Below are 72,089 nucleotides of genomic sequence, written 5' to 3' on the forward strand. Positions count from 1 at the left end.
TCCTCATGAGGAAGTCGCAGCACTTTTACTCGGAGTTGTTTTCATGTGACAAGACTTAAAAGCTTAATACTTTACTAACTCATGGCGTTTGGGAAATTAGTTTGCCTACCTTATTATTATCATTCCTTATTGATTTACTTACCTTGTTAACCCTCATATCCCTATCAATTGAAATATGGAAAAATACAAACGAGAAGAATAGCATCCGCTAGGTTTTTTCGAGATTCGAACTCCGGTTTTCCGATTCCCAGCCAGTTACCTCGGCCGTTGCGCTATCGGCGACATGCGTTAACCTTTTGGGCACAGACGCGGCAGTTGTAAAAGTTTCTTACCTCGATTTCTGGAAAAGTATGCGTTTTCGGACCCCATACCTGATGATGAAAAATGCTCTATTTACAATTATCTATCGATCCCACCAATTTTGAGTCGATCGATCGTCATGACCGTTAGGGGTGATTTTCTCAAAAACGTGGGGGTGTTGACCCAAAATATCTTAGATTCCTTCGTTTTAGGCTGTACTCAAGCGACCTGCCAAATCTGAGCCGAATCGGTTGGCCGTCTCTGAGGCCTGCCCCTTCTCTCCAGCACTACTTCACACATTAGTCGAGTTCAATCCACGTCGTGTTGAGGCACTTCTGCGTGCTCGCGGGGCCCTACATGATATTAGGTAAGTGTGCCAGTTTCTTTGGCTCTTCAGCGAATAACAGTAAATAGTACTTTGATATACAGCGTCATTGACCTACTTTGTTATGTTTTTTTAAGGATCATACATGGTATTATCAAAGCAAAGTGCATGTCTAAAAGAATTTTATGTTTTTCCGTTGCTGTGAAGCGAAACATTCCCCATTACATTTTATTGCGTTTCATCACACAGTGAGGGAACAAAAGTAATAGGATTCCTTCCAGTATCGTGTCGGACCTTCTTGCGCCCGGCGTAATGCATCAGCTCGACATGACATGGAATCCCCTGAAGGAATATTGAACCATGCTCTCTCTATAGCCTTCCGTAATTGCGAAATTGTTGCCGATCCAGGATTTTATGTCCCATAGTTGTTTGAAGGGGTTCATGTTGGGCGATCTGGGTGGCCAGATCATTCGCTCGAATTGTCCAAAATGTTCTTCAAACTAATGAAGAACAATTGTGACTTGGTGACGTGGAGTATAGTCCTCCATGAAAATTTGAAAAATTCCTTTCCAGTCAAAGAACGGTTCTGTTGGACCATAGGACCCAGTCCATTCCACGTAAACACAGCCCACAACCATTGTGGAGCGTGCCTTGTTGACAACTTGGGTCCATGGCTTCGTGGAATGTGCGCCTCACTCGAACCCTACCATCACCTCTTACCAACTGCAATTGGGACTCATCTGACCAGGCCTCGGTTCTCCAGTCGTCTAGTGTCCGAGGGATACGGTCACTAGCTCAGGAAAGGTGCTGCAGGCGCTATCGTGCTGTTAACAAAGGCACTCTCATAGGTCGTCGGGGGTCATAGCTCATTAACGCCAGATTTCGCCTCACTGGCCTAACGGATACGCTTGTCGTACGTCCGACATTGACTTCTGCGGTTATTTTATCCAGTGTTGCTTGTGTGGTAGCGCTGACAGCTCTACTCAAGCACCTCTGCTATCTGTCGTTAAATGAAGGTCGTCGGCCACCTTGACGCTGTGGATCCCGGAATACTGAATCCCCTCACGATTTCCGAAAAGGAATGTTCCACGCGTCTAGCTCCAACTACCATTCCGGGTCCAAAGTCTGTTAATTCCCGTCTTGCTGCCATAACGTCGGGAAGCTTTTCACATAAATCACCTGACTACAAATGATAGCTTCGCTTTTTCCATTGTTTGACCTCTGTGTCTACAATTCACAATAGCCATTGAACGCTAAATGACAACCAGGAGCGTCAAAACGTAGTATAAAGCACCGAACCGAGCGAAGTGATGCATTGGCAGGGCATTGATTCGCATTCGGAAGGGGCAGAGTCCAGATCCCTGAGTGACAGTCCAGATTTCCGTCGTTTTGCTGTATCGCTTATAGCGAATCCTGCGTGGCTTCCTTTGAATATACCGCACCCGGTTTCTCCTTGAAAACCAGTAATAATAATAATAATAATAATAATAGTAATAATAATAATATCCAAACAAATTCAAATAATATCACATCACAGCCAATACAGATTAAGCGTGGAATATACCAAGGAGACTCATTAAGTCCTTTCTGGTTCTGCCTTGCTCTGAACCCACTATCCAACATGCTAAATAATACAAATTATGGATACAATATTGCTGGAACATACCCACACAAAATCACACATTTGCTATACATGGATGATCTAAAACTACTGGCAGCAACAAATCAACAACTCAACCAATTACTAAAGATAACAGAAGGATTCAGCAATGATATAAGTATGGCTTTTGGAACAGACAAATGTAAGAAAAATAGCATAGTCAAGGGAAAACACACTAAACAAGAAGATTACATATTGGATAACCACAGCGACTGCATAGAAGCGATGGAAAAAACGGATGCCTATAAATATCTAGGATACAGACAAAAAATAGGAATACGTAATACAAATATTAAAGAAGAACTAAAAGAAAAATATAGACAAAGACTAACAAAAATACTGAAAACAGAATTGACAGCAAGAAACAAGACAAAAGCTATAAATCCTTATGCCATACCAATATTGACCTACTCATTTGGAGTAGTGAAATGGAGTAACACAGACCTAGAAGCACTCAATACACTTACACGATCACAATGCCACAAGTATAGAATACATCACATACATTCAGCAACAGAAAGATTCACATTAAGCACAAAGGAAAGAGGAAGGGGATTTATCGACATAAAAAACCTACATTATGGACAGGTAGACAATTTAAGAAAATTCTTTCTAGAACGAGCAGAAACTAGCAAAATACACAAGGCAATCACTCATATAAATACATCGGCTACACCACTGCAATTTCATAACCACTTCTACAACCCTTTAGATCACATAACATCAACAGATACGAAAAAAGTAAATTGGAAAAAGAAAACACTTCATGGCAAGCACCCGTATCATCTAACACAGTCACACATCGATCAAGACGCATCCAACGCATGGCTAAGAAAAGGCAATATATACAGTGAGACAGAAGGATTCATGATTGCAATACAGGATCAAACAATAAACACCAGGTATTACAGCAAGCATATTATTAAAGATCCCAATACCACAACGGATAAATGCAGACTTTGTAAACAACAAATAGAAACAGTAGATCACATCACAAGCGGATGTACAATACTAGCAAATACAGAATACCCCAGAAGACATGACAATGTCGCAAAAATAATACATCAACAGCTTGCCTCACAACATAAACTTTTAAAACAACACGTTCCTACATACAAGTATACACCACAAAATGTACTGGAGAATGATGAATACAAATTATACTGGAACAGAACCATTATAACAGATAAAACAACGCCACATAACAAACCTGACATCATACTCACCAATAAAAAGAAGAAATTAACACAACTAATCGAAATATCCATACCCAATACAACAAATATACAAAAGAAAACAGGAGAAAAAATTGAAAAATACATCCAACTGGCTGAGGAAGTCAAAGACATGTGGCATCAGGATAAAGTTGACATCATACCAATTATACTATCAACTACAGGAGTCATACCACACAATATCCACCAGTACATCAATGCAATACAGCTACATCCAAACATATATATACAACTACAGAAATCCGTAATTATTGATACATGTTGAATTACCCGAAAGTTCCTAAATGCAATATAACACATACCGTACAGTTAAAAGGAAGTGACGCTTGATCAAGGTCCGCGTCACTCCATTTTTAACCGGACTTAACGTCTGAGAAAGTGAAAGAAAATAATAATAATAATATTTCTTTACTGTAATGTGTTACTTCATTTTACAGAGCTTAGTACGACCCTAGGGCAGGGTGTGATGAGAGCCGTGGCCTATGAAAGAAAGCGATCCTGGTATCCTTCTGGGTGTAACAGTAAGTTTCTGTACATTAATTCGAGGATGTTGACTGTGTTTGAAGTTAGAAATAAACCTTGATTATGTCAAAAGATATTTTGCGGGGAAGAATCTCAGCAGAAACTGGTGTGAGAGCTTGGAAGGCTCCACTGCCGGATATGTGTGGTTGGAACTTGTGGAAATTCAGAGGTTACTTGGTCATCGGTTTCCCCGCCACTGTACAGCTACACCGCACGGATGAGTCCTTCCATAGGTCACGGCATTCGTATTACATAAGAAACAACGCAAGTGAGTCGCCGCGATTATACACGCAGTGCCTCGGTGTGGAAGAAGCAAGTGCGCCGCTGGTCTGATTGTGAGTTGCTGATTACCCTTAAGAGCGGTGGCACCATATATAGCTTTAAAATGCGGTACGCCACCTTGGCGTCAGCATTTATTAGCTGCCGGGTGCTACGGCCAGGCCACAAAAAGTAACCAAAAATTACATTTTAAACGTCATTCACAATTAAATAGCCGGCCAAAGTGGCCGTGCGGTTAAAGGCGCTGCAGTCTGGAACCGCAAGACCGCTACGGTCGCAGGTTCGAATCCTGCCTCGGGCATGGATGTTTGTGATGTCCTTAGGTTAGTTAGGTTTAACTAGTTCTATGTTCTAGGGGACTAATGACCTCAGCAGTTGAGTCCCATAGTGCTCAGAGCCATTTGAACCATTTTGAACCACAATTAAATATCAAAATTCAGTAAACATTCATTTAAAAAATTAATTTACACACAACTGGTAATGAAATTACTTTAATCTTAATTTTAAACTACTTAGAAAAAGTGAAAAGTCAAACAAGAATCCTTAGAAGGAAGGCTTTGGCGATAGGACAATCGGCAGACCCAGTCGTCGTAAGAGGATCACCCCACAGGCTCGGGTAGTTACAATGAATCACCGCAACAGACTCAAAATTAAGATTACATTTCAATTATAAACAGAGCCCCAATAATATATACATATTTTTTAACAAAGCTAAAACACGTTAAAATCTTAAATCATGGCACATTAGGGAGATAATGTACACTACTGGCCATTACAATTGCTACACCATGAAGATGACGTGCTACAGACGCGAAATTTAACCTACAGGAATAAGATGCTGTGCTATGCAAATGATTAGCTTTTCAGAGCATTCACACAAGGTTGGCGCCGGTGGCGACACCTGCAACGTGCTGACATGAGGAAAGTTTAAACCCGATTTCTCATACACAAACAGCAGTTTACCGGCGTTGTCTGGTGAAACGTTGTTGCGATGCCTCGCGTAAGAAGGAGAAATGCGTACCATCACGTTTCCGACTTTGATAATGGTCGGATTGTAGTTTATCGCGATTGCGGTTTATCGTATCGCGACATTGCTGCTCGCGTTGGTCGAGATCCAATGACTGTTAGCAGAATATGGAATCGGTGGGTTCCGGAGGGTAACACGGAACGCCGTGCTGTATCCCCGCAGCCTCGTATCACTAGCAGTCGAGATGACAGGCATCTTATACGCATGGCTGTAACGGATCGTGCAGCCACGTCTCGATCCCTGAGTCAACAGATAGAGAAGTTTGTAAGACAACCACCATCCGCACGAACTATTCGACGACGTTTGCAGCAGCATGAACTATCAGCTCGGAGACCATGGCTGCGGTTACCCTTGACGCTGCATCACAGACAGGAGCGCCTGCGATGGTGTACTCAACGACGAACCTGGGTGCACGAATGGCAAAATGTCATTTTTTCGGATGAATCCAGGTTCTGTTTACAGCATCATGATGGTCGCATCCGTGTCTGGCGACGTCGCGGTGAACGCACATTGGAAGTGTGTATTCGTCATCGCCATACTGGCGTATCACCCGGCGTGATGGTAAAGGGGTGCCATTGGTTACACGTCTCGGTCACCTCTTGTTCCCACTTTGACGGCACTTTGAACAGTGGACGTTATATTTCAGATGTGTTACGACCCGTGGCTCTACCCTTCATTCGATCCCTGCGAAACCCTACGTTTCAGCAGGATAATGCACGACCACATGTTGCTGGTCCTGTACGGGCCTTTCTGAATACAGAAAATGTTCGACTGCTGCCCTGGCCAGCACATTCTCCGGATCTCTCACCAATTGAAAACGTCTGATAAATGGTGGCCGAGCAACTGGCTCGTCACAATACGCCAGTCTCTACTCTTGATGATGAACTGTGGTTCGTGTTGAAGCTGCATGGGCAGCTGTACCTGTATACGCTCTCCAAGCTCTGTTTGACTCAACGCCCAGGCGTATCAAGGCCGTTATTAAGGCCAGAGGTGGGTATTCTAGGTACTGATTTCTCAGGATCTATGCACCCAAATTGCGTGAAAATGTAATCACATGTCAGTTCTAGTATAATATATTTGTCCAATGAATACCCGTTTATCATCTGCATTTCTTCTTGGTGTAGCAATTTTAATGGCCAGTTGTGTAAATATGAAAAAAATGTTTGATACTGAACCTCGTCGAACATTAATGGCCACAAGTCATTTAACCCGTGGAACGTTTAATTTCTTTAAGAAAATTCCAAAATGCTTCCAGGAGGCCTACAGTTTCAACAGGACGGATCATAATAAAAACTATAACAGTTAGTTAAAAATGGGTAACTCAAGAAGAAATAATTGCGTGAGACTTTTTATTTTTTTATTTCGGATCTGCCACGGTTAGTTATGGACCGAAACTTGCTTGTATTTACTTCGTTAACCCCAATGAAATTAAAAGAAAAACGTCCGTATAGCAGCCGTTGAGAGGGAACTGCCGCTTGTGAGTTAACCTGGTTAACGAGATGGGAGTTCAGTCCTCAGCATAAGGCACTGTTGTGACTCCACAGTGTGATTCAGACTGCGCAGCAGCTCTACAACTTAAGAAGCTACATAATAGCTAAGACTATCAAGGTTGAATCGCTTTGCACTCAGTGGTACAAGAGAATGTGTTTTACTTGCTCTTATTAAGCACAACGAAACCTGAATAGAAACACTAAGAAGGTTCGCTCAGGAGTTCGACCTCGATTACCGTTCAAAGGTTAATTACGAAAAGCCATACACGCAAAGGTCACCGTGCACTTGCCTTGCCTTGCTTTCGCCCAAACCGACGACTTCCGCCAGAAAACACACGAGAACGGAATCAATCAGCATTTAAATTGTAGTGGCTTCTGCAATACAATAGAACGATCTTTTACTGCAGATTTTACAATGAATCTAACCTTGAGTGACACACAGGCAAACACATAAAAACTACAGATCCACGTTATACAAACAACAAAACTGCTCACTAAATAAATGGTTCAAATGGCTCTGAGCACTATGGGACTTAACATCTATGGTCAGCAGTCCCCTAGAACTTAGAACTACTTAAACCTAACCAACCTAAGGACAGCACACAACACCCAGCCATCACGAGGCAGAGAAAATCCCTGACCCCGCCAGGAATCGAACCCGGGAACCCGGGCGTGGGAAGCGACAACGCTACCGCACGACCACGAGATGCGGGCTGCTCACTAAATAATATATAGGCTTGACAGATGGTCAGGTGAATGAATGTATCTACATACTCGATAAAGGCAGTTGACATCAAGGTCCAGAACAAGACCTTCTATCAACCAACGCCGCACGGTACATCCCAGTAGCCAAGCAGGTGATTCGGCCTACGAACTCTGGCGGCGAACCGTCCAAAACGCAGGCCGGCATACAGGCCACGACTAGGGGCCCCGGCTCGCCGCGTTTGCACTCTATATTGCTTCCTTCTTCCTCGCGTCTGTCTGAGCCGTCCTCCCACGACTCCGCTCAACGGTTCGGACACCCGCTAACCACACTTGCACATCCGCGCACGCCCTCTAGCTCCGCCGGCGAGGTGCGCAGTCAAAGATTACAACTCCCGTTGGAAAACAACATCGACAGGGCCGCTCACGTCTCAGCTACAGTAATGTATTACTGTGCTGGACAGAAATTTGATTTCGCTCTTCCGTAACAAGCATATAGTGTCACTGCCACAGCGACCTCCTAAAAGCTTTTGTCTCAGCAACACACCAACACATACGAACCAAAGTGCGATGAAATGGCGTATCAATTGATATTGGAGACGGGATTGAGTATTTTTGGCTGGGAAGGATACAGCATGTTATCTTGGCTGGGGATTCGTATACTGGTAGCTTGCCACAGCGTGCCCCATGGAAGTGTGATGAGTCCCTTGCTATTCTCGTTGTATTTAATAACCTGGCGGACAATGTTAATATTAATCTCACAATTGGTAGTAAATGATTCAGTTATCTGTAATAAAGACTGTCTTACAAAATCTCCACAAATATTCCACCAGATCGTGATAATATTTCAAAGCGATGAAAAGAGTGCTAACTTGCTTTGAATGTTCAGAAATGTAAAATTGTGCACTTCACAAGGCGCAGAAACGTAGTACCCTATAACTAGAACATCAAGGAGCCATAACTGGATCGAAATCGGATGGGATCTTTTGTAGATAAAGCAGGTTGTGGTATCACGTATTGATACCACCACACAGGCGTCGTGAACTTGGCAACGGAATTGTGAGTTTCCGTCAGCTGGCTATAGCAGTCGTGTGGGGTCCAGCAGACCCACGCCCACTAAGCCACGACTCCAGTGGCTCTGGAATATGAGCGCGATATAGGACGGCTAGCGGCAGTCGCTCACCCCACTCGGAATTGGGGCCTCTTCGCTAGGACACTATCGTTCGCGCTTATTTCAGGAAGCCTCTTCCTTGTTAACATTGTGATAGCTGGACTCTGTTTCTCGCGCAATATTTGTGATGAATCTTCATTCGGTTGGAGAAATACAAGTTAAGTAAATCTTCTGTTTACTGTGATAACTTTCTATTAATCATTTCTGATCCTGTCCAGCTTTACTGCGACGACAGTTGCCGCACCACTCGGTAGCCCACCTCTGCTTACCATTGAGTATGAAGCCGTACGCAATAGGAGACAACGTCTACAGCGGAGTTTGTTAACAGGTACTCACGCAGTCTTTCTAGGAATGTTCCTCAGGTGTGTTGGGCACATACCAAACAGAACAATAAATGTTGAACATGTGCCAAAGAGTTCAGGTAAAATGGTCCAAGGTTTGCTTCCCCTGTGGGCGAGTGTGACACTGGAAAACACGAACTGACAAACATTTGGAGAATGACGTCAACAATCCCATGAAAGCCTACTTGCAAACTTAGAAGAATCAATATGACTGAGAGTATACTACACCCCCATAGGGATTGTGAAGACAACTTTAGATTAACTACAGCGCACACAGACGTAGCTGAACAATCATTTTTTTCAATCTCCGTACACTAATAGAACTGGATGAAACACCTGCAAAGTGTTTTAGTTTAATTTAGCGTAAAAGTACCCTTTCATCAACCATCATTGTCGAGCTTAGACACAGATATTGACTAGGAGGCAGCTGAATAGATACTCAAAAAAATGGTTCAATTGGCTCTGAGCACTATGCGACTTAACTTCTGAGGTCATCAGTCGCCTAGAACTTAGAACTAATTAAACCTAACTAATCTAAGGACATCACACACATCCATGCCCGAGGCAGGATTCGAACCTGCGACCGTAGCGGTCGCTCGGCTCAAGGCTGTAGCGCCTAGAACCGCACGGCCACGCCGGCCGGCAATAGATATTCGGTCGTGATATTCGTTAGTTTCCGTAGTAGGTCACAAGCGCTGACAAACAACTCCTGATCTAGTAGCTTGCGCAAACATATTTCGTCCTCTCACGTTCCTTAATTCGTCTGCAACAAAACCGACGCCTTTACAACCAAGCAAATTAATTGATTATTTGGCACACCTGTTTGGGAAGTGAGGGTGACGACTGCGTGCCAGGGGTGGCCTGAGGGTGGTACTGTGTACCAAACCGGTAGCCAGAAGGCCACATAAATAAATTTCGACTATACATTAAAATCTAAACTCTTTCGGTGTTTTATTGGTAATACATTGACGTGAAAACAGCTATGGGATAGCGATATGCTCATATACAGATAGCGGTAGTATCGCGTATACAAGATATAAAAGGGCAGTGCATTGGTGGAGCTGTTATCTGTACTCAGATGTGAAACGGTGTCCCGTGTGATTGTGGCCGCACGTCGGAAATTAACAGACTTGGAACGTTGCAGCTAGATGCATGGGACACTCCACTTCGGAAATCGTTAGGGAATTCAATCATCCGAGATCCACAGTGTCAAGAGTGTGCCAAGAATACTTAAGTCCAGGCATTAGCTCTCACCGTGGACAACGGAGTGGCCTACAGCCTACGCTTAACGACCGACGCGTTTGCGTAGAGTTGTCAGTGCTAACAGACAAGCAACACTGCGTGAAATAACCTCATAAATCAATTACACACGTACGGCAAACGTATCCATTAGGACAGTGCGCGAAATTTGGCGTTAAGGGGCTATAGTAGCGGATGACCGACGCAAGTATTAAAAACCCAAACATTTCAATAATAATCTTCAGGCTCAGTTTCAATTACACTTTACCAGTTAGACATCTTTGCTGACAAACACACAAGAGATTGAGAAATACCAGGCTTAAATGTCGGAGCCTGATGTTAAAAGTCCGCAGCTCGCGGTCATGCGGTAGCGTTCTCGCTTCCCGCGCCCGGGTTCCCGGGTTCGATTCCCGGCGGGGTCAGGGATTTTCTCTGCCTCGTGATGACTGGGTGTTGTGTGATGTCCTTAGGTTAGTTAGGTTTAAATAGTTCTAAGTTCTAGGGGACTGATGACCATAGATGTTAAGTCCCATAGTGCTCAGAGCCATTTTGATATTAAAATTTATGAAAATCAACCAAAGAATTTTATTGCCAAGAATTGTTGTTTAAGATTAGTGCACAGACAGCTTTCATTTGCAACTTTATTTTTTGTACAAGAACAGCACGGTCAATGTAACATCACGAAGCTATGCTAAAACGAAGTTCTTTCAAATCAATGAAGAGGCTCATAGACAAATTGTAAGAAAGCATTACTCAGCAGCGAACAGGATCTAGGATCAAAATGAATTGGACACAAGATGAAGTACAGAAATCCAAATCGCAATACTGATCTTTTACGCAAGGAATTTCTGAGCTACTACTGACGCAAAACCGTAAACACCTATTTACAATAAATAAACTTTGTTTGTAGTGCAGACTTCCATCAGAAATGTAATCCTATGTAATGCATAGTCCCGGTCTCTTCCTTTTTTATAGGAGTGATGTTTGTACGCAAGCAAAGTAAGTTTTAGTTTCTGTTGCTCTTAATGTTTTCAGAATACAAGCCCTATGCCGAACAGGAAAGACAAATCTGTCCTCAACAGCGGGTACCGCGGTAAGGATTTTCTCTACATTTCTCTAATCAGCTGTGGACACAAACACACTGATCAAAAAATTAGTCACCACCAATGGCCATCGCACTAATAACGTATAACGTCGCCTTCAGCCTTCATTGTGGGTTTAATGCAACGAGGAATGGAGTCTTCAAGTTTCTTTACCTATGCCCTATGAATCTGAAGCCACTTACTGTTGACTGGATCCCGCAACGTTACCACATTCTGCAGGTACTGACGTTTCGCTCGGTGTTCCAAATAGTCTCAGACATTTTGTGTGGCATTAAGGTCGCGTGATTTCGTGGCCCAGCAAGGTGAGACGAAGATGTCGGAGTGTTCGTCGAACTAGCAACATACGCGTGTAGCGCTTTGAACACGGCTGTTGTCATGTTGGAAAAAGGGAAATTCCATCATGAAGATGGGGAAGGAAGAACCTCGAAAATGAAATAAACATCCTCGATTTTTTCACGGTAACCTAGATGAGTGGAAAAAAAAGAAAAGACTTCCAGAACATCATATAAGCACCTCAACACACACACGCACACACACACACACACACACACACACACACACACACACACACACACACACACACGCGCGCGCGCGCGCGCACACTGCCTCTTAATCGTATAACTGGGCCGTATGTCGTATGTAGACTGATGCCTTGCTCATTATAAGAAGAGGCAAAATCGCAAATCGTCGGATCATGCGACAAACCTTCATTCAGCTACTATCCAGATTTTGCGGTTTGACTAATTTAAGACGTTTTGTGAAGAACCTAACTACAAATTTCCATTGCACGCAGTTTTATACTTAATGTTTGCTTGCAAACGGGTTGAGATGTATTTGCATTCACTATTGTGTTTGAAAGTGATTGTCGTTGACAAGCCACGACCCTGGCCTTCGGCTCCTGTCGGTTTCAGTCTTTTTACGACCACTGCTCTTACGCAGTTTTACATCGGTGCGAGTATTACACCATTCACTGCAGACACGTTTATAAGTCCGCATCGACATAGAAACAAATCGGGCAACTTTATTCACAGCGTGGTGATTGGCGCGACCAAACAAAATAGCACCTTTATGCCATTCTGTCACATGCCAGTGTCGACTCATCTTACTGCGCTGATTCCACACAGCCTACGGGCACTTACGCATCACTACACTGAAACTAGTTACGTCATACTTGAGGGCCTGGTACCAGCAGTTGAGCATCTACAGCTCTGCAAAGCGAAGAGTGATTCTTTAAGGGTCTGACAAATATTTTGTCCGGTGAGCTTATTTGAAAGCCGCAACTGCATATTGTCTCCGTTATTACTCCAAATGTCATCGACTAGTCAAACAAATACTTCATTAAGTGATTATTATATCTAACTGGTTATCTTTACAAACTCGGTACACATTCTGTATAGCAAACACATAGGTAACCTGAAGTTGATAAAAATTGGCTCTGAGCACTATGGGACTTAACTTCTAAGGTCATCAGTCCCCTAGAACTTAGAACTACTTAAACCTAACTAATCTAAGGACATCACACACATCCATGCCCGAGGCAGGATTCGAACCTGCGACCGTAGCAGTCGTGAGGTTCCAGACTGTAGAAGTTGATAAAGGCATGGAAGTAATTCGTGTAGCAAGCCAAACGCCATAGTATGTATTCAGCCACTCGAGACCAAAGGCTTTTCGTATCTTAAAGTTTGTCGGCACTTTTAGAAGCCACAACAAGCCATACAATTCTTTATAGGTATACCTTTATCATTTTCGGTCTTGAAAACTCTTCCAGCTGTGATTGCAGATGTATATGTCAGGGCGTCGTAAGTCCATGTGTTAGTGGCTTTATTCCGTGAACCATATTCCTGGAAAACGAAACCTCCATATATCAAGACTACGCGTTGGCATAACTGAACGGTGTGTGCGTTGTTTTTTCACATGCTATACACTTCAATGTATGTAGCAAGCACAATTCCTGCTTCCTGACACCACACGTCTTCAAAGATCTGGAGATACTGTCTTCAAAGTAACACTGTACAGAACTGCAACAGTGCGTGTACAGTTATAAAATTCAGTGTTCATATGTACGCTCTTAATATATAGTGATTTAGCGACTAAGGACTGTTTTTGTTGCGGTCTTCATTCCTAAAACTGGTTTGATGCAGCTCTCCACGCTACTCTATCCTGTGCAAGCTTCTTCATCTCCCAGTACCTACTGCAACCTACATCCTTCTGTATCTGCTTAGTGTATTCATCTCTTGGTCTCCCTCTACGATTTTTACCACTCCACGCTACCCTCCAATACTAAATTGGTGATCCCTTGATACCTCAGAACATGTCCTACCAACCGATCCCTTATTCTAGTCAAGTTGTGCCACAAACTCCTCTTCTCCCCAATTCTATTCAATACCTCCTTATTAGTTATGTGATCTACTCATCTAATCTTCAGCATTCTTCTGTAGCACTAAATTTCGGTAGCTTCTATTCTCTTCTAATCCATACTATTTATCGTCCATGTTTCACTTCCATACTTGGCTACACTCCATACAAATACTTTCAGAAACGACTTCCTGACACTTAAAAATCTATACTCGATGTTAACAAATTTCTCTTCTTCAGAAACGCTTTCCTTGCCGTTGCCAGTCTACATTTTATATCCTTTCTACTTCGACCATCACCTGTTATTTTGCTCCCCAAATAGCAAAACTCCTTCACTGCTTTAAGTGTCTCATTTCCTAATCTAATTCCCTCAGCATCAACCGACTTAATTCGACTACATTCCATTATCCTCGTTTTGCTTTTGTTGATGTTCATCTTATATCCTCCCTTCAAGACACTGTCCATTCCGTTCAACTGTTCTTCCAAGTCCTTTGCTGTCACTGACAGAATTACAATGTCATCGGCGAACCTCAAAGTTTTTATTTCTTCTCCATGGATTTTAATACCTACTCCGAATTTTTCTTTTGTTTCCTTCACTGCTTGCTCAGTATACAGATTGAATAACATCGGGGAGAGGCTACAACCCTGCCTCACTCCCTTCCCAACCGCTGCCTCCCTTTCATGCCCATCAACTCTTATAACTGCCATCTGGTTTCTGTACAAATTGTAAATAACCTTTCGCTCCATGTGTTTTACCCCTGACACCTTCAGAATTTGAAAGGACTATATTCCATTATATCGTGCTGCTAACTGAATGCAAGAGACCTCAACAGGTAATATAGGTACCTGAGTATAAGAAAGTTTTGAAACAAGTAATAGATGGTTGCTGTTTTTACGTGACAGATCACTACCTTAACAATACTGTTTGTAAAAGTGTTAAGTCAGTATGCAGACAGAACATCAAAGATCAGATAATTCCGACAGTTTTTACAAGCCAGCAGAAGTTATTCAGTTATAGAGATACATCCGTTTGCAGCATCCGGCGTGGTTTCTACGAAACTTTCTGCGTTACTTCCTGAAATGTCACCGGTTATTAGCATACTGTAAATACATGGAATAAGCAATATTCATATTTTATAGACATAGGGTGCAAGAAATAATTGAGGAAAAGTCGTATAATACTGCTCCACATTCAGTATGGATGCATAGTTCGAGAAATCACAATTTAAAATAGCAAGAAATTCCCGAGACGAAACTACCTGCCTCATTTGCGTAGCCTGATGGTACAGTGGGTATTCCAGAATGGAAGCTTAAAGTTACGGGAGGAGTCGTAGACATTTACGTGAATCATAAAAAGTTACAGTTGTTAATGAGACGTTTAACTATCGCGTCATAAAATATTCACATTCAAATGTGAACGCGAGTAAATATTTATGTTTGTCATTTGAGTCTCACAACTGTCAAAATAAAATTTTAAAAAACTCCATCTCCAGAATCAATGTGTTTGCGCCGTCTTATTTGTGCCTCTTGCCTACGTATAAACTCCACGACAGCGTCTACGATAAAATATATCTATTTTTCTCGTTTCTCTGCTAACTACCAGTTAAATATTTCTCCTGTATATGGCGATTTTATAGTGACAAAATAGTAGTACTACTATAACCACGAACCATTTAGGAAAAAATACGATTAAGAAGTTCTTCTTGCCTGAGACTGTGCTTGGAACCGCTATGTCGTAGGGACAACACACGTTATTATGTGTCTTATTATTCTGTCGTACTTCCGTGTAACGGACTGCGTGAAAAGACTTATTTTGGGTGTTAGTGAAAAGAGTTTTCCCAGCCGTAAGAGATCCACTATTTCTCATGATTTGGCAAATTTATTTTACTTCTGTGTCACCGTACTTTAACTGTGTATCGTATTTTTTGAGGTGGAGAGGGGGAAATAGCTCAAAATTTGCCTATGCGAGCGTGGAAAATCACGTAAAGACCATCCTCATTCTGGCTAGCGTACCAGACCAACGGTCGCTAATTCGCTGCGCAGTTTGGATCGCGGTCTGACTCGCAAGCTAGCGTCCTGTACGATAGGTATACAAGAAGGGCTGTTGTGATTTCAGATCATCTTGTTACATTCCTCGTTCAGGAGGTAAGACATCTTATCACTTCGATTTGTAGGAATGTGGGGAACAGTAATTCTCAACAGCCAGGGGGCAATCGCGGAGTCAGCAGAGGTAACACTTTGTTTTTCATTGGCGAAATCACCTGACAAATTTGATGGACACTGATATCGTTTATAAGTAAACTTCTGTTTCTCACTGCCGCATGTAACCCTCCAGTACTCTTCCAGACACAAGAAAAAAAAAAGATCGAGAACTGTACTGCACAGCTTAATGAAACTAAAGCGATTAAGAACACACAAGTAGTAAGAAAATTGTGGGTTGGCTAGTAGAAAATTGTGGCTTACTTGACAGAAGACGTAAATGAAATGACTCCTACACACATTTTCTGTTTGAACCCTTTGTATGCCGAAAGTTACTTAAACATATTTAAGGCAATTATGTAGACTACAATTTGTAAACAAAACTAGCAAGGAGAAATAATTTTTATTACCATGAGCTATCCATCACCGAATGAAGTCTGAGCTGCTGGTGACGGATGCCTCATAACAGTACATTACGGCTCCGAGGACCGTCTCTTCATGTCGTCTGGGCAAATTAATTGTGGTCTGATGATGGTTGTAACAACTGAAACTTGTCATTATCGACAGGAATAAAATAAACCGCGATTTAGACTGGTCGTTTTTAGGATTCTGTACCTCAGTCGGTAGAAAAGGAAACCGTAAAGTACCGCTTTGTTGTCCGGCTGTCTGTCTGTCTGTCGGACCGAGTGTTAAAACTCCTTTTACTCATGAACTAATAGAAGTACCAAGTAGAAATTTATGTCACATGCTAAGGTCTCTGATCTCTTGGCAGTTTACAAACTTTCGCTTCCAAGACAATGCAATAAAAAGATACAGACATTTACGTCGCGTATTTTAACACTCGCAAACTCACTCATCAAAATCTGTAAGGTGCTTCCTGTTGACTCAGGAGCATGAAACCTCGCAAGAAGCAAAATTTAAAAGTACAAGTAAGGGAGGAGATCCGAAAACCGTTAGTTTTTATTTATAGCACACGAAAAAAATATGTCACTTGTTATCCGACTATCAGTCTATCCGTCTGTTAAAACTTTCTTTTTTCTCAGGAATCACGGTAACAAATGCGAAATCACACAAAAATTTAAACTTAAGACTTAAAATTAATAATTCTTGAAAGTCTTGGAATTCCCACGACCGAGATCTTGGCAGTATATATATCGATAACAGGCAAAATCGTCGAGCTTCTCGATACATGGGATGAATGAACTACCTATATACGTAATTATGTCTATGCACAACCCCAGAGCGCGCGAGTCCTAGTCGCACTTGGCTAATTTTTATTTTTGCAGTCACCTAAACGACTTAACACACTGGCGATGGGAATGTGATGCCTTCCATAAATGTAATATAACCCATCTGGCCAGTATCATAACGGCAGCGATGTCTCACAGGTGAGGAGCAACGCCTTCACAGAAGTCTCGGGCACGGCGATGCGTGTGGTCACCGCTATAATGTGGGCCAGTGTCCCTACAGGCCGGCCTGGGAATTCCGTGGGCGGCAGCCGGAGACTTCGACGCGCGGTGAGGAGGGGATCCCTACAAGGTCCGCTAGCGCCGCCTATATATACCGCTCGCTGACGCACCGGCCGCCAGTTCTCACTCCGCCAGTCAAACACCATGGCGCGCTACAACACGACGCTGCTCACCACTGCCACTGTTTTGTGTGTGGTTTCCTGCTGGGCTCTTGTTGCTGGTGAGTACCGATAAGGACCAATCATATCGACGTCCACGGATATCGATCGATCATTCTTAATATCATTGGACTCACCATTTCTCCCCTTCTCCAACATTATCTTGATGAAATGAATCATAGTAAGTGTCCTAATACAGTCTGAAATAATTAACACCAATTTTAATATCTAATGAAAAAATGGCGTGTGCTTGTATTCCTGTAGCGAAGCGCGAGCCTAAAAACCGAAAGGCTGTGGGATGGAATCCCGGTCGGTCCGTGGAATATTTCAGTCTGCCTTTAACCTAACCTTCACCTTTCAACGATGTGAAGATTCTTCAGGAAAGACACGTGTTTCGTATTCCACGTTAAACTCGTTGATCAGCAGGATTATGGGGTAGGTTAGGGACACCCTAGCCAGAGCGGTGACGTCCAGTTGAAACACTGGAACCAGTCCGTTGAATATCACGGAATTCGGTATGCATCGATAAAAAGGTATTGTTGATGAAGTAATAAATGTAATTCCTGAAGTTTTCCCGGCATAATGAGTATTTTATGATATTTAGGGCCTGAGCTATATGACGTCGACTTTTTTTCACGATATTTCGGAAGAAAGGCAGTCATCTCGTGGTGGGTGAGTGTGTAAACTCACCTAAAGATGGCAGAATGGTTGCCAGTCGAAATATCGAGGTAAGGTGTCGATGTCATCCGACTGCAGCCCGAAACCTAATGGAAGAGATAAGTGTATGTCGACAGAAAAGGGATGAAAAAATCTCATCATGGCATAAATGTTCTCTTTTTTCAAGTAATTTAATGAAAGGAGTTTCGTAATCTGTAACTAGCCTCATACAGTTTTTATTTAAACAGCACGTGTCCAATTGCAGATTCAAGACAGCAAGAGATCTTCATATTCAAAAATTTTTACTTGACAATGTAGTGTTCTTGCTTGATGACAAATTTAATTCCGCTGTTACTCATTGCTCTTTTCTCCGTGATCAATGAATAGTGTTGAATCACATTATTAACACTTAATGACAGTGAGAAGTATTGTTGATTGTAAAATAGCAAAGTTAGTTTTGTTTCGAAAATCTGACAATTAATGAATTTCTTAGTCCCTGCATTTTTTTTTCGAGTAGGAGGTTGTGTATGAAATTCCACAGCTACTTTAAACAAGAACCAGGCAACGGTTCTCTCTCTCTCTCTCTCTCTCTCTCTCCGTCTCTCTCTCCGTCTCTCTCTCTCTCTCTCTCTCTCTCTCTCTCTCTCTCTTCTCAACATTTTCAAATGCCAGAAAACCTTATGGGTTGAGCGAGTTATGTATCATCGGTCACGACGTCTTGGAATAACTTTGCCTACCATTGCTTTGTTGCATCTGAGACTTTCGTCTGGACTAATATTATTTAACAATGTTTCTGAAACACGTTCCCTTATAGCACCTTCTTTACGGACGATAAAACCCATATAAATATGCTTGGGTGGTCAGAAATAGTTTGAAAAGCTTGTTGGAACGTGTAAGGATGTTGTAGGGTAGGTTGTGCTACGAAATAAATATGAAGAAAAAATTCGATACGTTGCACCGTTTTGGAGTTAATTGTCATCGAAGTTAGCCAATCCGGTCGTTGCGTGCGAAATTAAGCGGCCTGCCATGTACAGTTAGTGACAGTGGTTCTCGTAGCTAAGATGATAGCGCACGAGACTGCTCAGCCTTTGGCTCGGGTTCGATCCTTACTACCATCCCACGTCAAATTTTTGTATGGCTCTCTGTTTTGGTTTTAGGAAACCAGACGAAGACCACGTTTAGCGACACAGTCTCTGGCTGGGGGCTTGAATCTGCGCGCGCAGCAGCCTGATTGGCCAACTTCTACGCTAATTAAATCGAAAACGGCGCAACGTATCGAATTTTTCTTTTCCTAAAAGTTATTTCACAGCGTAAACTAACCTGCAAAGCTTTACAAGCTATTTCAGGTTTTTATATTTGTATTACTGCCTTATAGGGGTTGCAGGAAGGACTTAGTAGATAAAGTTTTGACAAGGAAGCCATATCCGGAAACTTATCGTTTGGATACAAAATAAATTTAATCGGACCACTTTTAAATCCCCCGCTTCACAGTAAGCACACAAACTGAGGAGAGTTGTGCTAGAGGTTTTTGAACGATTTGCCATTGTCACTCCGTCGCCAAATGTGATCCAGTATGATGGCGCATCTGCGCATTTGGCACGTGGCGTCCGCGGACATCTCCAGCAACCATAAGGTGAAAGGTGACAGGTCAAGGTGGACCAACTCTTGACTACCACGGCCTCTAGTTTTTCCCCCTCTTGACAGTTTCTTGTAGGGCGACATGAAGAGTCTGGTGTAAGAGACTCCTATACAAGTGGAAGAACTTCTTGCACGGGTTGTAGCGGCAGTAGACATTATTCAGCACCCATCATAATGTGCAGATTGTGTGTATGAAAGCGCTATTCACATATACACCTTGTGTAACAATTAGCATGGTTTTCACATGGAGCAACTCCTATAGAGCACACGTCTCAGAGCCCATGTCTCTTATCAGCAAACTTATTTTACCTTCAAACAGTACAGTTCTGAACATGGTTCTTTATCAAAACTTTATCCCCTCTACAACTCCTTGAAGCCTGTGATAGAACTTTTGAAACACCCTGTCTATGATAGCAGAAGAGTGGGTTTCAAAAAGATAGCCCTATAAGAGGACACTATTTATAATGGTAACAGCTGAAAACTTATTGCTTCAATGTACTTAATCGTCTGAACACAGAAAATTGAGTATGCAATCGTGTGAATCCTCAACCGCTAGCTACCTTGGAATGCATCTACCTTATTTACCACTGAGCTACGGCTTTTGTGTTGCCCTTGGTGGCTCACGTTTGGAACGTTTAATATATCATTACTTCGTCGTAAACTGTCACTTATTATAAGTTTAGATCTTTTAGTAAGCACTACTCGAAGAAGTACTCGTGTATCATACTATCCACAGAGCAGAATTTTTGTTTATCATTGGCTGTAGAATGCACTCCTGGAATTTCCAAGTTTTCTTGCCAGATGTTTTGCAGACGATGCTTCGTTATGGTGCCTGGGTCTGGCCGATGCGTTACAAAAGTGACGAAGTATCAGACCAGGTCATTAAAGATTCGGAGCCCAAGTTCAACTGGACGAAACATGAAAACAATCGCGACGTTTCTGAAGGAACAAAAATCGTCTGAAGTAATTTAGGGGACACCAGAGATGCTAAATTCGGAAAATTTGGCAATGCTTTAAATTCTAGACTGGTAAAAAGCGTGAAACGGACCTCGCAAACGGGAAAAGTTTCAACAGACGTACAAGAAGTAGTCGGTTTCTCCTTCGATAAACTCTGATTCTTAGCGATACTGTGCTGTGAATAATAACATAAAGTGACATTAGTTTCCATACACTAAGACAGTACTTATACTAATCTCCCTCCCACGGGCAGCAGCAAGCTCTTCGACGTTGTGAAAAATCACTTCAGATTCAAGTAAACAATGGTCTAGAGACAGTAACAAAGTTTATAACGTTAAACGCTTCCAGAAAACAATCAAAGGTTTCTCCTTGAAAAGTGTTCAGTGCTAAATGTTAATAGAGCAGTGATCCACAGAGATGGCTAACAACGCTTGCAACAAAGTATTTAACTGTCCTGTTCAGGAAGAGCAAAACGTCTTTTCACTGCTTTCAGTTTTTTTGTTCACCTTCCTGTCGCTAGAGACATAACTCTCTCTAGTGCTGTTGGTGGAAACCGTTGTGGCCACTTTGATAAAACTACTCTCTCACTGCTGGAAAAAAATACGGTAAAATCACGGATAAGCTAAATTGGTATTTTTAGAAAATCACTTAAACACATCTAAACAAGGACAGTGTGTGGCTGAAATGCCCATCCACGCTAGAATTCGTGAGCAATGAAAGCATCGTACAGAGAGTTACAAACCAAGGTCCTTTCCTAGAATTCAATTGTTATAACAACCTCCAATGATGTATACATCTTTTAGCTTGTGAAAAGAATCATAACTGTGCCTTTCGGTACTCAAACCGTAGCACATGTTTCGTATCATAAAGCCATTATATGACAGCAAATGACTTACTATACTGATATGTATAATCGAAAAGATGCTATTATATGACACACTGTCGCTTTACAGACTTTATGTCAACGGTACCCGTGCTAAATAAAGACTATATCCATATATACAGTAAATGAGATGGTATTGCGCAAGGCGATTACAAACAGCAAAATAGTTCCCAGAATGAGATTTTCACTCTGCAGCGGAGTGTGCGCTGATATGAAACTTCCTGGCAGATTAAAACTGTGTGCCCGACCGAGACTCGAACTCGGGACCTTTGCCTTTCGCGGGCAAGTGCTCTACCAACTGAGCTACCGAAGCACGACTCACGCCCTGTACTCACAGCTTTACTTCTGCCAGTACCTCGTCTCCTACCTTCCAAACTTTACAGAAGCTCTCCTGCGAACCTTGCAGAACTAGCACTCCTCAAAGAAAGGATATTGCGGAGACATGGCTTAGCCACAGCCTGGGGGATGTTTCCAGAATGAGATTTTCACTCTGCAGCGGAGTGTGCGCTGATATGACACTTCCTGGCAGATTAAAACTGTGTGCCCGACCAAGACTCGAACTCGGGACCTTTGCCTTTCAGTTGGTAGAGCACTTGCCCACGAAAGGCAAAGGTCCCGAGTTCGAGTCTCGGTCGGGCACACAGTTTTAATCTGCCAGGAAGTTTCATATCAGCGCACACTCCGCTGCAGAGTGAAAATCTCATTCTGGAAACATCCCCCAGGCTGTGGCTAAGCCATGTCTCCGCAATATCCTTTCTTTCAGGAGTGCTAGTTCTGCAAGGTTCGCAGGAGAGCTTCTGTAAAGTTTGGAAGGTAGGAGACGAGGTACTGGCAGAAGTAAAGCTGTGAGTACCGGGCGTGAGTCGTGCTTCGGTAGCTCAGTTGGTAGAGCACTTGCCCGCGAAAGGCAAAGGTCCCGAGTTCGAGTCTCGGTCGGGCACACAGTTTTAATCTGCCAGGAAGTTTCATATCAGCGCACACTCCGCTGCAGAGTGAAAATCTCATTCTGGAAACATCCCCCAGGCTGTGGCTAAGCCATGTCTCCGCAATATCCTTTCTTTCAGGAGTGCTAGTTCTGCAAGGTTCGCAGGAGAGCTTCTGTAAAGTTTGGAAGGTAGGAGACGAGGTACTGGCAGAAGTAAAGCTGTGAGTACCGGGCGTGAGTCGTGCTTCGGTAGCTCAGTTGGTAGAGCACTTGCCCGCGAAAGGCAAAGGTCCCGAGTTCGAGTCTCGGTCGGGCACACAGTTTTAATCTGCCAGGAAGTTTCAGCAAAATAGTTGTTCGAATATCGGTCTTGTTTATCGTACAACAACACCTGTTGTGGATTAAAGTAGGAATTAAACTTTCTCGTAGATTAAAGCTGTGTGACAAACCGCAGTTCTAACCCACATGCAGCGAAGTAGGGATTATGAAAATGCCATGCTTGTGACACACGTTACGTTACTGTTTCAAAGAACCACAATTATTTTTCGAAAACAGTGCCTAAATTTAATTGTTTAAGTTACTCGCTCTTGTTCAATGACCTGTTCTTACTTCATCAGAAACATCGATGTGTCAGTCCCTCCAGGCCTCGTTGAATCATCTGACTGTAGCTGACGCGATTGATGCAGTAGAATAGGCTCCAGTTTTTGAAAACTTACATTTTTGTTTGGAGGAAATTTTATATACAGGAAATGTATTAGCAATTGCGAATATGAACCGCCATCGGCTGTATATTAAAATGGAAATGAAAATTTGTGCTGGACCGGGACTCAAATTCCGATTTCTCGGTTATCACGAACGGTCGGCATACCATTAGGCTATTAGAGGACGCTCCACGGCCAGGCCCACTTCCGTATGTCGTCAACCATGGATACAAAACCTGCATTTGCATATCCATTATGTACGTTCCCGTGCAGGGGAAACATTTTAAATGCAAGTAGCTTCCCCGGCGCCGATGGATATATACGACATCGCAGAGAATCTGCTATTCAGAAGTACGATTCAATGTTTCTTTGGACATGTATGCCCTGCCTCATGTTAGTTAGGAGTCCGATAACACATTTTCAACCGAGAGGTCACAGACAGATTGTATTTTCTCCTCTTCAGGAAAAATTATCAGTGTTCTGGAAAACTGCTTTATTACATGTGCAAGCGACTGTTGCAGTTTTTTCGTATGAAGAGTAGTTAATACAAATGAAATATGAGAAAAAAGTGTGAGGAATCATTTGTATGATACGCTTGATGACATTGTTTTTGCACTAGGGAACCATGAGCAGTTTGTACATTACGGAACTCGTAGGTATTTTAAGCACCACAGTACAACTAATTACTATAGGTTTATTTATATTTACTGATATGAAAGTGTCAAATTTATTGTTTCCTTACAATAGCTCACAAATTGTAATTTGTAATCAAATGTTCCTTGCGCCCAAGAGAGTTAGCACAGTGATGTGTCTGAATCGCTTAAGGGCATGGCGCCATGTTTCCTTTGAGAACAGACAGCCGATTTCTTTCGTTAGTCAGGGATTGTGCTATATCTCTGATTATCTAGCCGTTAATCAGATTTTAAATGTTAAATTCCCTTTTTCTTTGAGCGTTCATATCCTGCACGCGCTGGATACGTCAGGAACACCAAGACTACGTTTGCGAGGGAGACACTTTTCCAAACGTTTGTCGTCAAAGTGCGGAAATGTCGTAATTTCCTGCAGGCTACATTATGTAAGTGCGCGAGCACTGAGTTTCAGATGAGAATCTGCGGGTGTAATTCAAGCCTCGCGTGACAAGCGATCCTGTTTTCTAGACGTTAATGAGTTTCTTACAGTGTAAAAAGTGGAGACTAAATTGGTTGAAATTAATCTGCTTCCGAATTCAGTTTAATGAATAACTGCCAGTAATGAGTGCCCGCCACAACCGAATGCGGCAAAAACAACTTTTTGAAGCAGACCTTGACGGGTACGAGAGAAGTGCGGACGCGTCGCCGCTTGTGGTGGAAAACAGCGTTACGTGTCGAGGTAGAGGCTGGCGGTCGGCCGGTCCAGGCAGGTCCGGTCCGCGTTCCAGTGTTTTACGACACAGGTCCGCGATGACGCCAGCAAACATCCGGGAGACGCGTCCGCGTGCATAAGTGGAGCAGACGCGCTGTCGCAAGGCCGTCGGCCTGGCCGCGCGGCCCTGACATTTGGCCGTCGCACTGCAGCAGCCGCTCAAGGGCTCCCAGCTGTGGCGGCGCCGTCGCAGTGGACGTCCAGTAGCCTTCTGGTCGCTCAGCGCAACGCCTGTGCGTTGTCAGCTTATCGGTTGTTCTCTCTCCGTTCCCTCTAGTGTGGGAAATCCGTGAGATACCAGCTGACGCAAGGAAGTAGACAATTGTCTCCACCTCTGAAAAAGGCTACCGAAGCATCTGTGGTAGTTACCGTGGCATATCCTTGCTCTCCGTTGCTGGTAAAATTTTTGCTAGAATTCTGTTGATTCGCCTCCAAACTGTTTCAGAGACTGTACTTTCCGAATATCAGTGCGGGTTTCGCCCCTCCATAGGTACTGCAATATATCGTGTTCATCCGCCGATACAGGGCAGCGACGTTCAATTAAAATTTCCTCCTCTGTATGGCAATTACATAATCTGTGTACCTGTACAGGTTGTGTCGCAGGAAGAACAACATATGGAAGTCTGGGTCAAGATTGGGTCTGGCGGTGAGTCGCGCACGGATAGCCGAAGTGGTTATTGCGACCACTTTCGTAAAGCGGCACAAATTTTCTTTGTCGTCATTCCTTTTCACAGATGATGCTTTTTCGTAATCGCAACAGCGGAAACATTTCAACTATTGTGAGACCTGAGTTTCTCCTGGCGTATACAACTTTCAAATAACTTCCGGGAATTCAGCCAGGTAACACTTTCGGCGACCGCCGATATTTCGGCGGGAGAACACCCCGCCATTTTCAAGGCAAACTGCAACGGACGGGCGGCGTACATGCAAATTTAAAAACCTCGGTTCTCGGACTGAAGCAGGAAAGATAACACACACACTGAACACTAGTGCCACCAAAGATGACCAACGTCAAAGCTATCGATAGTGAGACTGTGAATTCGCAGGTGAGGTAGCATCGACTCTGTCTCCCTGTTTTTTGACAAGGGAGAGAGCTGGATTCCAAAGACAGCTTAAACAGAAACCTCCATCCCTGTTAACGAGGTTTCTCGCTAATTTAATCTCAACTGCCTCCCTAATAACACTGTCCCAATACCTGGACGTGCATGCCAATATCTCTGTGTTATTATGTACAATGGGGTGACCAGTATCCAAGCAATGTTCGGCAATAGCAGATCTATTTGGCTGCTGTAATCGTGTGTGCCGTTTATGCTCAGTACATCCACGGTCCTGATAGTTTGACCAATATATGCCATGCCTCAGCTACAAGGAATGCGATATACACCCGCGTTACGCAGTCCAAGATCATCCTTAACGGAACTCAGAAGTGCTCTAATTTTAGATGGAGGTCGGAAAACACATTTCAAATCGTATTTCCGTAAAATACGACCGATCTTGTTGGACGTGTTTCCTACGTAAGGCAAAAAGGTGTTGACTCAGAATTATCATCAATCACCCGATGTACAGTTGGTCGATAGCGCAACGCACGTTCAATCTGTCTATCACTATAACCATTTTGACAAAATGTAACCTCAAGATGGGACAGCCCAGCTGGCAAGTCTCAGCGTCAGAAACGACATGGGCCCTGTGTACCAAGGTACGAAGTACCCCTTCACGCTGAGCCGGATGGTGACAACCATTAGCCTGTAAGTACAAGTCGGTTTGAATACGTTTCCTGTAGACTGCATCTCCTAATGATCCATCATCCTTCCTTCTAACCAACACGTCAAGAAAGGGAAGGCAACCATCCTCTTCCACCTCCATCGTAAAACGAATGTTCGGGTGGATCGAGTTCAGATATTCTAGAAAGACATTCAAATTCGCCCTACCATGAGGCCAAACAACGAAGGTATCGTCAACAAATCTGAAGAAACAGGCGGGTTTCAAAGGCACCGACTCCAATGCACGTTCCTCGAAGTCTTCCATAAACAAATTTGCGATCACAGGAGACAACGAACTACCCATCGCCACACCATCTGTCTGCTGGTAATACTGGTCATTAAATAAAAAGTAAGTGGATGTCAACAGATGCCGAAAAAGATTAGTTAATTCAGCACCAAACTTGGCCTCAATTAACCGCAACGAATCAGACAGAGGAACACGAGTGAAGAGAGAGACCACATCGAAACTCACTAAAATATCAGAGTCATTCAACCTCAGTCCCTCCAAACGACGTAAAAAGTCAGCTGAGTTCCTGATATGATGTTCACACCGACCTACTTGTGGACTCAACAGAGAAGCAAGATACTTGGCTACACGATATGTCGGAGCGCCGATGTTACTCACTATAGGACGGAAAGGAACCCCTTCCTTGTGAACCTTCGGAAGGCCATATAACCTAGGGGGAACAGCACTATAGGTGTTAAGACTCTTGATAGTGTCCTGCGACAAACCACTTTTCTTCAGGAGGCTGTTGGTCTTTCTCTCAACACTTTTTGTGGGGTCAGCATCGATTCTGCGATACGCTGAATCAGATAGTAAACGTTGCATCTTTTGTACATAATCATGTTTATTTAAAACAACGGTGGCATTGCCCTTGTCCGCAGGTAAAATAACAATACTAGGATCAACTTTGAGAGAGCGTAGAGCAGCCCTCTCTGCTGCTGTTACATTACTCTTGGGTGGACGAGCCCTGGTCAAAACATGGCATGACTCCCTCCTAACCTCCTCTGCAGCGTCAGGAGGTAGTTTGCAAACTGCCTGTTCAATTGAACTAATAAAATCAACTACCGGCAAACTCTTCGGAGTGGGTGCAAAATTTAAACCCTTCCCTAGCACGGATAAGGTTGCATCGTCAAAAGATTTCTCTGTGAGATTTATCACAGAACGTCGAGATATAACATCCGACTCCGCGCGATGAAAACGTTCAAACTTTGCCAAATGCCGGGCAGTGACGGAGTTGTACTCTCAGTCAGCTTGAGTCCATGAGGCGCCGTCCAACCAACCCAAAGTGAAATCAGACACTTCAGATGCAACCATTAAATGAAAACGATACAATTCCTTGGAAACAGAATTCAAACGTCGACGAGTAAAACGAATCCTTTCGCGAACAAAAGCCAAGCCAGCACGTTGCATACAGCAAATAATTGAGGACATAGGTTTCAAATACTACTCTCAGATGAAAAGGAAAGATTGGCACAGGAGATGAATTCGTGGTGAACCGCATCAAATCACTCAGAAAAAAAAATTAAGGATGCTTGACTTCCATCGCACACATCGAGTAAGTTTACAAAGTCTTGTTGGTCCTACTATGTGCACCTGAACAGTTTGCAAGAATATGAAGCTTAGCGTCTATTTTACTAATGTAAGTGACGTTTCTCTGCCCGACTGAGATATTACACGTCTTACCTTCGACGCATATCGACTTATCACGCGGGTTTTTACAGCACAAAAAGCCCTATCCTTCTTCCTGGAACTTGGCATTTAATGTTCTCCGTTTAGGCACAGGAAAAACCGGCTGCTACTTCTCAGTTTCTGTTTTCGTTGAGTGACGTCATTAATTTTATTACATTCTTGGACTCCATGGCCACATTCTTCGAAAAGGGACGCAAAATTAACAGCAATTTTTATTACCCTTCGGTAATGTTTGCTTTTGATTAGCGCAGACATTAAGGGCAGCTGCCTTAGGAGTGTAAGTCAACTTCTGTGTCACAGTGGAAACGACAGAATATCTGTGACTTTCTTCGAGTAATGATCAGTACCAATTAACAGCTCAGCGGGCAGATATTCCTGGAAATCTGTCAGTGGATCAGCTGACTGCCCCTTAGACAGATTTCGGCGACGTTTCTTCTTCACAGACTCCCGCAAGATAGTCAGAAGAATAGGGGAATATGATCGTCTGGCCGTTAGCTTCTTATCAATATAATCTATTAGCATCAGAACACAGCAGTCACAGCATCGAGTAATGATCAGTACCAATTAACAGCTCGGCGGGCAGATATTCCTGGAAATCTGTCAGTGGATCAGCTGACTGCCCCTTAGACAGATTTCGGCGACGTTTCTTCTTCACAGACTCCCGCAAGATAGTCAGAAGAATAGGGGAATATGATCGTCTGGCCGTTAGCTTCTTATCAATATAATCTATTAGCATCAGAACACAGCAGTCACAGCATCATTTTTCCTATGTTTCCGTCTTCGCCTTTTTCTGCTGAGATGAAGCCACATGTTTCCACTGCTTGCGTCATTCCTTCGTCTCGGGCTCATAGTGATACACACAGCAACCGTCCATGGTGATTAGGCAGTCATCTCGTTTGGCCTGACACACTGCAACGTTTCAGCTGCTGCCTCAATTCGGAATGGGTGTGATCAGTCGCGGAACCCAACGAACGGTGGCCTTCGTGTCGTTCAAAATGTAGCTGCAGAAAACTAATTCGTAACTGATTTTAATTTTTTCCGCTATCGCTTCAGTTGTGATACGCCGGTCTTCGAGCATAAGGATCTCCACATACGGGCTCTTAACAGAGAGATGGTTTGCCACTTCGTTCTTCGTCAGTAAGACTTGCTTGTCCACACTGGCAACGCCTGCTTCACTCGACCACTATGTCATATGATACTACTCTAGGACAAAAAAAGACACAACAAAGGAACCGGTAGATGAGATGTACACGTTCAGACAAACCAATTAAAAAATTGGATGATTTATTCAAGAGAAGGAGCTTCACAAACTGAGCAAGTCAGTAACGCCTTGGTCCACTTCTGGCCCGTATGCGAGCAGTTATTCGATTGAAAGACTTGTTAGATGTCTCGTTGGGCGTTATCATGTCAACGTCTGTCCAATTGGCGCATTAGATCATCAAAATCCCGAGCTGGTTAGAGGGCCCTTACCATAATACTCCAAACGTTCTCAATTGGGGAGAGATTTATGCTGCTCATCGGGGCTCAGTTCGAAGCGGGACTTGTCACTAAAGACATTTCTACATGAATCAATGAGATTCCAGGTCTAAGACATTTCTGGAGACGCCCTGGACAGCGGTGGGCAACCAACCTGTCAGTCTTCTGCCATAAGGCCCGACAACCAGGGGTGGTAGTCTGGGGTGCCATTTGTTTTCACAACAGGACCCCTTTGGTTGTCATCTGCGGTACCCTTACAGCACAGCTGTATGTCGACGACATTATAAGCTCCGTTTTGTTGCCCATCATGTAAAGCCATACTGGGCTTATATTTCAGCGAGGTAATGCCCATCCACACATATCGATAGTTTCTACTGCTTGTGTTCGTGTTTGCCAAACCCCAACTGGTCCAGCAAGGCCACCGTATCTCTCCCCAGTTGAGAAAGTTTGGTGCATTATGGCCAGGGCCCTCCAACCATCACCGGGTTTTGGAAGATCTAAAGCGCCAATTGGAGATAATTTGGCACAATATAGCTCGGGAGGGCATCCATAAGTCCGTCAATTAATTCCATGCCGAATAGCTGCTTTCAGAGGGGCCGGAGGTGGATCAACGCGTTACTGACTTGCTCAATTTACGAAGATCTTTCTCTCGAATAAATCATCCAATTTTTCTAAAATTGTAAATATTTGTTTGTCTGTACATGTACTCTTTATGGATTGTTTCAGCGTCGTTTCCCTTCATGCTCTCACTTTGTAACTGAGCTGCATCATTTTGTTTTGGCTCCTCTACCGGCTTTTTGCGGCACTTCGTCACGGAGATTTCAATACGGTACCATGACTGCATATATGTACTTGCAAAGAAACAAACAATTGACAACGTAACTATATTTTTTCGGGTTCATACTTAATCTTTATGATTGCACTGGTACAATATCAGTTCCAGTAATAATTTTGTATCCTTCAGGGAGAGTTGGTTATTTTATTCCGTTACGTGAAACAGTTGTTAAAACATTTCAGTATTCTCCTTCCGCATGCTGATGTGCCAAATCACGCCATCTCCTAAAAGAAGTCTCTACGTATTTCCAAGGCAAAAATAGAAATAGCATTTGCTGCAGCCAATGTTTTTGCACATAGCCTTAGTGGCTCTGAGCACTATGGGACTCAACATCTTACGTCATAATTCCCCTAGAATTTAGAACTACTTAAATCTAACTAACCTAAGGACATCACACACACCAATGCCCGAGGCAGGATTCGAACCTGCGACCGTAGCAGTCCCGCGGTTCCGAACTGCAGCGCCAGAACCGCTAGACCACCGCGGCCAGCTTAGCCTTAGTAATAGCTTCCTTGGAATTTGAGTGAAACCTTACAAATTCTGTGAATCATGCACAGGCACTGACGGACTGTTAGTTTCAGTGCTTGCACATCATTCAGTAGAAATCCTGGTCCCAGTAAGACGTCCGTTGCCTTGCTTCAGTTCTCAGTAGCTGATGCTAACTGACGCGTCTGCTGCCGAGTTCACCGTAAGCAAGAAGCCAATCTCACTATATGCGGTTCTACGCGAAGGTCATCTGCCATTAACGTGGCCTTTCCGGGTAACCAATGACTAGGTTCCTACGTCACTAAGACCCATCCCATCTTCTGGTATTGTCACAGGTTAGCGACGCGCAGTGTTTAAGGACACAGATTTGGTATTCGGCTGAGCTTTCACAGGCTACACTCAGGGGGAATTACTTGATTGATTCTTACCCAAAAGTCTTACTGTTCCACATCTACGAGAATGCTAAAAAATACTTGATACGATACTACGTTTAAGGTAACAACTTAGCAAGTTTTTAAATATCCTTAGTAAACTGAGATATATAACTCTGTAAAACAAGAACCGATCTCAGCTTCATTCTTATCATTTGAGATTAGTCTTCTTCAGATGATTAGATATGGGAACCAAACGAAATTAAATCAAATCAGTGGATTTATATCTGAAGCGACGATCATGCAGGTTTCCAGAAACTATCAGAAACGTTTGAGAGGGTGTAGTGAAAGGAACCATTTTTTAGTTACACGATGAGGACGTTCAGCCCGACTAGCGCCCTTGAGTCTTTCCGGTTCTGAATCATCGCGACTGTCATGCGAATATGGAATCGACTGCATTCATAATTGTCCCACGGGAGCAGTACTTGCCTTAATGGTACCAGATGCCGCTCGATACAAAACATGATCGCCTCTCGTTCGCGTAGCCAGAAATTTGGACAGCAGGCTGTTGGCTTTGTCCTAACTTCGAGGTCTTTGTGACGTTATATTCCAACAAGATAACGCAAGACCGTGTGTTGCCCTTGATATCCTGACCCACGTCGATACTGAGGGTGTGCAACAGTTGCCCTCACCTGCACGTTCTCCGTATCACTCACAAACTGGAAACATCTGATCACAGACTTCCGAGAGACTGAGGTGCCATCACTAGCCAGGCACTACACTTGGTGAACAGTCTCGTGGTTGAAGCGGCATTGCTCAGACCCTTAGCTTATTTCCATTTTATGCACACCTAGGTTAAAGCCGTCGCTGCTGCCAGAGGTAACAGTTCTGTGTGTCGAATTTCGCGCCCTCTCTACTCCAAATCACATACACATTTAATCATTTATTCTCCCGACTACAAGGATAAAATTTCGTTATTTGCTATCCTTCATGGTGTTGCCATTTTAATGGCCAGTGGTGAGTGGCCTTTTCGTCCGCTTGCTTCAGATCATTGTAAACTATCTGCCAGCGTCTAAAATTATTGTTAGATTCGAAGTGCCACGTGAGTAATTTCGTCCGATGACCGTGGATAAGAATTCTCAATTCAGTTTCGTTTCTTGTGAACTTTTACCGTAGTGCTTAGTTGGTGCAGCCAGCAGGTGCACAGTACGGCCACTCTCTGCCGTGCTGAGGTAGGGCCAGGGAAGGCCAGTACGGAGGCGGGGTCAGGCGCTCCCGGATGCCCGCCGCCGCTCGCTGAGGTCCCTGCAGACGTGCGCCCCGGCCGCTGACCCCTGCCAGCGAACGTCGACCGCCACGAGCCGCACCCGTGTGGTGGTGGGGAGAGCCAACATCACTCAGAAGAGTTTGCGCTGCTAACGGCCTCGCGCTTTTCCATATCTTTGGACGCCATCTCAGACGCCACAGCCCATAACTTTTCCTCGCGCTGAACCAGTCCTGGTTCACCCTGTTCTAATAGCTACAGCCTGTTCAAAAGACATGCTACAATACTTGAGGCATCGCGCTGTTCACAGATAAGCGTTTCTAAAATAAAGAAGTTTAGTACACATCAAAATGAAATAAAGATAGTTTCTCGGTATTATGCACTATACTGGAATACCGAAATGTTATTGAATGATTTATATTCCACTGGTTCCGATCATACCGAGCATACAGGGTACAAAAGGAAGACGTAACATAGACATCAAGTAAGGCTACACCTGAGAAGTCAGAACCAAAATATACTAATACAAGAGATCCTCAAGGTAGCATATTTGGACCAATACTACTCCTCATATACAGGGTGTTACAAAAAGATACGGCCAAACTTTCAGGAAACATTCCTCACACACAAATAAAGAAAAGATGTTATGTGGACATGTGTCCGGAAACGCTTAATTTCCATGTTAGAGCTCATTTTAGTTTCGTCAGTATTTACTGTACTTCCTCGATTGACCGCCATGATTTCATACGGGATACTCTACCTGTGCTGCTAGAAAATGTGCCTTTACAAGTACTACACAACATGTGGTTCATGCACGATGGAGCTCTTGCACATTTCAGTCGAAGTGTTCGTACGCTTCTCAACAACAGATTCGGTGACCGATGGATTGGTAGAGGCGGACCAATTCCATGGCCTCCACGCTCTCCTGACCTCAACCCTCTTGACTTTCATTTATGAGGGCATTTGAAAGCTCTTGTCTACGCAACTCCGGTACCAAATGTAGAGACTCTTCTTGCTCGTATTGTGGACGGCTGTGATACAATACGCCATTCTCCAGGGCTGCATCAGCGCATCAGGGACTCCATGTGACGGAGGGTGGATACATGTATCCTCGCTAACGGAGGACATTTTGAACATTTCCTGTAACAAAGTGTTTGAAGTCACGCTGGTACGTTCTGTTGCTGTATGTTTCCATTCCATGATTAATGTGATTTGAAGAGAAGTAATAAAATGAGCTCTAACATGGAAAGTAAGCGTTTCCGGACACATGTCCACATAACATATTTTCTTTCTTTGAGTGTGAGGAATGTTTCCTGAAAGTTTGGCCGTACCTTTTTGTAACACCCTGTATAATGAGAGAATAAAGAGTTTCCCTACGAAGCCGTACTGTCCATAATCAGTATAGCGCCGTAAGCAGTGGGATAATCATCGCTCTGGCGCACCAGGTTGAAGATACCCTTTTGGTAAAACACAGAGTCCTGCTCCGTGAAGATGTCTTTAATTGCCTGCTGCACTTTGTATTACAGGATTCATGGACGCTTCAAGGCCTCTTTTAAGAGACCGAAGTGGTGATAATCTCATGGGGAGAGATCGGGAGTTTAGGACAAGTGCCTGAATGTCTCCCACTCTAGTTGGCGTAACGTATGCGTTACGACATTTGCTATATGGGTGGGTGCTTTATCATGAAGCAGCCGCATCCCTTGTCGTACCATTCCACAATGGTGGTTTTCGACAGATATTCTTCATTCCTCGATGGATGCCTACCGGTGTTTATCCTTCGGCAGCCAACAACAGAATAACAGCACGTTGGTCCTGTTTGGACGCACCTCGCCACCAGTTCACGTTTCCGCATTTACAGCACGCAAGTCGGAAAGACACGAATGCCACACTAGCCCATTGTCTCCATGTCGATGCTTATATAACCGCATCGGAGTCGCCTTGCGTTACATACATGCTGTAGCACTACCTTTAAAGGGAAACTTTTTGATCGCCCTTACACCATTATAGGTGTTCCCACTGGACAAAAAATTCGCTTTGCTGATGGTAGCAGTATTATACTCATAGAGAAAACAAGAGGTTCTTACAAAAAAAAAAAAAAAAAAAAAAAACAATGACCTCCTCAAGAAAGTTTACCATTGTGTTATCCGGTACATAATGAAAACAAATTCCGAGAATTTCAGTCTGAAGAGGGAAAATTACACTGTTGCGTTTAATTTGTATGAGTGAATATTGGTTTAGTTAAGTGCTGCGAAAAAAGGTACTTGCAAACAGAATGCCATTAGCACGTTATTCCCTTAGAGTCTGTTGTCAGCAACGTACAGGTCTTCTAGCAGCATACTATTCATACGTAACTCAGTTCGTAGCTATGGATTCTTTTTTGAGTAACAAATGCTCGAAATATATACATAGTTTTCAAGCTATAGAAAAGAGCCTTAAGAATCTTATCATCATAATATCTGTTCAAAATGTTGGAAATTTTAATATGAGTACATGTACGTCTTAAACTGAAATACCATGATGCATCCAATATCCTTATAAAAGTGACCCACGGATTAATGAAACTAGTACCTAATTACTTTGGAATGCACTAATGATTAGAATTACTAAATTGTACGTGGTCTCTGACTTTGAAAATTCAGTATGCTGTGAAGGTACCACGTTCTGTCATCAGAGTCTGTCCCTATTTTAGAGCATGGGGAAGAGTTTCTACGAAGGTACGTTTTGTACAGTGTGTCCGAAAAATCCCCGTACCCTGAGGGCAAAATAATATATTTTGTGCTGAATACTGGACTACTCAGATATAGACCTTTGCATCCAGCGGATCTGTAATTGCACTGTCGTACCTTACACCGACAGCTATGCGTCTCTGTGTTCTCCTTGACATTTTGAGGTGTATCTCAGCAGTAATGCTTTCAAAGACCTTTACGCAATTCTTCACTAGTCTTGTACCAACTTTGAGCCATATGGGAGATAATTGCTCCCCATAATGAGCTGTCTTGCGCAGTAAGGTACGGGCTTCATGATGGCCACTTCAATGAGGGTGGAAATGTTCCTGGACTACGCCCAATCTAACAGCCTCGAAACTGTTCATCAAGGAACTGACACACCTCAGTAGAAAAATGAGATGAGCTCCGTCCCGCTGTAACCATACATGATTCCCTTATCTTTGAGATGGGGTATTAAGCTTAGCTATAGCTTCTCCCGGTGTGCTGAATGTTCAGATCACTGACGGGAATTCTGCCAGATTACTAATTAATTTCTTAATGTTTCACTTTGATATCGTCATACGGTCATTTATGCTTGTGTGGCGACGCTAGTTGTTTAGAGTGTGTGTTGTCTTTCTGTATATTATTTTGGTTCCTGGTTGGCTGGGTCCCGCTCACAGGCGATTTAAGTGGCCTTAAGCAGCTATCTTTCGTTGCATTTGCCTCCTTAATGTAATGGCGTATTCGGTTGTCAAAATATCAGTGGTTGTCGGCTACGTTACCCGGCTGCATTTCAGTGTAAGCATTTTATTTTGAATCGCTAGTAACTGAGGAAGAATAGCTGCAAATATTAACAATATACGAATATATGTACTGGTACGATGAAATCTTCCGTGTATTCTTTTATAAGAGTTTCCTAACCGGTAATGAGAAATGCGTTTTACTGCAGTTTATTCCTGACACACCTAATTCGCTAATGTTTCTTCTTATGATGTTAGTTCTTAAAATAGTCATACTGTGAGTATCCTGCATGCTGCCGTGGAAGGTGCTCCGTAACCGCGGCGGTGACGTGAGGGCTGTGGTTGTGTGCCAACAGGCCAGCTGCCGGCGACGGGCAACCCGCAGGCGCCCGTGTCCGACCTGTGCCTGGGCTGCATCTGCGAGGCGGTCTCCGGCTGCAACCGCACGCTCGGCTGCAACGGCGACGTGTGCGGCCTCTTTCGCATCACCTGGGCCTACTGGGCAGACGCCGGCAAGCCCGTCATCGCACAGGACGACCCCAACAGCGACGGAGGTACGCACGGTTCATGTCCTAAGTAACCGCACACGCGCGAGTCTAAACAGGTTGCCAACACTCGTATTGTAAATGGCTTCCCGGGTTTCAGGGTTAAAAAAATTATCGCTTACAGCCATTGTGCGGGTTACTAAAACTGTGTATTTAATACTTTTCCTCTTACTCATTCAATGATAGAAGAAAGATTAAGGAAGAGAAAGCTTTTGACAATGTTGACTGGAATACTCTCTTTCAAAATCTGAAGGTGGCAGGGGTAAAATACAGGGAGCGAAAGGCTATTTACAATTTGTACAGAAAGCAGATGGCAGTTATAAGAGTCGAGGGACATGAAAGGGAAGCAGTGGTTGGGAAGGGAGTGAGACAGGGTTGTAGCCTCTCCCCGATGTTATTCAGTCTGTATATTGAGCAAGCGGTTAAGGAAACAAAATAAAAGTTCGGAGTAGGTATTAAAATCCATGGAGAAGAAATAAAAACTTTGAGGTTCGCTGATGACATTGTAATTCTGTCAGAGACAGCAAATGGCTTGGATGAGCAGTTGAACGGAATGGACAGTGTCTTGAAAGGAGGATATAAGATGAACATCAACGAAAGCAAAACGAGGATAATGGAATGTAGTCGAATTAAGTCGGGTGATGCTGAGGGTATTAGATTAGGAAATGAGACACTTAAAGTAGTAAAGGAGTTTTGCTATTTGGGGAGCAAAATAACTGATGATGGTCGAAGTAGAGAGGATATAAAATGTAGACTGGCAATGACAAGGAAAGCGTTTATGAAGAAGAGAAATTTGTTAACATCGAGTATAGATTTAAGTGTCAGGAAGTCGTTTCTGAAAGTATTTGTATGGAGTGTAGCCATGTATGGAAGTGAAACATGGACGATAAATAGTTTAGACAAGAAGAGAATAGAAGCTTTCGAAATGTGGTGCTACAGAAGAATGCTGAAGATTAGATGGGTAGATCACATAACTAATGAGGGGATATTGAATAGAATTGGGGAGAAGAGGAGTTTGTGGCACAACTTGACCAGAAGAGGGGATCGGTTGGTAGGACATGTTCTGAGGCATCAAGGGATCACCAATTTAGTACTGGAGGGCAGCGTGGAGGGTAAAAATCGTAGAGGGAGAACAAGAGATGAATACACTAAGCAGATTAAGAAAGATGTAGGCTGCAGCGGGTACTGGGAGATGAAGGAGCTTGCACAGGATAGAGTAGCATGGAGAGCTGCATCAAACCAGTCTCAGGACAAAAGACCACAACAACAACAGCATTCAATGAGTTTAATACATCTGTCGAAGTTACGTGAATGATAGACCTATAAGTCGCTCATCAATATAGTCAAGTAGGTATGAATTTGCCATATAACACGTTTGTCTGCATCACTGTCCGATAATATATCACGTTACTCATTTGTTATTAAAGCGTTCAAGTTTGACTTTGCATTATTTAAAACGTAGTCTAAGACAACTGTCAAAGTACACTAAATAAGTAACTATGAAGTTACGTAATAAGCCAATATTAAAAACATATCCGAAGTAACAGCAGTTGCGCATAGACAGTAGAAGTCAGTCGTCAAGAGTCAGCGCCCGACATTAGTTGTTTGTTGTACGACTACGATTAACATCAAAGTAATAACGTCTAATTCACCTCTGAAGCGAGTTAAACGGCTATGTATGTATTCAGAAAAGTGTGATAATTAACACATTATTTTAAACTAAAGTTATTGACGTAAGTTTTCTGCGTACTACTTGTGCATGTACTTCCCGAAATCAAATAACTGACCTGAGTAAAAACTAGAACTTATCATTGGTATCCCTCACTGAGGTGTTGTAGAAGCTGGCAATCCTATGAGAAAACTTCGACTCCACGAAAAACTACATTTATACGGCAATCCAAGTATTCATGTTATGATGACAAAAGGTGTCGGGCATTCTGCAGAAGGGAAAGTAGTATCGAGTCTGGGAGCCTAGGACTGAAACAACTCATCGCCAAACCCAACTAGATATCTTCTTATTTTTATTTTATTTATCAGCACGATATTATACGTACACAACAATCGTTGAGAGTCGCGGTACCCACCTTCTATGCAGATACGTCATCCTCACACAAAGTTCCGTAACATCCGTTAGAGTACAATCGGTGTTGTTTGAACAGTGTCACAGGCATGGAGAATGTTTGCAAGGAGATCCTCTTCACTTTCGACAAATGTTTAGTAGACGACCCGAGTCCGGAACACGACCGAGCGCGGCAGCGCGGGGTTAGCACACTGGACTCGCATTCGCCAGGACAACGGTTCAAACCCGCGTCCGGCCATCCTGATTTAGGTTTTCCCTGATTTCCCTAAACCACTTAAGGCAAATGCCAGGATGAGTGCTTTGAAAGGGCACGGTCGCTTTCCTTCTCCGTTCTTCTGTTGTGCTCCGCCTCTAACGACCTTGATGTCGACTAGACGTGAAGCACTGATCTCCTCCTCTGGAAGATGAAATCAGATGTATACGGGCCATCACTGAAAGAAGGATTTGAATTACTTTGATACAATATTATACACTTTTCTTTATTAATAACGTTTATATATGAAGGGCTTTTTCAGTAGTGGTACAAGTCCATTTTTGTTCATTCTGAGATACAGAGTCCTAAAGTTAAATGAGCGCTGAAAAATCTACAGTTGAGATACCAGAAATATTCAAGTATATATACTTGAATATTTCCTAAAGTTAAATGAGCGCTGAAACATCTACAGTTGAGATACCAGAAATATTCAAGGATGTATACTGCAGATTTTTCAGCTCTCATTTAACTTTAGGACTCTGTATCTCAGAATGAGCAAAAATGGACTTGTACCACTATTGAAATAAGCCCTTCATATTTTAACAGGTGTATCGTTAAAGATATATTTCACATCCTGATGACACGGGAGAGTACGTGATATAGCCATCCTGACTCCTGTAATATTGAATATGTTGCTGTTCTTGTGGTAGTTCAAATGATTCAAACGGCTCTGAGCACTATGGGACTTAATATCTGAGGTCATCAGTCCCCTAGAACCTAGAACTATTTAAACCTAACTAACCTATGGATGTTACACACATCCATGCCCGAGGCAGGATTCGAACCTGCGACCGTAGCAGTCGTGCGGTTCCGGACTGAAGCGCCTAGAACCGCTCGGCCACCACGGCCGGCTCTTGTGGTAGTTAATCAAAATAATGTTTTAATGCAACTCTGCACGCTAGTCTGTGAGGGAGACGCCTCCTTATCTCTGAATAGTCTATAGCCTACAGCTGCACCGTCCATCCATTTTAATCTGCTTACTGTAGTGCCTCCGATTATGTGGAAACTTTCTCACCAGTCGAAGTCCGCTAGCGCTATCTGACCTTAATGTCTATTACTTTCTACTATAAATACATCACTCATTGAACATCCACTGCTGAATAAGGGCATCCTTTTGATTTCTCCAAATACTCTAGCTGATCAAATGTATCCAAATGCCCAACGTAGTGCGGAATTGACTACTGTATGTCACGAAAGGCGGAACGATCTATATACGAGCAGCGTTTAAAAAGTCCGTGCGAAGTCCGAGAGATGGCACCACCGGCGCGTATCGAGGTCATCTTTAGTTAGTAGCATCTTTGTAAAGAACGCACACCAAGTTTCAGCCATATTGGTCTATTTCTTTGTGTTTGGCATTCGTGTGAATCGAGGAGGTCGAGTGATTGTGAGAAAATGAACGAAAAAGAATTTCGCGTGGTGATTTAACATTACTTTATGAAAGGCAAAACGCCCCAGGAGACTAAAGAGAAGCTTGATAAAAATTACAGTGACTCTGCACCTTCGATTAGAACAGTTTATAAGTGGTTTCAAAATTTTCGGAGTGGCCATATGGGCACAAGTGATGCTGAATGTTCTGGACGCCCTGTGGAGGTTACGACTACAGAAATCATTGATAAAATCCATGATATTGTGATGGATGACAGAAGAATTAAGGTGCGTAAGATTTCTAGTGCTGTGGGCATCTCGAATGATCAGGTACATAATATTTTGCATAAACATTTGGACACGAGAAAGCTATCTGCAAGATGGGTTCCACGATTGCTCACGCTTGACGCGTGGTGCTATACAGCATGGGAATGGTTTTCGTGGTTAGAGTATGGTCTCCTTAGTGTGTTTAAGGAAACCCTTAATGCAGAAGGATTTGACAGCGTTGTATACTGGGTACAGTAGAGGAACGGTTCGGACATAATGACTGATTGTATCAGCCTGGCAATTTACCCTGTCATAAACTAAAATCTGCTAATGGGTGGTTCGCGGATAATAACATTCCTGACAGCATCGAAGAAGGAACGACGGAAATAAAATAAAAGCTGAGGAGTGGGATTAAAATTCAAGTTGAAAGCCTATCAACGATAAGATTCGCTATTGAAATTGCTATCGTCAATGAAAGTGAAGGAGAATTACAGAATCTGTTGAATGGATTGGTTTCAGAACACATCGAAGAAAGACGAAAGAAGTGAGAAGTAGTAGGAATGCGAAAAGCGAGAAACTTAACATCAGGATTGCTGATCACGAAGTAGATGAAGTTAAGCAATTCTGCTGCCTTGGCAGCAAAATAACCAATGATGGAAGAAGCAAGGAGGACATGAAAAACAGGCTAGCACTAACATGAACGGCATTCCTGGCAAAATGAATTCTACAAGTATCAAACGTAGGCCTTAATTTGAGGAAGAAATTTCTGAGAACGTACCTTTGTATGACAGTCGTGGACTGTTGGAAAACTAGAACAGAAGAGAAGCGATGCATCTGAGATGTGGTGCTACAGAAAAAAGTTGAAAAATAGGTGGACTCATAAGGAATGTGGAGGTGTTCCGCAGAATCAGCGAGGAAAGAAATATGTGGAAAACTGCTAAAAAGAAAGGAAAGGATGATATGACTTGCTAAGATATCAGGGAATAACTACCGTCGTACTAGAGGGAGCTCTAGAGGGTAAACATTATAGTGGCAGACAGTGAAAGACCGTAACTGAACTCACTGGAACATCTTCGGGATGAGTCAGAACGTAGACTTCATGTTAGAACCCAGCGTCCAACAGCACTACCTTGACCTGTTTCGGCTCTTCAAGAAAATGGGCTACCATTCCACCACAGACATTCAGCCACTTTACAGAAGGGGTCATAAATGCGAAGGGTGGACACATCCCATATTACTGTCCACTGTTAGGTCCACTGTTAGGAGTCCGGATGTTTTTGATTAGACCTTTTCCACCTATGCGTGTCCATGTTAGTCCCTGCATATTTTGTAATATCTAATGTCTTCCAGTACGTCTTTCTTTCAGTCTGCTCTTATAATTTTTTAAATCGTCTATAATTCATAAGGATACTTGTCGATGATGTTAAGGTTCATGTTTTATTCTTCCGCAAGGGGAGAATGTCATGCTCTATTCACAATCTGATCGTGAGAGTAAATAAGGCCAATTAAAGGAAAAAAGTGTGGATAATAACTCTGTGATTGACTAATAAATGACAGGTGAAGGTTGTTTGTCGTCTGGAGCTATTTGTCGCTGACAGTGAGTACGACTGTTAGTGACGGCCGTCTTTTTGCTGTTGCAGCGTACGTGCGATGCGTCACGGAGCCGTTCTGTGCAGCGCGCGTCGTCCAAGGCTACATGTCCAAGTTCGGTCAGGTAAGTGGAAAACGCATGCCCGCAGTTATTTCTGTAGTGTGAAAATCCTAAACGATTACATTAGGCACCGTCTGTCTGAGTTTGACCATCCCCTACCGTGTGTTTCGCTCTATTCTGCCAGTGCTATAAATTTTTATTTCTTGATACATATTTATTATGCTGTAGCCAATATCCTGTTTCGATAATTTTACAATTGTTTTACCGCGTTAGGAAATTACGACAGTGCAAAAATCTGGCTATCATCCTCTGCAACTTTTACGTACGCCAATCGAAATGGACCGCCAGCCAACACCTCTACTATTATCACATTGGTCCTAATCTACCAACTAACAGACTACAATTTTATAAACAACATTCTTGCGAAGTTATCTGCTGACGTGTAATACTGCAACTATGAAGTAAATTTTTCTCTCCCTCTATTTCCTTTAGGCGGTAGTGGGTAAGTTAACGTTTTTTTGGCTACTTACTTATCATATTACCCATCCAAGACTATTTAGAGAATTTACAAAAAAGATGGAACAAAGCAATGCGATCTAAATCGAAGTCCGCTGCTCACCTATTTAAGTCCTAGTGACATGGATCCGAAGTCAGTACAAATTCCTTGAGGTAGGCGGGCTGTTTAACGTCTAGTGACTTGAGTCCGGAGTCAGTACGAGTCCCTTAGGGTGGACGGTAGACTTTTTTGTTTTGCTGTTGCAGTTTCAGAATTATGACATAGTCAAACATAAATATTTGGTGCTGTGATATGGCACTAATAATTAATGCCTGAGTAGCGTAACGCTGAAATTACAGCTATAGGCGAAATATGAAGTCCTCTTAAGCCATATCTCTTGATACATCCAGCCGACGTGGCACAGTATATTGACTTCATGATAACGTCAACCTGTAATACAGGGTTATTGAAACTTATCTAGAAAATTTCATGTAATTGTAAAGAGCTTCTATTCATGTAAATATTGTATGGTTATATTCATATAAACAGGAACTCAATAAGTGTTTTGTGCCATGTTCACAAATGTTCAGTGTGTGAACCGTTAGTCACACGACACTCAGGAAATCTATAGTCCAACTCAAAATGTTTTCCTCATCTGTTTAACTGATCTTTGGATGTTAATGTCCGTCCTCTGCTGTTGCCTTTACGAAAACATGCTCTTTAAACTTCTGTACCAACTCGTAAACGGATTGTCTGGTAGGTGGAACTTTCTTAAATGGGTTGCTGATTTTCCAACGCACTGCAATTGAAGACTCACTCTTGCAGAATTCCATCACGCAAAATTCATCCACCGTTGATCTGGCAGCCATGTTGCTGGAAATCATTGTAGTAGAAGAAACTTCTTGAGCTTTTATATATATATATATATATATATATATATATATATATATAATGGGAATATTTTTTTACAATCACCTGAAAGTGTCTAGATTATTTTGAATAACGTTGCAATTTTTTGTTAGGTATACTGTACTGAGAGAGAAGGAAGTATGAGTGTAGTTACTAACAGATTAGAGTCTACGAAACGACCTACACCAGGCAATATTCCTTAGCAAAATGCGTAAGTCTCACAATTACCTACACGGAACATCACCCTTCGCCGTTGTCGCGGTTATCAATTCCTAACATGAAACGATCACGCAATGGAAAACACTAAACAGGTTGTGTAAAATGTGTCCCACAAATGTGTCACAGGTTACACGTTGAGTACCGAATAAACGTTTTGGAATTAACTATTAGTTTATTACTCAGTTCAAGCACTAAAAAAAGTAAATCTGCATTACTAACCATAATTCGTTAAAAACTCCACATTATGTTTTTCTCTACATACAAAATGTTGTTCATGTGTGTGTGTGTTTTTTTTTTCTCCGTAGTCTGTTTTTTCTGACATGCCTGCGGCTGAAGATGTCATTCTCCATAGAGTAGCGTGCATCGCGAAAACTTTCCACCAGAATGTTAACAAGGTTAACACATTGACGCAAAGCGTTTTCGAATCTGATGCTAAGCACTGATAAATTGAACTTGTAAACAGAACTGGCCGCCAGAGTTAGCTCCAAAGAATCTCTGTTACGCGTGCTTAATGTAACGTAACTACAGGGTGAGGCAAAAGTCTGGATACACCACTATAAAAGTCGAATGGTGTGAGGAATCATAATGGCATCTGGTATGGGGTGTCTGTAAGTGGGAACCTAACTTCTAGAAGCTATGACGACAGCGGTGGCCATCCGCCATTTGGATTTGAGTCACGTGTTACAATGGGAAGCTGTTCATGTGGTACATCATTTTGAACTCCCTCTTTCTCAAGAATACACATGTGCAATTAAGATATCTTTATTTATGTAGAAGTTATGACTTGTTAAAGTTTAAGACACTATCAGAGTCGGCATTACAGCATATGCTCCACATGACCTCCATTGCACTGGACACACAACCTGAGTCTTTGCCAGTCTTGCTGCACACGTCGCAGGATTTGTGGGACAACAGAGACACACGCCTCCTCAATACGCCGGCAAAGGTGGCTTACATCGTTGATTTTTACCTCATACACAATTAATTTCAAATGACCCCACGGATAAAAGAGGTGTAAGATCAGGGTACCGCGGTGGTCATTCGATAGAACTGCTCCTTCCTACCCAGTGACCTCCAAACTGTTCCTCTAGAAATTCCCAGACTTCAGTAGCATAGTGGGGAGGAGCACCGCTTTCTTGGAAAAAGTTTGGGAAATCACCCTACAGATTCAACAGTGCATGTTAAGATACCTCTCCCCATTGAAGGTTCCATCAATACACAATGGAACCACGATTTTTGTGTCCCAAATCCCACACCAAACCACCGCTTTTTCATCACCAGCACCTTTACAGGGACACACCCACGAGCGGTTTGAATGTGATAAGTAACGATGATTCTGTTTACTTATATCTCCTTTCACATAAAAATTAGCTTCGTCACTGAACAGTACCTGTCGTACGAAGTTTGGATTCCTGTTACACCGATCCTGACCGCATTCTGCAAACTGCACTCGCCTATCAGTCATCCTCCGAGAGATTCTGTTGCAACTGTAACTTGTACGGCTGCCATTCGTGCGTGTGCAACGCTGACTGACACCGCATATTGTTGATGTGGACGTTTCACAGACGACGCCACAAATTGCTGTTGCAGTCTATTGTAGGTGGCTGTTCTTGGACGTCCATTGTGTAACTTGTCCACCACAGAAGCTCTTGCACGAAATTTGTCCAACAGCTTGGATACTGTCATACGTTAAATATCATTTCTTTCAGGATGCCGGGCTTTGAAGTCAGCAGCAGTCACTCTGGCACTTCGTCCACCAATCATTAACACAATTTCAATGCGTTCCTGTTGCGTTAGTGCCACTGCGGGTCACCTGTAACAGTAAACAGAATTAAACACCTCCTTATAATTGCAAACTTGAACAGGTCATAACTTCTACAAAATCTTAAAACTGATTTCACTTACAAATCCCTGAGCCCGCCCGGTTAGCCGAGCGGTCTAACGCGCTGCTTTCAGGGCTGGAAGGCGTGCCGGTCCCCAGCACGAATCCGCCCGGCGGATTAGTGTCGAGGTCCGGTGTGCCGGCAGTCTGTGGATGGTTTTTAAGACGGTTTTCCTTCTGCCTCGCCGAATGCTGGCTGGTTTCCCTTATTCCGCCTCAGTTACACCATGTCGGCGATTGCTGCGCAAACACTTCCTCCATGTACGCATACACTATTATTTCTCTACCACGCAAACATTGGCGTTACACTCGTCTGGTGTGAGACGCTCTCGAGGGGGGTAGGGGGTCGGGGGTGGGGGGAGAGGCTGTCCACTGGGGGCCCAATAACCCTGGGTTCGGTGTGGGGTGGCGTTGGGGTGAGTGGACTGCTGTAGCCTGTTGTGAGGTTGTGTACTACTGTGGTCTACGGCGGGGATGGAGCCTCTACGTCGTTTCTAGGTCCCCAGTTCCATACAATACACTACAATACATATTCCTGAGAAAGAGGCAGTTCAAAATAATGTGCCACATGACGCCCTTCCCATTTGAAACAGGTCACCCAAATCGGCGGATTTCAAGTTGGCCGCCGCTGTCGCCATAGCACCTACGAGATGCGCCCCCAAGTTACAGACACCCCGTACCAGACGCCATTATAATTCCTCAGACCGTTCGACTTTTATTGGGGTGTATCCAGGCTTTAGCCTCATCCTGTATAGCCATTCCAAAGACAAGGTTTTACATTTTAGCGAACAGACTCTCTCATCGCAAAAATAAAGTCGTGAATAACTAAGAGTTCCGGTATCTCTTTAGTTTTCTTCATCTTGATCTCAGAAAGTAGTTACCAAAAAGAATATACTGAAATCGTATCTCTGACCATGCTGCGCGTTAAACTGATGTCGATTGTTGCAACCAGGAAAATTTGCTGGAAATGTGAGTTTCTTCAAATTTTGTGTCATTTAAACCACAAACATTCGCAAAACAGCTGGGATGTTGATTCGCACAGTAATACAAAAATCCATTTATGCTGCCATCGTTTGTTATTTCTGTCTAGTTTTTTTTATAATTTGTGCTTATTGTTATGAAAAATCCTAAAAATACGTGCGGCAGCACTATAACGCTATGTAAATCTGCCACCGATATTTTATAAATCTATCAGAAACCGCAGCTAGGTTTTCGACTAGTGAGAGTGTAAAGAGGCAACTACTTTGCTGAATAGTTAAAATTCACAACTTCTTCATTTATCAGAATACTGAAGCAACTACGGGTTTAGTAAATGCAACTACATACTTTCTTTATTAGATAGCCCTCGAGAATAGGAATACAGCGATATAGCACCTATCAGTTGTCGTAGTGAGCGATGCTTACAACATAACCATTCTACGCGTAATGATCAAGGTTGCCAGTAAAGAGAAGTTCCACTTCTATCGACAAGTGAACATAGTCCTCGTATAACTGGGCTAGCCTCACCTTGGTAGAAAGAATTATACAGCCTATATGCATCCGAATGTTCATTTAAGGTATCATGTAAAAATATGAATAAAATCGGTCAAGAACTTTTTGAGATTTTTGCTAACAATTTTCTCCCTTTACATATTACATATATATTTCTGTATTTTAGGTGACAAGTACGTACATAAAAACATGCACGTATTAGAATCCAGCGTGTCGAAATTTCGAAGTACACGGTGAAGAACCGTTTTGATTCTTGAGTTTCTCCCGGCTTATTTGATAATCAAAATATCCACGGGTGTGCTGCCGGTTTATAGTTGTGACGACCACGGCGGACAGAGCCATCACACCGACGTCATCTCAGACGCCGTCGCAATCTGTTCCACCGCGCGACCGTGACGCGGGGCGCGGACGGCGGAGGGAGCGCGCCGCGGGCGGAGCGTATTTAAATCGGCCGCCGCCGCGACCAAACCCAGTTCCCTCTGAGCAGCCATAGCGTACGGATCTCCGTGCAGACACGTTCACAGGAGCTCAGTCCGTCAGTTCACCTGATGATGGCGACATGTATGATCGCCGAAATATTGTGCCCGTTGGACACTATAGACCGGCAGCACACCCGTGGATATTTTGACTTATATTTTTGTTTATATAGATGAACAAAGTCCAAATTAGAGCATCTCGAGAACTGAAGTATGGAGGGGATGTTAACTGATACCTGAAGCCACTGCACTGTGTTACTATCTTTTCTATATTTTAGATCTGAAAATGCCATAATTAAGCCGAAACCGTTCATTATAATGAAAACTATTGTGGTGCCACCGCCAGACACCATACTTGCTAGGTGGTAGCTTTAAATCGGCCGCGGTCCATTGGTACATGTCGGACCCGCGTGTCGCCACTGTGTGATAGCAGACCGAGCGCCACCACAAGGCAGGTCTCGAGATACGGACGAGCACTCGCCCCAGTTGTACGGACGACGTAGCTAGCGATGCACACTGACGAAGCCTCGCTCATTTGCAGAGCAGATAGTTAGAATAGCCTTCAGGTAAGTCCATGGCTACGACCTAGCAAGGCGCCATTAGCCTTACATAGCTTGTATCTAAAGAGTCTCACTTATATCGTCAATAGCGATGTACCAAGGGTGGATTAAAGTTAAGTATTACAGAAGCTACGTTCTTTTCTTTATAGCATTCATTACGTATCCTGTTACCGACCTATCTCTTGCCTGCGTAAACTAAACGCGTGCCTTTCGGCTTCCTCTCATTGTGTCTAGGCTGTCTTGTCTAGACACAACAACTATTTCCTCTTTTGTTAAAACTACATACTTACTTTCATTTTACTACTCTTTTTAAAAACCAGGCCTGCCTCATACGTACTCTGTTTTTATCATAAACAGTTTTGAAGTTCGACTTACACCAACTGGTTAACATTTGCACATGAACTCTTTGGTTTGTGTCAGGTGTACACTAAATGACAAGTTTGCGAGCAGACACGCAGACAAGTTTTGTATCGTTCTGATCTCAAAAAAATGAATTTTTAATACACGACAGACATGGCAGTGAAATACAGTTAAATGATTCGATCATAGTATCCGATAGATCCGTATTGCAATCATCGTTATGTTTGTGTATTTAAACATCTATTGGTTTTAATATTCTCCTCGTCGACAACTAAGTGTGACTAATTGGAGCACACTGATATGAGGGAAAGAGATCCAATACCACAGCTGTGTTGAGAAGACTTTTATTTTTTGTTTGATTTTTTTGAGTAATCAGTCGTCTGGCTGGTCTGATGCGACCCACCACGAATTCCTCTCCTGTGTCAATCTCTTCATCCAAAGTACCACTTGCAGCCTACGTTTTCAATTATTTGATGGGTGTATTCCAATCTTTCTCTTCCTCTACAGTTTTTACCCTGTACAGCTCCGTGTTCAAATGGTTCAAATGACTCTGAGCACTATGGGATTTAACTGCTGAGGTCATCAGTCCCCTAGAACTTAGACCTACTTAAACCTAACTAACCTAAGGTCATTACCCACATCCATGCCCGAGGCAGGATTCGAACCTGCGACCGTAGCGGTCGCGCGGTTTCAGGCTGTAGCGCCTAGAACCGCTCGGCCACTCCGGCCGGCCTTGAAAATCAAATAACGTAAGGTGTTTATCAGCATAATCATTCATAAATTTTTCTAAGGGGAGGTTTCAAGTTTCCATTATCAATCGCAACATCAGAACTGCCTCTTCTAGCGCCTTTACACGAGCTAATGTACATGCAGACTCCACGAAGGTCTACAGCACAGCCAAACCACTTCCTCCACGGGGAAAAGTTTCGAGATTGGCTAACCTGAAGGACATTGCTATCTTTTTGCTCTCTGACATACGGCGACATGGCCAGTAACAAAGCGCTGTCTGCTGTGTTGCAGGACTGCAACGGTGACCAGCGCATCGACTGCTTCGACTTCGCGGCGATCCACCGGCTGGGCGGCTACGGGTGCACGGGCGCGCTCGACTACAACTACCAGAGCCGCTTCATGCTGTGCCAGCAGCAGGTGGCGCAGCTGGTGGGCAACGGCCAGGGCTGAGGCGCAGCTCACCCCACCTCACCTGCCGGACGTCCAGTGATGACACACATACACACACACAGCGCAGTGGGCGCTTCTCCTCCTCACCTGTAACCACTTCAAGACTAAGAAGACTGTGCCAGCTTCTCTCACCTCATTTCATCTACACGATAGGTCAACACTTTGTCGTATACGCTTGCATCTCCATAATCACTCATGCCTTTTTTATTATTTATGTATTTGTAACGCTATATTATAGCCAATAAAGTGAAAAGTATAATTCTTGTTTTATTAAATCGTTCAACATCTTTTAATGTTGAAATGCATGCGATCACTGACCAGCGACAGCTACTGTACAAAAACAAAAAAAAGGAAAGAAATTATGTGGAGAAGATGCTGGTAACGGCAGTCACGAAGATAGGGCACAGCTTCCGACTTTAACACGCCAGAAATAATGCCTCATATCGAAATTACCGGCTGTGCCAATGAGACGTGGTCGTATTGTATACACAGTGGCACTTCATATCACCACGGCAATACTGGGCCAGTATGACGAAGACGAATGGGACCTGGGACATTCGTTCTTCATGGGGGTTCCACATATGCATACGTCAGTCTTGCTGCCATACGCAGAAGCGGGATGGCATGGTGCCGTCCCTGTGGCGCTTTCGTTGGGCGCACCACTGACACGCTCCTCTCTCTGCTGCAGCGCAGAAGGAAGCCGCACTAGTTGGCGCGGTGCTTACAGACCGTTCTGCTACAGACGTCACCACACAGTGTATACAGACACTTGTCTCCCTCCAAACCAGCCCTCTGCCTGTCTCAAAATACGTGACACTGCTGTGTAATTTTGACAAGCTGTCTCCCTTCGCGGGTGCTAGTCGCTTGGGGCCGTTCGAGACCTTACATTGCATTGAGGACGGTCTCCTGAAGACACATTCCCATGGCAGCTGAGAAATCATGTCCAAGGCGAGCAGCAGTATCGCGGATCGACAAACCATGGGCCACGATCCCGCTGTTGACGAATTCCATGTGCTGGTAGGCGTTCGTCCTTCTCACATTAGGCGTAATACCAACAACTCACGATCAGCATTCAACTGCGTCTCCTAACTAAGGAACCCACTGTAAATTTTTACCTTGTATACAAGAGGTAGATTTTTTGTGTCCTTTGTGCAGATTTGTTCGAATATTACTCATTTGCATGTCCAAGAATGTCCTACAATTGACACTAATTTGAAATGTGCTGTTTGTTGCCTTAGTGATGTTCCAATTTCAATAGCGAGCGGTCTACATAAGACATTAAATAACTCAACCGCAAATGACAATTTGTTCCAAGGCTGTGTAATTCGCACTCGATTGCCTGCTCATCAGGCAGGTGCGCTAACCACTGCTACTGGCACAGTGGCTTTGCATAACTGGACAGACTACCATAACACGCCTCCCTCCTCAGTCCAAATTCCCATTCACGCCCCATCTCACTCGGTATTCTCCGTAAACTCTAAAAGCGTTGCAGAGGCTCTCCAACTGTATACGAATAGCACCTCAGCATAAAATGAAATGGGTGATCCTGCCTGAAACGCAGACATAAGTGCTTTAATGAAAAGAAACTACATTATACCAGAGATCTCAAACATCGGTGATGTATCTACACAGGGTGGTCCATTGACAGTGAGCGGGCCAAATATCTCACGAAATAAGCGCCAAACGAAAAACCTACAAAGAACGAAACTCGTCTAGCTTGAAGGAGGAAACCAGATGGCGCTATGGTTCGCCCGCTACATGCCGCTGCCATAGGTCAAACGGATATCAACTGCGTTTTTTTTAATAGTAACCCCCATTTTTAATTAGATATTCGTGTAGTACCTAAGGAAATGTGAATGTTTTAGTTGGACCACTTTTTTCGCTTTGTGATAGATGGCGCTGTAATATTCACAAACATATGGCTCACTATTTTAGACAAACAATTGGTAACAGGTAGGTTTTTTAAATTAAAGTACATAACGTAGGTATGTTTGAACATTTTATTTCGGTTGTTCCAATGTGATACACGTACCTCTGTGAACTCATCATTTCTGAGAACGCATGCTGTTACAGCGTGATTACCTTGAAATACCACATTAATGGAATAAATGCTCAAAATGATGTCCGCCAACCTCAATGCATTTGGCAATACGTGTAACGACATTCCTCTCAACAGCGAGTAGTTCGCCTTCCGTAATGTTCGCACATGCATTGACAATGCGCTAACGCATGTTGTCAGGCGTTGTCGGTGGATCACGATAGCAAATATTCTTCAACTTTCCCCACGGATAGAAATCCGGGGACGTCAGATCCGGTGAACGTGCGGGCCATGGTATGGTGCTTCGACGACCAATCCACCTGTCATGAAATATGCTATTCAATACCGCTTCAACCGCACCCGAGCTACGTGCCGGACATCCATCATGTTGGAAGTACATCGCCATTCTGTCATGCAGTGAAACATCTTGTAATAACATCGGTAGAACATTACGTAGGAAATCAGCATACATTGCACCATTTAGATTGCCATCGATAAAATGGGGGCCAATTATGCTTCCTCCCATAATGCCGCACCATACATTAACCCGCCAAGGTCGCTGATGTTCCTCTTGTCGCAGCCATCGTGGGTTTACCGTTGCCCAACAGTGCATATTATGACGATTTACGTCACCGCTGTTGGTGAATGACGCTCCGTCGCTAAATACAGGGCTATTACAAATGATTGAAGCGATTTCATAAATTCACTGTAGCTCCATTCATTGACATATGGTCACGACACACTACAGATACGTAGAAAAACTCATAAAGTTTTGTTCGACTGAAGCCGCACTTCAGGTTTCTGCGGCCAGAGCGTTCGAGAGCGCAGTGAGACAAAATGGCGACAGAAGCCGAAAAAGCGTATGGTGTGCTTGAAATGCACTCACATCAGTCAGTCATAACAGTGCAACGACACTTCAGGACGAAGTTCAACAAAGATCCACCAACTGCTAACTCCATTCGGCGATGGTATGCGCAGTTTAAAGCTTCTGGATGCCTCTGTAAGGGGAAATCAACGGGTCGGCCTGCAGTGAGCGAAGAAACGGTTGAACGCGTGCGGGCAAGTTTCACGCGTAGCCGCGGAAGTCGATGAATAAAGCAAGCAGGGAGCTAAACGTACCACAGCCGACGGTTTGGAAAATCTTACGGAAAAGGCTAAAGCAGAAGCATTTCTTAAACAGGAGATTGGAAAACCGATGGATCGGTCGTGGTGGAGATCATGATCAACAATTCATGTCATGGCCTCCACGCTCTCCCGACTTAACCCCATGCGATTTCTTTCTGTGGGGTTATGTGAAAGATTCAGTGTTTAAACCTCCTCTACCGAGAAACGTGCCAAAACTGCGAGCTCGCATCAACGATGCTTTCGAACTCATTGATGGGGACATGCTGCGCCGAGTGTGGGAGGAACTTGATTATCGGCTTGATGTCTGCCGAATCAATAAAGGGGCACATATCGAACATTTGTGAATGCCTAAAAAAACTTTTTGAGTTTTTGTATGTGTGTGCAAAGCATTGTGAAAATATCTCAAATAATAAAGTTATTGTAGAGCTGTGAAATCGCTTCAATCATTTGCAATAACCCTGTAGAACGCGTGCAAAGAATCTGTCATCGTCCCGTAATTTCTCATGTTCCCAGTGGCAGAACTGTACACGACGTTCAACTCCTGGTGCATAGAAGTATGGTACGGGTGCAATCGATGTTGAAGTAGCATTCTCAACACCGACATTTTTGAGATTCCCGATTCTCGCACAATTTGTCTGCTATTGATGTGCGTATTATCCGCGACAGCAGCTAAAACACCTAATTCGGCATCATGATTTGTTGCAGGTGGTGGTTGACGTTTCACATGTGCCTGAACACTTCCTGTTTCCTTAAATAACGTAACTATCCGGCGAACGGTCCGGAAACTTGGATGATGTCGTCCAGGATACCGAGCAGCATACACAGCACACGCCCGTTGGGCATTTTGATCACATTAGCCCTACATCAACACGATATCGACCTTTCCCGCAATTGATAAACGGTCCGTTTTAACACGGGTAATGTTTCACGAAGCAAATACCGTCCGCACTGGCGGAATGTTACGTGATACCACGTACTGATACCTTTGTGACTATTACAGCGCCATTATCACAAAGCGAAAAAAGTGGTCCAACTAAAACATTCATATTTCTTTACGTACTACACGAATATGTAACAAAAAATGGGGGTTCCTGTTTTAAAAAAAACGTAGGTGATATCCGTTTGACCTATGGCAGCGCCATCTAGCGGGCGAACCATAGCGCCATCTGTTTTTCCCCTTCAAGCTAGACGAGTTTCGTTCTTTGCAGTTTTTTCGTTTGATGCTTATTTCGTGAGATATTTGGCCCGGTCACGATCAATGGACCATCCTGTATATACGCAGACTGAAGTGACGAATGAACATTTGTACGAAGGACAGGATTCGAAAGCAGATATCCTGCTTGCTAGGCAAATGCCTAACCACTACGTGATCCTGCCACAGTGACTTTGCACAACTCGACGTTGTATGCACTCAAGAAGTCGTTGGAAGTAGTCAACAGAAATATTGAGCCGTGTTGCCTCTGTAGCTGTCCACAATTGCGAAAGTGTTCCCGGTGTAGGATATTATTCACGAACTGGCCTGTCGATTACGTACCAAAATGTCAGATAGGATTCATGTCGGGCGATCTGGGTGGCCAAATCATTCTCTCGAATTTTTCAGAATGTTCTTCAAACTAATCACTAACAAATTTAGGCCGGAGACATGGCACACTGTCAGCCATAAAAATTCCATCATGAATGGCTGCAAATGGTTTCCAATCGATTTTGTTGGACCACAGGACGAGTTCATTCCATGCAAACACAGCCCACACTATTATGGAACCAGCATCTGCTTGCACAGTACCTTGGCACTTGGGTCCATGACTTTATGGGTCTGTGGCACACTCGAACCCTGCCATCAGCTCTTACCACCTGAAATCGTGACTTATCTGACCAGGCTAAGGATGTCCACTTGTATAAGGTCCAGCTGATATGGTCAAAAGCCCAGGAGAGGCGCTGCAGGCGATCTCTTACTTTTAGCAAGCGCACTCGCGTCCGTCGTCTGCTGCTATAGTCCATTAATGGCAAATTTCGCCGCACTGTCCTGGCGGACACGTATATCGTAAGTCCCACATTGATTTCTGCTGTTATTTCACGCAGACGCCATTGCTCTCGGTCGTTAAGTGAAGGCCGTCGGCCACTGCGTTGTCCGTGGTGAGAGGCAATGCCTGAAATCTGATATCCTCGGCACACCCTTCACACTGTGAATTTCGGAATATTGAACTCCCTAACGATTTCCGAAATGGAACGCCCCATGCGTCTAACTCCAACATCCATTCCATGTTCAAAGCCGGTTAATTCCCGTCGCGCGACCATATCACGCCGCAAACCTTTTCACATGAATCACCTGAGTATAAACGACGGCTCCGGTAATGCATTGCTCTTTTATACCTCGTGTACGCGATACTACCACCGTCTCTATATGTGCATATTTCTGTCCCATGACTTTATCGCCGCGGTGTATAAATTATCCGGTCTGAGGCGCTGCAGTCATGGACTGTGCGGTTGGTCCCGGCGGAGGTTCGAGTCCTCCCTCGGACATGGGTGTCTGTGTTTGTCCTTAGGATAATTTAGGTTAAGTAGTGTGTAGGCTTAGGGACTGATGACCTTAGCAGTTAAGTCCCATAAGATTTCACACACATTTGAACATTTTATAAATTATCCGCAATATATTGCTCCTAACTGGCAAAATCGGACTTGATTTCGGTTATTACTTTATTCAAGGTTATTTCATTGTCTTGAACCATTTCTTCAAAGCGAGAGGTAATCACTTACGAAATATCTGTTAAGAATAGGATACGTGTTCAATGATGTCAATTAAGCGTAGTTGCAACAGAGTCATACGATTTTTACTGGTCAGCTGTCACTTCTCTCACCTCTAGCAATGTTTATTGATGTGAGAAATGCTGAGTCGCACCGTGACTCTGAATCCACGTCAAACTGCAGGTCTCTCCATCAAGGGCGCCCACACGATGGTTTACAGGGATGGGGGGTGGGGAACTGGACCTGGGGGTGGAGTATTTTTAATATTTTGGAATTGGCGACTTGTAAGTGGCCATAAAAAAGTTCCAGTTCCGATCCCGTTACAAACCTGAGTAATGTCGATTTCTAAATCATTTTCTTGAAAGAAAAACGGCTGGATACACTATATTTTGATTCCTTTCACTGGGAGCTAGTTGGTGGGAGAGGCAACACCCTCCCTTGCCTCGTGTATGAGCGCCCCTGGCTCCCATAATGGGCTGGACGAGCCAATACAAAAGCTGGAGGAACGCAACGATATACCACCTCAAAATATACCACGCCTAGTAAAGCACTGTGTTTAAATTAACTTTCCCACTTGATCATAACTATTTCCTTCACCACCAGAAAGTAGATACATTAACACACTGGGAAATGCTATATACTGTAGCTCTGAAACGATCATAGAGATGTAAAATGTCACCCTGGAATAAAGCGTCCAATGTTACTTCCATCTGTAGCAGAAGCTGGTCAATGAACGTAACGGGGAATATAGATAACACTTGACGATATCCAATGATGTCCGACACACACACTCAAGGGGCCCAGCCCTGGTAATCATAGTGGCGACGCCGGTCGGCGAAAAAAGTTGACGACGTAACTAGCACAGTCAACGAAGACAATAAAATGTCGAATAGCGGAAAAATTAGTGTTGTCGCAATTGTTTTTACAGTGGTAGGAGGGAGTGTTATGAACAGCATACTAAAAATCCGCCCGGTGTTCTGTGAGCATGTTGGTGAGAGCGGGGGGCAGCGTTTAGAGGTCATTTCTTTATGTTTTTCTTGAATGACTCGAAAACTACGGCTTCGAGTACAAAATTAATTTATTTACTACAAAAATATCCTATTCATTTTTTTCTTTAAGATTAATAGTTCCCGCATTGCGGGGGAAGGAAAAACTGCACATTATTGAAAATGGTCCCTTAATACAACAAAATTACTGTTTACTGTTGAGTGAAGTGGGCTAAGAACAAATATTACATCGTCTAAGTGCAGTGGAGCCATGTTAAGGGATAAATTGTTTCTGGGGAAATAACAGGATGAAAATAGTGTTGGTGGAGGGTAAAAGTGCGAGGGAAGGGAGGTCACTGGATTGTGATCACGCGCTTCGCTCCGTCATAGGTCTGCAACTGAAGAGTGTCCATATGATTCCTCACTCTGTCTACATTACTACGTTGCAAGAAGCAACTACAGGAAATTTCAGAAAGTTATGCCGAGCCTCCGCAGTGAGCCTCATGAACCACTGTTGATGAAGAACGCAGACATCACTGGGGGTGTTTATATTCCACAAAATGCGTTAACACTACATGGAATACAGAATCTGCGTAGATCTCTACACATTGTTCTACGCTGCTAGAGGGAAAATTGCCTCTTAGTCAACCAGTACGGCAGCTGTAGCGTTCTTCCGGGAAAAACAATGTCCCCACCACATGTACTGCTCACTTTTCAGTTTAAAGGCAAACCGTCCTCCCCAGCAGTTCTTATGTTAGTAGACAAAATAAACTTCACTTAGTTCGCGTTTATATGGTGAAGCTAGTTTCGCTTTATGAAATGAATACTTATCTGCTGTTATTAACTGAACTACCATGTAAAAAGTTCAGCAGCTGGAGCTATCAACTGTCTTCCACCCTGAAGAGCCTGCCCAAGTGTAACATGCTTCCAGTATGCATAAGACGATGTTGATTTCATTGTCTCCACTATCACTGGTTTCAATACTTTTTACAGCATTAGGGGTAATCAAATGCATCACCCCAACCTCAGCTCTGCCACCATAGGCGGTGGCCCTTATACTTAAACTGGCTCTCTCTGCATTAGAAGTTGTTCACCTCGGTGTTACAGCACTTGAGATATTTCATCATAAGTCAGGCATCGAATTAGAACAGATTACTGTTCTAGATTTGAGCATGATCACTCCCACTCCTTTAGACAAATTCACACCCTCCTTGGAAGATATGTTGTGGATGTGTCGTATGTAGCTCCACTGAGTACAGCCCACTTACAAGTGCCAGCATTTCCTGAATGGAAGAGGTTTGTGCAACCTACTAGTAACACAATTAATGCCAAAAGAAATGCAGTAATTTTTTAGTCGTTCATGAATTCACCATCAAGTGATAACAACACAATTATGCGGTTTTACAATACGTTATCGACGATAGACAGCAGCAAGAAGCCATATCTCTTTCCCACCAACAATACAAAGGTCACTGACTACATCGTACTCGCAGTTTACACGCGTCTCAGCCAATCTTTATAGGAACTAATTTTACATAAAGCCCCACTTAAGAACTGCAAACAGGCACTCAATTAATTATCTTAAAATAACTACACTATATAAAGAGCTCAGCTAAGTTATTTTGTCTACTCACATAAGAGAATGCTGGGGAGGAGAGTCTGCCTGGAAAGCGAGCAGCACTCGTCGTGGATAATTTGGCCTTTCCCGGAAGAATGCTACAAATGCCGTACAGGATGGCAAAGAGTCCTTTCCCCTCTAGCAGTGTAGAACAGTGTGCAGAAATTTGCGTGGATTCTGTCCATATGCACTTCTTGCTTACTGTTATTGCTTCTTGTGACGCAGTGGGGTAGACAGAGTGGGGAATCACCTGCTCTCTCTTCACTTTGCAGAGCCATGAAGGAGGAAAGTCATCATCCATGTTCTGCCCAAAGACTCCAAGCTCTCGTGTCTCATGCAATCCTCTTCATGTCCGCGTAATTTCCACTTCCCTGTATGCCGCCTGACATCCTGTGTCTCCTCCTTCCACTCAATCTCATCCCACAAACTAGACGCTCCAAAGCGTCTGTTAGGAAGCACTCCCCTCTCATCGAATATCCCATCTAGTACTTTTTCCTTTCTCTTATAAACTCCAGCTCTCTTCTCCCGTCACCAACGCTTTCCAACACTCTCTTATTACCTACTCTTTCCACATAGCTTATTCTCCATATTCTCCTTCACATCCACATCTCAAATACACGCTCCTCTTTTTCCCTCTAAGCCTTTCACAATAATCCCTTCCAGGTACAAATTGGACAATAAGGGGGAGAGGGAACAAACTTGTCTAACACCCCTTCCAGTGCTGCTTCCTTCAAACAATTTCATTTCCAATTCTCATTCTTACTTCCTGTGTAAGTATAAGCTCTGCAGCAACTGTCTCTCCTTCCAGTATACTCCTTTCCTTTTCAAAATATCGATCAGTTTGTTCCATTATCCTCTGTCGAAAGCTTTTTCCAAATCAATAAAAACAGCATAAATTTCTCTTCCTTTCTCAGTATATCTTCCCATTATGATTCCTAAAAAGCCAATAGCTCTGTCGAAAGCTTTTTCCAAATCAATAAAAACAGCATAAATTTCTCTTCCTTTCTCAGTATATCTTCCCATTATGATTCCTAAAAAGCCAATAGCATCTCTTGTTCCTTTTCCTCTTCTAAATCCGAATCGTTCCTCTCCAATCCATCCATCCAACTTCCCATATAGTCTTCTGTTCAGCACTCTCAGTAATACTTCAGCTGCATGAGAAATTAGGCTGATGGTCTTACGCCCTTCACATTTTTTTGTATTCCTCTTTTTCTCAGTTGGTATCATTAAGGTGTTGGTATCATTAAGGTTGCAAGAAACTGGTCAGGCCATTCCTCTTTGTCATATACCTCATTACAGAGTTAGACTACTTCCTTCTTTCTCCTGTTTCCCAAACTCTTCAACATTTCTGCTGGCTTGTCATCGATTTCATATGCCTTCCGATTCTTCTTCACCTTCGGCGGCTTTTCTGCTTCTGTTTCCAAGATGCTGTACCCCTTTCGATCTTCCGACACATCTTCCTTCTCTTCAAGATTAGTTTCACTTGCTATTTGATCCATTTTATACAGATTTCTATATATTCTTGACATCTGCTCAAACATCCCATGGTTCTTCAGTTAATGTACCGTCACGCTTTCTCTTTCCTTGTTAGTCTTCCTTTTTTTACTTTCAAAAACTCTCCCATGACTAATCTATAAATCATTTCGTACTTTCCCTCTCTCTCCATTTTTTCTATTTCCTCGCATTTTCCTTTCAACCTTCTTTCTCTTGCTACTTTGGTTTATCTTCTTAATTCATTTTTCAGTTTCTTAGGTTTCTGTCTGCTTAATTTTCCAAATTTTTCCAGTGTCTCCTTTCTTTCATCTTTCTCAAAATATTTGCGTTGTCTATTATTTCCCGATACTTTTGGACACTTTAATCTTAGTGCTTCTTTGTCAGAATCCATGAATCCTTCCCTCATTTTTATCCATTTTTCTTCCTTTCTACCTCTCTCGAGTTTTTCCATAAACCTGTTTTCCAACTCTGAAATCTTACCTACCTCCTTGATTGTCTCCAAGTTTAATCTTTCTTTTGCTTTACCTCTCCACATTTTCTTCAACTTCACTTGTATTTCTCCCAATGTGAGTTTGTGGTCTGAGTTTATGTCTGCTCCTAGGTAAGCTTTGGCATTCTTCAAACAATTCCTAAGCATTTTTTGTTTCCGAATATAGTCCAACTGTTACCTTTCTCTATACATATTTGAGATCCATGTATAACGTCTCCTTTTGTGATTTTCAAATAATGTGTTACCCATTATTAGTGAATTCTCTTTGCAGAAGTTAATTAGCCATTCCCCTCTCTTATTTCCCACTGTATCTTCATCTCTTCCTTTAGCCACCATAATGATAATGTAGCCATTCCTACTTTCTTTCTCAATAAGTCCTTGAATCTTCTCGTAATATTCTTCCACCACCTCATCTCTATGCTGGTTGGTCGAAATGTATACCTGCATTAATATCATGTCTTTCGAATTACACTCGATGTTGTGTTAATATATTACACCTTTATTACGTTATTTTTTAGTTTCTGTCCTAGCTGTATTCCTACTCTGTTTTCACCATTCTTGATTTCCCCTTAATAAAAATGTTTATAATCAGATTTTTATACCTCTCCATTCTCTCCCCATCTTACGTCACACATGCTAAGCCCATTTAATCCTTTCGTGTTCATCTCCTGCTTTGTAAAAAAAATGGCTCTAAGCACTATGGGACGTAGCATCTGAGGTGATCAGTCCCCTAGACTTAGAACTACTTAAACCTAATTAACCTAAGGATATCACACACATCCATGCCCGAGGCAGGATTCGAACCTCCGACCGTAGCAGTCGCGCGGTACCGGACTGAAGCGCCTAGAACCGCACGGCTACAGCTGCCGGCTCCTGCTTTGCATTTTCTAGTCTTCCTACGGACATTCCATGTTCCAATCGTTTTCCTTCCTTCAGCCTCTCCTTCTCTCTTTCAGGTACGTTTCCTCTTAATTTGTTCCGCTCCCGGAGATCCGAGTGAGGGAAGGCTTTAACTCGGGACTCTCTTCAGGAGAGACATACCATGTACTGCTTGATAAATTGATGTGCCACTATCCCGTTACTTTTCAAGTAGATAGTAGATGGCCCAGCGTAAAACCAGCCGCACACTATGAGTCATACGCTGTCTGTAGCCACCCCCCTTGGGTTCAGTCGTTACTTGTCTCCTTTACCCACCTAAAGAGAAAAGGTGTCCCTTCCTCCAGCTTCACCGTTCTGAAAAGCCTCTTCCTCCACCGTCGCTGTCGTTAAGGTCTCCACTTTTAGCTTGGCAATGGGCTCTTACATGGTGCCAATTAGTGAAGTTTTTTTCTTTTTTTCTTTTTTTTTCTTTTTAACGAAATGTTACTCCTTCGACTCCTCCTTCCCCACTACTCGCGAAATAGGGCCCCCGACTTGCCACCAGCTTAGCGGAGCGGAGAGAAGTGTATGATCACAACCCTCCGCACTTCTAGCCTCCACCCCCTTTTTATCAGCCTGTTACATCCTCAGAACATAATTTATCCATTAGTACAGCACTACTACACTTTGGTGTGGCACACACATTTAGTATTTGACTTTAACTCACTTAATTCAACGTAAGTCGAAACTTTGTACTATTAAAATACTATTTTTAATAATGCATAATTTTTCCATCCCATGCAACACGAAAACTATTAGTCATAGAGAAAAAAAAGAATAGAACATATTTTGTAGGAAATGTAATGCAGTTTAATTTTGTACTGACAAACATTTTCTCCAAAAGACGTGGTTTTCAAGTTACTCATGAAAAACATTAAGTAATGACCTTTAAACGCCCCTCGTCCCTCCTCTCGCTCCCACTCTCACGCTTTACCGGTGGGAATTTTTGGTATGTCTTGACACTCCCTCCTACCACTGTACAAAAATTTACGACTACACGAATGTTTCTATGGCTCCCTACGTCGTGATTCCCGGAGATCATTCTACACGTAGGTCATCTGCAAACCCGTGTACTTGCCACTGTTCTGGTGGACGTATCACTGGTACTCAAACCTCCATTTACGTCTTGTCAACACTACCGGAGGTGAGCCGCGCGGCGCTGTCCGAGTTTCAGGCTGGCGAGAGCAACTCTTGACAAACTGTTGGTCACCCTGTGAGGAGGATATGCGTGCTGCAGCTTTTTGGAAGAAAGGCGACCATCCTAAGCACCTTCTTTGAACCAAGTAGACCAACAGTGTTGTACATCTGACGTGCTCCGTCTTCTGTAACTGATCTACAGGAGCACCCAGTTTCCGCCAACCCCTAATACGACCGCGCTCGACAACGCACAGATCTTAGGCGGTTATAAGTAGTACTGTTCGAAACAACAGACCAATCTTGGAGAAAGTCAGGCACAGACGTATGAACCGAACGTTTATATGCAGATGGTTTACACTTCATTTAAAAGGCCGCTTTCTTCAGTTATTGCTTTTACTACCCGTTATGAATCTTCTCGCAACGATGTTTTCACGTGACAGCTTTAGAGATCACACTAATTCCACTCCTGCACCCTGTTCTTTGGGGAATTTGGAGAACCTAGTGAGGTGCGTTAAGGAAAATTGGGCTTTAGGAGCAAAAGGGCATTGCGGAAAATCTTTCACTGAGTACAGTGTGTCCACAAATTATCTTTAAATTCAAAACCATACTGTATATTAACAAAAGGGTTTCAACATGTAATAAAATAACTCAGAGTTTTATTTCCTCATTCATACACATCAGGGTGTGCACCGTTAGTGGCACGGATAGTGCCTAGTCGGAATTCCATTTCTCTCCACCTACGACTCAAGATCTCCACGGTGACAGAGTCAAATGCATTGCGAATGTGTGTCTTCAAGTCCTGTAGGTCTCTAGCCTTTGTTCGTTACATCGGATATTTGGTAAAGCCGGTATTCAAATGTTTCGTTATACTTGGGTCTCGGACTTCGTCCACGCACTGAACTTCCTCCCGTGGCGTCCACATATTATCAAGATTTCAATTCCGAGTCAAAATTGCGTCATTTGGAAGGAAAAAAAATAACTTTATGAGTTGTCTTACCACCCAGATCGCCCGTCATGAATCCCTCGAACGTTTATGGGGCATACCCGACGGGTCAGTTCGTGCAGAAACTACTGCACCGGCAACACTTCCGCAATTATGGACGGCTATAGAGGCAGCATGGCTCAATATTTCTGCAGGGGACTTCCAATGACTTGAGTCCATGACACGTCAAGCTGTTGCACTACGTGGGACGAAAGGAGGTCCGACACGATATTCGGAGGTATCCCATGACTTCTGTCACCTCAGTGTATTTGTTTTAACAATGACAGTTTGCTCAGTGTTATTGACACGCGGATGTATGAAAGAGGTGGTGTCTACGTCAGATACGTAGGCGTCTGTCGAATTTTACTGTGTGCCTAAATCGACCACTGCTTCTTAAGCATAAGCGACGAGCTGGGATCGGACAGAAGTAGGAAAAAGACGGCGAGAAATACGTGCTTGAACATAAATCATGATGGTACCCAAGACTGCAAGTGGTACCGTCGTATTTGACCGTGAACGGCACCGGTGCAATGTACTCAATGCGTTGCAAATGTCAGTCGAGGTCAGAAGTGTTCCGTGTAGCTATGAGTGTACTGTGTAGGAGGTAAGTGAATTCGAAAATAGGCATGGTGTTGGTGGTCGTACGGTGGGTGCTTCAGTAACCAAGGTTGCTGAAGTTTTTGGCAGTCATCTATGAGGACTGTGACGAAAGCTGAGGGGACGACACCGACAAAATAGATTGCAGTACTTAATGTCGCAATTGGGAATCTCGTCAGCACCAAAACAACACGAAGGGAACTCCATGAACAAGGAATTGCAGGAGGAGCTGCAGTTAAGAAATCAGTGATGCAGACGCTCCCAACAGAAAAAGGTGGTGCCGAAGCCATTAAACTTGGAGTACGGAGCATTGGAAGAGAGCCATTTGATAGAATGTATCACGTACCAATCTGTTTCCCACTTCTGGCTGAGTTTACTTCTCGTACACGCGGTCGCAACCCTACGATGCGATTGCCTCCTATCAGGACTGAACCATGGTAGGGTTTCGGCGCTGGTTTGGGAAGCCATAACGTGGTATTCATTGTGACTAATGGTACTCTGAAGGTCGCGTTATTACGAGGAATTATGTGACCGTGTTGGTGGATCAGATCCATCTCATGGTACAAAACTTGTTCCCCACTATTGATGCTGTATTCTGAGACGGCAGATCGTATTGTCCAGCATTGGTTTTGGTATCATAAGGATGAACTGTCGCATCGCTCCTGGCCAACACAGCCACCAAATCTCAATATTATTGAACCTTTGTTATGGAGAGCAGAGTGTGTGATCGCTATCCATCTCCATCGTTGTTCCCTAACATGCCACTGTTTCCAGGAACAAGGTTCCCGTGGAAACAATAACAGGATCTGTATTTAGACGACTGGAAGCTTTTCTGAGTGCCAATTGGTTTCATACACCGCATTAGGTATGGTAATGGGTTTTTCCGTATATTTGTCCACATTGCATGCTTAACGACAGTGCAAGGATGATTAAAGTTTCTACATATTAACATAGTTTGTTTATTCTTGAAACAAGTACAGCGTCCCTAGTCAGTCTCACATCACTAATTCTGTCTAGTCACAACGGAAGATTCACCACGTAATTTACGTTCAGAAGGATTTAATTGTCTCTCTGGCAGCCTCGGTATATTATATGACTTCCTCCAGTAACAGGTAATGTCGACGGTCACCTTTACAATATTCAAATTTGCAGGCTACCACTCATTTTTAAATTCACATAACTTTTTCCACGTACACAGGGTGCCTCAAAAGAAAGTTTATATTTGAACAGCTCTCAGCGCATGCGCAACAAATCGGAGAGTGGAGGATAGGTTCATCGCTTGCCTGGCCCTTAAGAATTCAGTCGATATGGAGCGCTTCTCGGGAGCGCACCGCACTTCCTGTGTGCTAGAATTTTACAAAAACAGTAATTCGGCGCCTGCACCAAGGAGGAAATTCTGCAGTGATCGTGGATTGCATAATGCAAATGATGTTCCAAGTGCTTCCCTTATCCGAAAATGGATCAAAACAATTTGGGAGACCGGTTTAACACTGGCCAAACTAAAATCAGGGAGCCGGCCGGAGTGTCCGAGCGGTTCTAGGCGCTACAGTCTGGAACCGCGCGACGCTGCGGTCGCAGGTTCGAATCCTGCCTCGGGCATGGATGTGTGTGATGTCCCTAGGTTAGTTATGTTTAAGTAGTTCTAAGTCCTAGGGGACTGATGACCTCAGAAGTTAAGTCCCATAGTGCTCAGAGCCATTTGAACCATTTAAAATCAGGGAGACCAAGGTCATCAAGAACGGGTGAATCTGTGGAGAGTGCAAATCGGTCTGTTCGTGACGATTCTAATCTCTTCATTTGTAAGTGTGCAAGTTCTTTAAATGTGCATACATCATCACTGCACCAAATTCTGCCAAAAGACCATAAACTGCTCCCTTACAAAATCCATTTGGTGCAAGATTTAAAGGTTAGGATACCACATATAGACTGTAGTTCGTTAATAATGTACTGAGTGCCCTTCATTCAACAACATCTTGTTTTATGGCGAAGCTCATTTTCAGCTGAACGGTCACATCAAAAAGCAAAATTGTTGCAACTGGAGTGCAACGATCCTAAACAGAAGTAAGAGAAACCCCTTCATTCACTAAAAGCTGGTGTATGGCGTGTAATGTCGGTTCGAGGAACAATTAGCCCGTACTTTTTCGAAGACGAGAGCGGTCTTGCAGTTACAGTGAATTCGGAGCGTTGTAAGGCGATGTTAAATGCATTTTTGGTGGCTAAGTTCCAAAACTTTCCTGGTTATAATCAAAGAACATGGCTTCAGCAAGACGGAGCCGCAGTACACTCGTCCAATGCGTTTATAATGCGAGTTCGTGAAATTTTCCCTGGCAGATTGATCTGCTGGAGGTGTGACATAAATTGGCCCCCACGCAGCCAAGGTTTGAGCTCCACTGATTTTTTTCTGGTGGGAATATGTCAAATCTAAAGTGTTTGTCAATAATCGGAATTCTACGGAGCAACTGAAAGAAAATTCCCGTAGCTACGTGGAAGCCATCACAGTGTGTACAAGCCAAGCTGCCATGCAAAATTTTGTTCATCGTTTAAATGAGTGCGGTAGACGTTCTGGATTCCACTTAAACGACATTATTTTTAAGAAGTAAATTCCTAAACTGTATATTTCAACAATAAATAAAGAGTCTGTCGATGAGCTTCAACCTCTATTTTGACACATCAAATATAAACTTTCATTTGAGACACCTTGTATATAAACGCATCTTCCATTCAAGATGCTTCTTATATTTTCAATGGAACTAATATTCCCTCGTTCCGTTTTTGTGCCGCAGCCGGACCAGCACCTTCCGCCACTAATGCCTCTCCGGCATCTCCCTAGCGCACGCAGCCCAATAGGGCGCTCCTACACCATTGGCACTAAATTGCCCCGTCAGGAACCTTCTACAAGGCCAACAATATAGTAGACACCAGAAGTAATTGACCGTTATGGATTATTAGTAAGGAATGAGTCTCATTTCACACTGTTTCCAATTTCTGCCTTACAACGTACTCAGAAGATATGCCGACGACAAGTGATTTTTCTATGTAAATATACTCCGCCAGAAATGTCCGATCGCCGAAGTTCAGCGGATTAAGGAATTGAAAAACATCCATTACGGGGGATATTACAAGGTTTAACCACTTTTTGCAGTTGGAGACTCGATCTTTATGTCGCCATGTACATTTACGGGTCATGGGATTAATTTGTGATCCAGCCGGTGCTCTATATTTTTTATGGACCACTGGGACTATCGGGCAGTGCTCTGCCCTCCTCGGCCTGGCCTTGACCGTCTGGGATCTCCACGTCCACGTTCCATTGTCCACGTTCTGCTCGCTCCCGTGCGTGGTGTGGAAACCGGTCCGGGCTCTTGCCTCCTCCAGAGCGAGCACCCACCAAGTGCAGTGGAAGCACCACTTTCCATACAATAGGCGAGCTCTAAAATCTAACGTAGAAAATGACAGCGACAGAGGAAACTTTTGTGTCCTGTATATGTGCACAGATTACGGTAATGAGAGAGGATTGCCGGCAGAGTGTAGACTTCTGTAGAACACTACTGTTTAATATCTCTTGAAAAGTTCAGAACTTACTGCAAGTAGCTTTTCGGCTATAAAGACGGTCTAAAAAGAAATATGGTATAAGCATTAGAAAATGAAAGCTGCGCTACTTGTAACATGAAAAAGTTTTACAGAATCTGACGTTTTCAAGATAAGAATGGAACTTCACTGAATTAGACAATACAACCACAGAAACATTCGTACTTACATCTACGATATGTAATGAATTTAAAAGTGTATCATTCTATAGGTACGTTTAATTACTGAGCAAGTATTTGTTACATTTTCCTTGTTGTAAGCATTACTCTTACCGTATGTTTTTGGATAGGGTCCGCCTTTAGCAAATCACAGTTTTGTTTTTTATCCCAAACATGTTTCAATGGAGTTGCAGAATCTTCAGTGGGCTTGTATTTTTCATCTGTTAAAGATAAACATTGTTCAATACTGTTTGTATAAACGTAACTATTAGTTTTTAAATCGTAATTACAGATATTTGAAAAACACATAAATTATGAATTCATACTGCTGGGAAAATTAACTGTAAATGGAGAACAAGAAAATATAACGGAACATGATATTTACTATGTAAAAGATGTTGCAACTAACTTGTTATCTGAACGTGAAATATCTAAGAACTAACTTGTTATCTGAACGCGAAATATCTAAGAAGGGAAACAGAGTAACCTCCGATATAAATGGAGCAAAAAATTGTTAACCAATGTGTGGAATTTACAGCTACGGCGACAAATGAAACGGGAATTTTGAAATTAAATAGTGCTACAGACGTAGGTGAAGTTGTAAACGATTCTGTGTACTGCGCAAAAGGTTTCTTAGGATTAGAAGACTGGAACACGTAAACAGAAAATGCGTGTCGTTATTAAAGGATATGATGACAGGAATGAAGGAATGCGGTAAATGTAAAGAAATGTGTGAAATATGACTACCATTAAGTCTGGCAAAAGCAGAAGTATAGACGTCTTGCAGTTAATACATACAGACGTTTGTGGACCGGTGGAAAGCGAATCTGTATGAGGCAGCCGTTAGTTTTTACCTCACACACTGAGACTCCGCACAAATGGACCATAAGAAAACTGTAAGTACAAATTCTTCTTCATTTCGCCATTTAACTTCACAAAAAGATCGACAACCAACTAAGAAATCGCGTGTTTCTTATATATTGCAGTGAAGTCAACGAAATGAACCAGACTCTCACTCATCGACAACATCACATAGAAACGGCGTAAAAAATACAAAAAAGTGCATTTGAAAATGGGACTAACTTCCCGAAACGCGTCTTGTGAAAATTAAAATAAAGAAAGTCATGACTGGTTGCAGAAGAACTATTTACAAACAAACCTATTCTTCAATTTCACTGAGGACAGCAATGTCATCAGCATATCCTACCATCGATATCCTTTCCCCTTGAATTCTAATTCCAGTCTTGAACATTTCTTTTATTTCCGTCATTGATTTTTCGATATATAGATTGGACAGTAGGGTCGAAAGACTTCATCCCTGTCTTACAATCTAATTAACCCTAGCGCTTCCATCCTGGTCTCCCACTCTTACTGTTCCCTCTTGGTTCTTGTATGTATTATATATTACCCATCTTCCCCTACAGCTCACCCCTACTTTTCACAGAATTTTAAATATCTTGCTCCATTTTACATAGTCGAACGCTTTTTCCGGGTCGACAAATCCTATGAACGTGTCTTTATTTTTCTTCATTCTCGCTTCCATTATCAATCGCAACTTCAGATCTATCTCTCTGGTGTCTTTACCTTTCCTAAAGCCATGTATATTATTTTTGTCAGCAACTTGGATGCATTAGCTTTAAGCTAATGGTGCGATAATTCTTGCACTTGTCTGCTCTTGCTGTCTTCGTAATTGTGTGGATGATGTTTATCCGAAAAAGTGATGATACATCGTCAGAGTCATACATTCTACACACCAAAGTGAATATCCGTTGAAATTTTCTCTAATGATTTTAGAAATTCCAATGTAATGTTATCTGTCCCTTCTGCCCTATGTGATCTTAACTCGTCCAAAGCTTCTTTAAATTCTGATTCTAATACTGGGTCCTTTTCTGTTACCTGTCGATACTATAGACTTGGGTGGCCCAAATATGGAGAAGATTTTGATAATATATCTAATTTTTAGTCCAGCTGTTACTCCTGCACTAGGAATCATCCATAAAAATCGTAAAAAGGCGTAAATGACAACGAGTACATATTCATTACCCTTCTGTGTACACAGCAGCGATCCTACATAATCAATAAACATCTTGTCCATCGGTCTCTCATTCTGCATGGAATGAAGAAAACCTTTGCACGTATTGGAATTCGGCTTGGAAAACTTACAAGCTTCACAGTGATTCACCACCGCCTCCTCACGTGTTTGTTTATGAATGGCCAAGTGAGATATTCCTCAATTTTCTGAATTATCTTCTACATTCCCAGGTTCACGTCGAGCACGGAATTGTGAAAATATTTGAAGATTGCTCGCACACTCCTGCGGTAAGTAGATTTTCATTCCGCTACCCTCCACGAGTAAAACGGCAAAGCAAAGCCTTTTGTAGACGGTAACCAGGCACTTCCTACAAAGCGAGAAGTCTCTATTTCATCTCCTGAAGGCTAGGGTCCTGTTCTTGTCTTTCTTTGAGATATCCAAACACGAAGGGTCTCCCAGCTAACACAGCAGAAACCCAAGCCCTGCCCTCTGTGTCTTCAGGATCACTAGAATCCCCGACATCCTCTTCAAACATGCTGCTTAGAGCACCGGCCACCAGATTGTCGGCGCTTCTTATGTGTTTGACGGAGAAACGGTTTGCTGAAATACCGATGACCCAACAGGCAATGAGTCCTGTTTTACGCAACTGGACGTCTGTCACCGTATTGTTCCTGCAGTAAAACTGCCGACGCTTGAATTAGAGGCATCGGTCTGAGCTATAGATGGCCGATCAATCTGGGAGATAACTGGACACCGACTGGGGTTTGTAATTGCACTACAAACATTGGGATACCAATTATATGTTTCCATGAGGTTTCGAGACTGCAGCTGGATGACGTCGACTTCCTGTCACGACATTTCGGCTGACAATCACTCAGTCAGCTTCAGGTGAGTGTCCTGCACTAGGAACTGCTAGTTGGCATCCCTAACTTTATTCCAAAAACAGGGGCGGAGACGCATGCACTAAGACAGCCGCTACACGAGCGAGCTCTGTCGAGCCTTGTGCCCTCTTCGAATGTTGCTCCGTCTATGGCGCAAAGCAGGAGGAACAAAACTGACGTTCTACTGATCGGAGCGTGGAATGTCAGATCCCTTAAGCGGGCGTAGGTTAGAAAATTTAAAATGAGAAATGGATAGGTTAAAGTTAGATGTAGTGAGAGTTACTGAAGTTAGATGAGAGGAGGAACAACAATTATGGTGAAATGAATACGGGGCTATAAATACAAAATCAAGTAGGGGTAAAGCAGGAGTATGTTAAATAACGAATAAAAAATAGAACCCGGGATGAGCTACTATGAACAGCGTAGTGAAAGCATTGTTGTAGCCAAGATAGACACGAGGCCCACACCAGCCACAGTAGTACAACTTTATATACCAACTAGCTCCGCAGATTACGAAGAGATTGAAAAAAATTATGATGAAATAAAAGAAACTGTTTAGATAATTAAGGGAGACGAAAATTTAATAGTTATGTGAAATGGAATTCGATAATAGGAAAAGAAAGAGAAGGAAAAACAGTAGGTGAATATGGACCGGGGGAAAGGAATGAAAGAGGAAGCCACCTGGTAGAATTTTGCACAAAGCATAACTTAATCATAGCTAACACTTGGTTCAAGAATCACGAAAGGAAGTTGTATACGTGGCACAGACGTGGAGAAACCGACAGGTTTCAGATTTATTGTATAATGGTAAGAATGAGATTTCGGAGCCAGACTTTAAATTACGAGACAACTGTAGATTAAAACTGAAGAAACTGAAAAAAGACAGGAATTTAAGGAGATGGGACCTGGATGAACTGAAAGAGTTAGACGCTGCAGAGAATTACAGAGCAGAAATTAGGGAACGATTGATAAAAACAGGGAAAAGGAGTACAGCAGAAGAAGAATGGGTAACTTCGAGAGATGAAATAGTGAAGGCAGCAGAGTATCAAGTAGATAAAAGGACGAGGGCTAGAAGAAATCCTTGGGTAACACAAGAGATATTGCATTTAACTGATGAAAGGTGAAAATATAAAAATGTAGTTAATGAAGCAGGCAAAAGGGAATACAAACATCTAAGAAATGAGATTGACAGGAAGTGCAAAATTGCTAAGCAGGAATGGCTAAAGGACAAATGTAAGGATTTATATCAAGCGTTCAGATGAAAAACCAGTTAAGCAAAGAAATAAAAGCAGAAAGGTGGAAGGAGTATGTAGAGGCAAAACTCATCTATTACTTTAAGGGTCTCTTTTCCTAATCTAATTCCCTCAGCACGTCCTGATTCAATTGGACAACGTTCCATTATCCTCGTTTTGCTTTTGTTGATGTTCATCTTACATCCTCCATTTAAGACACTGTCCGTTCCGTTCAACTGCTCTTCAAGTGTTTGGCTGTCTCTGACAGTATTAC

At 43.1% G+C, this 72,089-nt stretch overlaps 1 protein-coding gene across 1 annotated transcript; it reads left to right on the plus strand.

Annotated features, from left to right (window-relative positions):
• The first annotated feature begins 17,510 nt into the window (after window positions 1-17,510).
• LOC124777409 (lysozyme-like) lies at window positions 17,511-50,059 on the plus strand. Its single transcript, XM_047252805.1, has 4 exons — window positions 17,511-17,637; window positions 36,424-36,621; window positions 42,218-42,291; window positions 49,642-50,059. Exons 1-4 carry the CDS (start codon window positions 17,562-17,564, stop codon window positions 49,798-49,800), a joined length of 507 nt encoding a protein of 168 aa, XP_047108761.1. The 5' UTR covers window positions 17,511-17,561; the 3' UTR covers window positions 49,801-50,059.
• Window positions 50,060-72,089: the final 22,030 nt, after the last annotated feature.

The sequence above is a fragment of the Schistocerca piceifrons genome, chromosome 2 (assembly GCF_021461385.2).
Source record: "Schistocerca piceifrons isolate TAMUIC-IGC-003096 chromosome 2, iqSchPice1.1, whole genome shotgun sequence".
Classification (NCBI taxonomy): domain Eukaryota; kingdom Metazoa; phylum Arthropoda; class Insecta; order Orthoptera; family Acrididae; genus Schistocerca; species Schistocerca piceifrons.

Bases quoted from the DNA above. Each gene is read 5' to 3' on its own strand.
- LOC124777409 (XM_047252805.1), top strand. From the start codon at position 17,562: ATGGCGCGCTACAACACGACGCTGCTCACCACTGCCACTGTTTTGTGT. The intron at 36,622-42,217 runs GTACGCACGGTT...TTGCTGTTGCAG, and splicing joins CGACCCCAACAGCGACGGAG to CGTACGTGCGATGCGTCACG. The intron at 42,292-49,641 runs GTAAGTGGAAAA...GCTGTGTTGCAG, and splicing joins ACATGTCCAAGTTCGGTCAG to GACTGCAACGGTGACCAGCG.